Genomic DNA, 70,234 nt, shown 5'->3' on the forward strand with positions numbered 1-70,234 from the left:
AAAGATGCCCTCATCATCCTGCTTAAGGATCAAAAGAAGTAACAAAGCACCCAACCCCACGCTGAGGCGAAGGTATTACTCTATTTCTACTAAAAAAGATATTGAGCACATTACTCCAAGAAAATCACAGTGTTCCTAAAAGAAGTAAAAAAAAAAAAAATTAAGACAGTAATTTTAAAACCTTACTACACATACCAAAAATTACCTAGTAAGTTAAAAAAAAAAAAACCTGTAGTAGATTCCTAATAAGAAAATGGGCCAAGAGAAAAATCAATCTAGGCCATTAACAGGTAAACCAGTCCTTCAGTCTGTGTCTATCTCTTACACACGTGAATAACCACAGAAGAGACACTCAACTTCACAAGTTAGAAAAATACAAAGGAAAATGATACCATTTTCATACAACAAACAAGCAAAACTTTAAAAAGCCTGATGATAGTCAGCGTTGCGTGGGAAAAGCAACCTTCTCTGTACCCTGGTGACATGAGGATACGCTGCTAGTCCTTCTGGAGGACCATGTGACAAAATCTATAAAAACCGTAATTCACGCATTGAGACAGACATCCTAGATGCGCTGCAAACACTGAGGGTGTGCCCAAGGCTGGCGAAGGTGGTCACACAGAGGGGGAGCTGGACGGGGGCAGACGGGCACCAGAGTCAGCCCTGGCAGGAAGGGAGACGGCTGCGCTGGGGGACAGGTGGGAGGCAGGGGTGCTGCTCGCAGGGGACCCGCTGGCCTCGAGTCTCTGAGGACAGAGGTGGCCTGGGCTGGCGCAGGGAGCCTGGCGGGGACACTGGCGTCAGCAGGGACAAAGGGGTTCAGCACCTACTAGTACAGCTTCTGAGGCCAGCCCTGGGGGGATGCACTTGCAATCTCACGGGAACTACAGGTGCTGCGGGTGCGGGGAGTGGGAATGGAGGGTCTTCACACATCCCGTGAGAGCATCCACTGGAAAGGTGGCTTCCAAGTCCAGGGAACAAGATGCAACATCACCAGGGCATACAAGCTAAGCGGGTACTGTGCTGTGCCCTGGTTTTTCTTCCCATAATGCCATGGTCCCTGGTGGGGGTAGCAGTGGAAAGGTAGAGCTGCCCCAGGGCCTCAGGTAGCACTCAGGTCACGACAGTGGAGATCGCAGCCCTACCCCTGCCACCGTGCTGCCCAGTGCAGGGCCCCTGGTTAGTCCTGCACAATCCCTGGCAGTGTGGCCCAGACTAGGAAAACAGGGCAACGATGGGGGGGAGGTGTGGGCTGGTATGTGCACCCCCATATGCTTTATTTGGATTTATCCATATTCTTGCGGGGATGTGCAGCACAGGGTGGCCTGGAGATAGTCCAGCTGGCTCTCAAGAGAGGAATGGTTAAACACAGCCAGTGGCCAGTTATGTTCACCCCAGGAAGTCCAAGAGGAGAAAGCAGCACACGTACTAGCAAAGAGCTTCCGCACATTCTTGGGTTAAACGTGCAAATAAGGCAGTAGGTTCTAATTTTCATGAAAGGCTCCACACCAAATTAACACAAATAAAGCACTGAACAAGGTCTGTAAGCTCAGAGCCTGAACAGGTCCCAAGAGGCCTGGTGGGAGGGGGTTCGGGGACGGGATGGGGTAAGGGCTGGGGAAAAAGGCAATGGATTGTTTTGGTTTTTTTTAATGCTCCATGATCCTAGTCCCAGGGTTTCACCTTACAGTTATTTATTACTCTTTGTAAATTAAAAGAAGTTGCAGCCTGCTCCAAAACCCCCTCAAGTGCAGCCTTGGGGGGGGGGGGGGGGCTGCCCGGGGAGCTCCACGTGGCCAGGTGCCATAGACACACACACATGCCCAGAGGTCTGCTGAAGAACAAGGGGCCTCTGGAACGGCCTAGCGCTTCTCAAGGGGAGCAGGTTCCACATAAACCAGCACACACTCAATTTCAGATGTTTCCTCTGATTCAGCACGTGTTACCAGGGGCACTTACACAATCTCGGCGCTATCTTCACAGAAGTCAATGTGTAACGTAACAGGCTTCGTGCAGGTACAGCCCCTGAATTTTTTCGCTCGGTAGGAAGCTGCATGAAAGTTTCTACTGCAACCGGACTGCTTAACAGCAAAACAGAAACAGTTCTATTATATTAAAGAAAACTCACGCAGAACACATCTCTTTCAAGTACACGCATGTGATCCACCTAAACAGGCCCAAACCAATTCTTTCTGTTCCTCGTATAGCTGCCAGCAGCAGCAGGTGCTGGAGACGTTTGCCCAGTGCGTTGCGTGTGTGGGGAGCTGATCCTCGGAGCGGGGAGGGAATAAAATCTTACTCTTCTTAATAGACAGAACATACACAGTATCCAGTGCCTCCTTGGTGCTAAAGCTCCATGCCTGTGGGGGCAGGGAGTATTAGGAAAGTCATGTCTAACAAGGCTCTCAGACGAAGAAACACTAGGAAATAATGAGCAATCCTGGTCAAGTCACTTCTACTTCAGATTTTAAACTTCGATCTTTTTAATAATAAATTTATTTTTTATTGGTGTTCAATTTGTCAACATACAGAATAACACCCAGTGCTTCATCCCTGTCAAGTGCCCCCCTCAGTGCCCATTGCCCATTCACCCCCACCCCCGGCCCCTCCTCCCCTTCAACCACCCCTAGTTCGTTTCCCAGAGTTAGGAGTCTTTATGTTCTGTCTCCCTTTCTTGATATTCCCACCCATTTCTTCTCCCTCCCCTTATATTCCCTTTCACTGTTATTTATATTTCCCAAATGAATGAGAACACATAATGTCAATGTTACCCAGGGCAATTTACACGTTTAATGCAATCCCTATCAAAATACCATGGACTTTCTTCAGAGAATTAGAACAAATTATTTTAAGATTTGTGTGGAATCAGAAAAGACCCCGAATAGCCAGGGGAATTTTAAAAAAGAAAACCATATCTGGGGGCATCACAATGCCAGATTTCAGGTTGTACTACAAAGCTGTGGTCATCAAGACAGTGTGGTCCTGGCATAAAAACAGACACATAGATCCATGGAACAGAATAGAGAATCCAGAAGTGGATCCTGAACTTTATGGTCAACTAATATGCGATAAAGCAGGAAAGACTATCCACTGGAAGAAAGTCTCTTCAACAAATGGTGCTGGGAACAAGGGACATCCACATGCAGAAGAATGAAACTAGACCACTCTCTTGCACCAGACACAAAGATAAACTCAAAATGGATGAAAGATCTAAATGTGAGACAAGATTCCATCAAAATCCTAGAGGAGAACACAGGCAACACCCTTTTTGAACTTGGCCACAGTAACTTCTTGCAAGATACATCCATGAAGGCAAAGAAACAAAAGCAAAATGAACTATTGGGACTTTATCAAGAAGCTTTTGCACAGCAAAGGATACAGTCAACAAAACTCAAAGACAACCCACAGAATGGGAGAAGATCTTTGCAAATGACGTGTCAGATAAAGGGCTAGTTTCCAAGATCTGTAAAGAACTTATTAAACTCAACAGCAAAGAAACAATCCAATCCTGAAATGGGCAAAAGACATGAAGAGAAATCTCACAGAGGAAGACATAGACGTGGCCAACACACACATGAGAAGATGCTCCACATCACTGGCCATCAGGGAAATACGAATCAAAACCACAATGAGATCCCACCTCACACCAGTGAGAATGGGGAAAATTCACAAGGCAGGAAACCACGAATGTTGGAGAGGATGCGGAGAAAAGGGAACCCTCCTGCACTGTTGGTGGGAATGGGAACTGGTGCAGCCACCCTGGAAAACTGTGTGGAGGTTCCTCAAAGAGTTAAAAATAGACCTGCCCTACGACCCAGCAATTGCACTGCTGGGGATTTACCCCAAAGATACAGATGCAGTGAAACGCCGGGACACCTGCACCCCGATGTTTCTAGCAGCAATGGCCACAGTAGCCAAACTGGAAGGAGCCTCGGTGTCCATCGACAGATGATGGATAGAGAAGATGTGGTCTATGTGTACAATGGAATATTCCTCAGCCATTAGGAATGACAAATACCCACCATTTGCTTCAACGTGGATGGAACTGGAGGGTATGATGCTGAGTGAAATGAGTCAATCGGAGAAGGACAAACATTGTATGTTCTCATTCATTTGGGGAATATAAACTTTCGATCTTAATACACAACCTGAATCACAGTTTTTGTAAATGAGCGGCTGTTGGCTGTGTTTTTTGAGCATATGTTTTTATAATTAGTATTCACCAATTCTGCACAAAAAAGGGGCTGAGATTTGATAGATACGTTGCTCGGCACCTTTATTTCCTTTCTTCAGCCCGCGGACCACTTGGACACATCGTTTTGACAGAAGCAGTCCTGGATGCCCCGTACGGGCAGCCTCACGGCCTCGTCTCCCCGTTCAGAAAACGGTGGCCGTCCTACCTGCCCCTCGAGGCCTCCCTGCACACTAGTTAATCACAGGCTTCTCTTGCCTCAAACTCCAAATACTAAAAATCTTTCCAAACAAACACAACCTTTACTTTTTTAACAATTACGGTTATAAAAGCGCAGAATCACAAGCTAGAATAGGCCTCTACCTTTTTTTTCTTAAATATCTGCAAATTCCCGACGTCTGAGAAGCCTTTCTGCCATGAAATTCTTTACTCTTAATGCAACTCAGGTCTGTCTGGTATCGCTCTTTTGGAAGGAGGGGCCTCACGTTAACTATTAAATTGATAACCTCTTACGCTAGGATGGGAAAGTAGGAAAAAATTGACCACAAACACAAAGGCTGACTCGTGGCCAGTGTTTTGTGATCAACTGTTAAAGGGTGGTCCTGGAGCCGAGGAGGGCTCCTCCTGAACCGTCCCCCACCTTCTGGAGCTGCGGGTCATGCCCTCAGGAGTGCCCCAAGGGTGCTCCACTCCCCGCTACCCGAGGCTGCACCCACACACACCCCTCCTGGGGGGATGAGACGACTTTCCGCCTCCAGTGGCGTCTTCCCCGCAGCTGAGCCTCCGGCAAGACCCACTGCATCCCAGGAATGCACTGAGAGGGGAGCCCCGGTGGGGTGAGCACCTGGCCCTTCCAGGTAGGAAGGTGGAGGGAGGGCCCAGCTGGAGGGCCGAGTCCTCCCTGTGAGCACCTGCTCCCACACCAGCTGCACGGAGAGCCGCAATCTGCAAGCCTTCCCCATGGAAAACTAAAAACATTCCAGTTCCACGACCTCTATCCTCTCACTGTGTAAACGGACACTCTCCTTTAATACTGACTGTCGTCTCCGTAAAGGGCCTACGGCAAAAGCAGCCCGTACGTACTTTTTAGATTTCACCGGGATGTACTTGGCAAAATCCACGAGGAAACACTCCGCCAGGTAATGGTCTGCCGAAGACACGATCGACTTGATAACGGCCCTGCACCAGCACTTCAGCTCCTGACAATACACCACGCAGACCTACAACGAAGAACCCTCAGCGGTAAGACCTCGGGGTGCAGGGAGCACCAAGAGGCACCCCCAAACCATCTCAGCCCACACTGTGCCTCCGGGAAGAGGAAGGCGTGGCAGGAGTCCGGGCTGCCCATGCTGCCCACTGCTGGGCGGCGAATGGGGCACGGGGCCCCCGAGGCCCACCGGTGGCTCCCCCACTATGGTCGGTCTGACTCCTTAACTAAGGACAAGTTTTTGAAAGTAAAAGAAGGAAAACGTGTTGCTTTGCCCTCTTCAAGCAGAAAACACAGCTTAGAAACAATGGGACGCCTGGGTGGCTGGGCCGTTGAGCCTCTGCCTTCGGCTCAGGCCCTGATCCTGGAGACCCGGGATCGAGTCCCGCGTCGGGCTCCCTGCATAGAGCCTGCTTCTCCCTCTGCCTGTGTCTCTGCCTCTCTCTGTGTGTCTCTGATGAATAAATAAATAAAATCTTAAAAAGAAAAGAAAAAAAGAAACAATCGCCAAGCAGGTTGCCAGACCCCTGCGAACCCGTGCCCCAGGCTCGGACCCCCGAGTCCCACAGCAGGGCTGTTACTGCAGCCGGTGGGTCTGCTGTTTGCTGTCGCAGCTGAGCCCCAGCTCGGGGACGACGTGGCTGCCTGCTGCGTCCCAGGCCCTGCACCCAGTCTCCAGCAACTGCCGCTCCGCGACTCAAGAAATGAGCACCCGCCCGCGGCCCCGCTCCAGGGACACTGCCCTGCAGGAGGGACAGCCGCCTGGGTCCTGATGTCCCGGTGGACGGCCAGGCCACAGAGGACTCGACTGCGACCCCGGCAGTCAAGCCAGACGCTGCCCGCAGGCTCGTGAGGGGCCCCCGGGGAAAGAGCTGCGTCCGGCAGGAGGAGGTGAGCCGGCTGCGCTCCAGGACCGAAGCTGGACACGTGCAGCTGCCGTTTCGCAACAGGTGGGCTCCTGGGGGCCGCACAGAATCGCAAAGTCCAGCACTCGAGAGAAATCGTGCCAAAGGAGGGAGGGTGTCTCTGTTTAATGCTTAAGTCAAAGCAAACTGTAGGAATGGTGCAAACAGGTAATAAATAGTTCACGCAGCCAGCCAGCCTTGAACTGGGGGCTTATGGGGCTTCCACCAACCCAACGTGGGGTCATTTAAGTATCAAGAACAACGATTATAGTGCATGGATATATTAAAAGCCATGAGTTCAAGCATTACTTTAAAAATGAAGAGGAAGAGGGACGCCTGGGTGGCTCAGCGGTTGAGCATCTGCCTTTGCCTCAGGGCGTGATCCTGGGGTCCTGGGATCGAGTCTTGCATCAAGCTCCCCACAGGGAGCCTGCTTCTCCCTCTGCCTGTGTCTCTGCCTCTCTCTCTCTCTCATGAATAAACAAAATATTTATTAAAAAATGAAGAGGAAGAGAGAAAAACAACACAGACCCCTGGACACCCGTGTAGACAGCTGGGCACGAACCTCTATGTCAGTAAGGGAAACACTCAAGCAATGCTTCTACCTTTCCAGTATGAACCATACTGCACCAGCGAAGCCTCCTTTTTGCTGCTCATGACTTTGGCCAACAAGTTAATGGTATGGAAAAGAATAAGAAATGTTATTAATGATGATTTTCTTAAAAGGGGGACCGGATTCAAGTAATTTCTCATTTTTCTCATAACTTAAAAATTATAAACCTCTTTCCAGTAGAAAAACTCAAACTCTTCTGAAAAGTGACTATGGGCAGAGAGAATCAGACAATGGGCCCGGGAGCAAAGGTTGCAAGAAAGTAAGAAAGGGTGATGATGCGAGAAGGAAAATAAACAAGCATGAGTTGGCCAAAGTCTCAGGCAGCACAAGGGAGGTACTGGCCCTAGCCTGAAAACCCTCAAGCCCTCTTGGCTGAGGCCCCCACACCTGTGATAGCTCTAGAATAACCCTCTGGTTCCCAGCCCGGATGCTTGAACTTGGAGGACACTCCATCTCCTGCTGCCCCACATGAATCTTGTATAACCTCTGCTTCCCAAAACCAGCCTGAACCTCGCACAAGGCAATGATTATAGATAATTAAAATACTATACAAGCTTTTATTGCCAAAAGAGTGTGCATTTTAAGTAGTGGTGAAAGACACAGTGCTTAAAGTACATTCAGATACATACCTGCCCTTCTTCCAACATTAATGGTTTTATTTCTATATCTTGGCACATGCTATTATAGAAGTCATTCATGGCACTATTCAGTTTTTGATAATCGACTTCATGATCTAAAAAGGGACTACATCCTTTTATAATAACCCAGAAGCATCCTGGATCTTCAATCTGTAAAATTTTTAAAAGACAAAACAATGCATGGTTTAAAAGCAGAACCATAAAATAATAAACCTTAGAGGCATGGATAACTGTTACTAACTTAAGTGATTTAACAAATTCTAGATGAGTACCTCTGTCCTAAATAGACCAAAGGTAAAAGATAAAATACCTCTGATATAGACCAAATCATCACACTGTACACCTTAAACTCGTAAGTTTTATGCCAATTACATTTCAATTAAGCTGGATAAAAGGTAAAAGATGCAAAGATAAAATTCTAAAACTTGTAAAAAAATAAAAAAAAAATACATAACCAACAACATGTCAGTAAATTTTAATTATGTGCTGTGACTTAAAAAGCAGACCTCAATGCCCTCCATCTTTTGTATTTTTTAAATATCCGTAACAGGGTGCCTAGGTGGCTCAGGGGGTTAAGCATCTGCCTTCAGCTCAGGTCATGATCCTGGGGTCCTGGGATCGAGTCCTGCTCATCAGGGAACCTGCTTCTCTCCCTCTGCCTGCCACTGCCCGTTTGTGCTCTTTTGCAAATTAATTAAATATTCATAACAAAATACAAAAGCAAGGTTCCATTTTTGCAATATGCTATGTCTTTTGTAAGAAAGAGAAGGAAATATGAATACACATATATTCTGCTCATATTAAAAAAAATGACGGCAGATAAACCAAAACAAACACAAGTCATTGCCAACAGGAAGCCAGGAATAGAAGGGACGAGGATGAAAGACTTCTTTGAATGCACCTCGTAGATCAGTGTCATTAGAAACCAAGATTTTCATTGTTAGAAGATACAGATGTAAAATAAAAAGTTAAATTTGACTTGAAAGCATCAATAGGAATTCGTGACTTTTCAAGTGTATTTATTTCCTAAGTCTGCCTATTGAAAGGGCCTAAAAGCAATGACATCCCAAGACTTGGGATCCTAGGTACCTGGTGGCAGGAATACAGGTGTTCACTTTAGTATTCTATTTTTCTAAATATTGGAGTATTTTTTTAATAATAAATAGCTGGAAAAAAAGGAATAGTGGGCCATGCTGATTCCAGGTCACAGAGTCCTTTTCCTCTGCATGGACTCACCCACCTGCAAGTAACTATGATAAACAGAGGAAAAAATACAAAACAACTATGAAGGCACTAAAGAGAACCGCAGGGACTGGACGCTTTGCCAGGAGGATACTCCTCCCGGTAGAGGAGGAAGGGCTGTAACTCCACCAGAAAGCCACAGTGTGTGTGACTTGAGGAACCAGAGAAGGGAGTCTGGGGGCTACAAAAGCAGCTTTAAGTTTAGGGGAGAAGTTCTGAAAGAGCCGCAATGGGGAGAGCCAAGTCCCTGGCAAGCCTGCATGGCACAGGGGAGGCCCCAGCAGCCTGGGGCAAAGTAATCACCAGGAGGTGGACAGAAACACTACAGAGTGTTAGTGCTGCCCATGAGAAGTGCCACCTCTCTCCCAGCACGTCCCGTCCCCACCCCTCTGTACCCTGGCCCCTCTAAGATGCCTGCGTGGGGAGGCTCACAGCTGCCGGGAGCTGCCCGTCCTGGCCAGCTCCTGACCGACCCTCAGCCTCCCTTCCTGTGAGCACCTCCTCACAAGGGCTTACAGGTGCCAATCCTCCCCGTCCCTTTGAGTCAGGTGTGCATCTCCCAGTACCCAGGAGTAAGTCTCAAGGACCTGCCAGCCTTGGCTGGGACCTGTAACCACCAGGGAGGCAGGGGCACAGGCCTCCTTCCTTGGCTAGTAGAGCCCCTCCTTTCCTCTTCCTCGGTCTCCCCCCAAAATGCTCAGCCACCTCTGTCCTGCCCCAGGTCCCGCCCCTACTGCCTGCAGCTAAGCCTTTCACTGGTGTCTGCCTTTGTTGGTCTCTGGCACCATCACAGGGAAAGAGTGTGCAGCAGGAGTCCTGCCAAGTTAAGGAGGCTCAGCCAGCATCGAGGGCTCTCCGCAGAAACCCGACGTGCCAAGCCTGAGAATTCAAGACCACGCTGCTGGGCAAAGAAAATGTGCTCTACCCCCAAGGGCAAAAGCCAAGGGGGGCTTGAAGAGTATGAACCGGGCCTCCTGGAGGGTGGTCAGAGCGAGTGACTTAAGTATAAGTCAACACTCTTGACCATACCTGCAACATCCAGAGTGGCAGTTACTAGACACATAAAGAAATGAAAATGGGATATGTGGCCAACGACCAAAGCAGCCAGTACAAGGGAACCCCAGGCTGCCCAGAAGTTGACATGAACAGGCAAGGACTTCAGAGCAACTGTTAGAAATACACTGGAACAATTTAAGAATAAGACAGTTATAGTGAGTGAGTTCATTACTTAAGAGGAGAATTTAAAAAAAAAAAAACTTTCGAAAATTCCAGAACTACAAAAGTAAAACATACAAAACAAAATTTTACTAGTGGCGTGCTCACTACTCCTATTCAACATCGTACTGGAGGCCCTAGTGGGTATCACAAGATAAGGAAAAGGTCAGCAAGACTAGAAATGAAGAAAGAAAAGTGTCTCTATCCACAGTTATCTCAATGGAAAACCCTAAGGAATCTATAAAAAATATATTAGAACTAGTAAGCAGCTCTAACAAGGTTCCCGGGTACAAAGTCATATATTCAACTGCACATCTATATTTAGCAATGAAAATTGGAAATTTAGGGATCCCTGGGTGGCGCAGCGGTTTGGCGCCTGCCTCTGGCCCAGGGCGCGATCCTGGAGACCCGGGATCGAATCCCACGTCGGGCTCCCGGTGCATGGAGCCTGCTTCTCCCTCTGCCTGTGTCTCTGCCTCTCTCTCTCTCTCTCTCTCTGTGACTATCATAAATAAGTAAAAGAAAAGAAAAGAAAAGAAAAGAAAATTGGAAATTTAAATTTAAAAAATAGTACCATTTTCAACAGCACTAAAAAAACAGGCTTACTCAGGACTGAATCCAACAAAACATATGCAAGATTTGTGTGTGTTCACAGGTACACAAACTGATCAAATAGATCAAGGAAGACCTTTATGCCAATATACTGTGTTCATGGATTGTTGAGATGTTAATTTTCCCCACAATGATCTACAAATGCAACTCAATTCCAGCAGGAATTAAGAAATCAATGAACTCACTGTGAAATTCTCTTTGGAAAGGCAAGGAACTAGAATGGCTCAAATAATTCTGAAAAAGAACAACACAGTTGGAAGACTGAACAGTGTGATACTGGAGAAAGCACAGACACATAATCCAACAGCACAGAAACAGACCCACACATACATCGTCAACTGATTCTCAATAAAGGCACAAAAGCAATTCGGTGGAGAAAGGGTAGTTTTTTTAACAAATGGTACTGGAACAATTAGTTATCCATATGCACAAAAATGAGCTTTGATCCATTCTTCGCACCAGCTACAAAAATTAACTCAAATGGGGGCTCCAGGGTGGCTCAGTCAATTAAGTGTCTGCCTTTGGTTCAGGTCATGATCCTGGGTACTGGGATGGAGCCCCGTGTCAGGCTCCCTGCTCAGCCAGGAGTCTGCTTCTCCTTCTCCTTGTGCCGCTCCCCTCTGCTCATGCTCTGTCTCTCAAATAAATAAAATCTTAAAAAAAAAATAACTCAGATGGATCCTATATCTAAATGTAAAACACAAAACCATAAAATTTCTATAAGAATATATGGGGGAAATCTTTGAGACTGTGGGTTAAGACTTTAGCTATAACACCAAAAGTATAATTTGTAGAAGCAAAAATTGATAAATTGGACTTACTCCGAATTCAAAACTTCTGCTCAACGGAAAGCACATTGTCAAGAGAAAGAAAAGTCACAAACTGGAAGAAAATATTTGCGATCACATCCAACAAAGAGCTTCACCCACAGTACATAAACTCTAAATACTCAACAAGAAAATGACCCAGTTAGAGAACCAGACAGATGCAAATGGACACTTGACCTGAAAAGATGGAAGAATGGCAAACAAGTGTTGTGCCCAAGATTGCGAATCCGAGAAACCACCGAGGAGCCAACACTGATGCAAATACACGAGGGTTTATTTACAAGCTCGGGCTTGGGTCCAAGGGCACCCGACACAGCGGAGCAGGGACTTGGACCCCGAGACTAAGAGGCGTAGCAGCTTTATCGGGGCCAGTGGCCCATGGATACGCAGAAAGCTGCACAGTCATGTCGGTCCACACGCAGGTGGCCAACTGAATTACACCTTACCCTATAGTATCCACTTGAGCTGGCCTATTACTTTGGTCAGAATCGGCCCGCAGTTTTGGGGGGCACAAAGCAGGGTTACATTGTTATGAGCCGATTTCCGATTAGGGTGTGCCCAGCGGCTCGCCTAGGGTGGGGCAGCGCCTTAAGCAATAAGCAGGTCATGTGGGGGTCATAGGGGAGGTGGCCGGGGTAGCACAAAATGGAATCAGTCCTGCTCTGCTTGCCCAGGGGTAGGGGATTTTTGTTAAATTTCCTGGGTCCCACACAAACACCTAGAAAAATGATCAACATATCATTTCCCATTAGAAAATGCACATTCAGGGTGGCCTGGATGGCTCAGCAGTTTAGCGCCGCCTTCAGCCCAGGGTGTGATCCTGGAGTCCTGGGATCGAGTCCCACATCAGGCTCCCTGTGTGGGCCTGCTTCTCCCTCTGCCTGTGTCTCTGCCTCTCTCTCTCTCTGTGTGTCTCATTAATAAGTAAATAAAATATTTTTTTTAAAAAAAGAAAGAAAATGCCATTCAAACCACAGCGAGAGACCACCATACAGTAAACTAAACATCACCAGAATGGCTGAAATCTATAAAACTGACCATCTCATGTGCTGGTGAGAATGCAGAGCCACTAGAGCTTTTTTTTTTTTTAAGATTTTTTTTCATTTTTTTTTTTTATTGAAGTTCAATTTGCCAAAGTAGAGTATAACACCCAGTTATACTCTACACCCCACCAAGTGCCCTCCTCAGTGCCCGTCACCCAGTTACCCGTCACCCAGTTACCCCATTTTTTTTGTAAGATTTTAAGTAATTTCTACACCCAGCATGGGGCTCAAACTCACAACCTCAAGATCAAGAATGCAGGGACTGAGCCAGCCAGGCGCCCTGCAGCTGGAGCTCTCCCACACCGTGGATGGGAACGCATAATGGTACAGTTCCTGTACACAATTTTCTCATGAACTTATTAGACAGCTAACACAGAAGCTACTGTTTATCCTTGAGGCTGACCTTATGTTCACACAAAAACCTGTATGAACAAGTTGTAGGAGCTTTATTTATAATCTCAAACATAAACTCAACTCACAAGGCCTGTGGCTGGTGACTTTACAAATTGCTGCACATTCACACAGTGGACAAGTACCCAGGGGTAAAAAGGAGGACATTATGATTCATGCAACTGTTCAGGCAGGTCTTAAACGTAAATGCTCAGAGTAGCCAGATTCCAAGGCTACCTCTCTCTTTTTTTTTTTTTTAATTTATTTATTCACGAGAGAAACAGAAAGAGAGATAGAAACATAGGTAGAGGAGGAAGCAGGCTCCCTGCAGGGAGCCCGATGTGGGACTCGATCCCAGGACTCCAGGATCACACCCCAAGCCAAAGGCAGATGCTCAACCATTGAGCCACCCAGGCGTCTCCCAAGGCTACCTCCTACTCCATGATTCCACCTGCACGTTTCCTTTTTTACAACATCCTGGAAAAGGCAAAACTAATAGGGTAAAGACCAATGGTTGCACAGGACGTAGAGTGGGGCAAAGAAAGGGCCATGAAGGAACACGAGGTCACGGAGGGGTGATGGAACTGCTCTCTGCTTGGACTGTGGTGGTGGTTACAGGACTGTACGCATCTTTCAAAATGTCACAGAATTCTACATGAAAAAGAATAAATTTTACCATATGTAAATCAAACCTCAATTTAAAAACTAGTTTATGAGTTTAAAAAAAAGAAGGGTCCCTGGAGGGGGGACTCAGTCAGTTAAGCATCAGACTCTTGGTTTCGGCTCAGGTCATGATGTCAGGGTGGTGAGATCGAGTCCCACCACAGGCTCTGCTCTCAGAGTGGGGGAGTCTGCTTGAGATGCTCTACCTCTGCCCCTCTCCCCACTCACCAGTGCACCTGCTCTCTCTAAAATAAATACAATCTTAAAAAGAAAAAAAGATGTGAAGCAAACATGGCAAAATGTCAAAAGATTGGACAAGGCTAAGTGGCAGATGTCCAGGTGTTTGTGATTGTATCTTTTATACTTCTTTGTATGTCCAGAATAATTCCTAATAAAAAGCTACATTTTAAGTTATTTTTAATCACAAGGAATGATTTTTTAAAGGGCTGCTTGTCCTCTGATGGGATATCACCCATGCAGTATTTTTACTAAAAATGCCTGACCTAAACATAAACATGAAGAAACAGACAAATCCGAAGTGAGTGATATTTTGCTAAGCGACTTCCCTTGTCCTTCATAAATTTCAGTGACACAAAAAAGCCAGGGAACTGACCTAAATTAAAGGAGACCAAGAGGCCATGACAACTAAACACAACGTGCAATTTTTTACTGGATCCTGGAGCAGAGAAAACAAACTCTAGAATACATTATTGGGACAACTGGAGAAATTTGAACATAAACTATGTGTCATGGTATCGGATCAATGTTAAATTTCTCAAGTGGGATAATTACAGAATGATGATGTTAGGTCTTTTTTCTCAGGAAATACATGTGTAAGAACCTACGGTTCTCAACTAATTCTCAAGTGGTTCAGCAAAAAAGCAAATAATTCTCTATATATTTATAAAGAAATACGTAAACCAACAAATTGTTAATAATTAGGATATAGAACATACGGTTCTTCTCAATATGGTTTTTGTAACTTGTTTTTATATTTGAAAATCTTCAAAATATCAAGTTGGAGAAAAATGCTTAAATAAATTTTTAAGGCATCACCGATCCTTTGAAGTTTCAGAATTTATCTTTTTTCTTTTCTTTAAAAAAACTCTGCCTGTAAAGCCTCAGAACTGTAGGCCGGGTTCAGTTTTACCAGCTAGGGGAACACGTGCTTTCCTGGGAGGGGTGGGCTCACTAGGGTACGGTGCCACCCCAGCTCTGACACTGGCTGCTTCCAGCCAAGTCTAGAAAGCAACACTGCCCACATTGTAAACACCAGCCTTACACATTTTCCCCCCTTGCGTGTCTGTTGTATTTCCATTAGAAAAATATCATCTATGTAAAATTTTGGTCCACTTTCTTCTCCTTTACCCCTAACATCCAAACTCAAAATACTTATATTTTATTCAAGCAAAAGCAGAATCATTTATCTGGCAAGAGAACTAGATATTCCACATCGTTAATAGGGTTTAATTGAATTAGACGTGTTCTTTATTATTTCTCAGGAATGACTGATCTACCTTTTCTATGTTGTTTCCTACATTATTTGTTATTTCCTTTTACTTTCACTTCCGAGTAATTATGTGGTGAGCGTCTCATTCCCCATATTCGGTAATATGTGTGTCCAAGTGTGATTTATAACATCATCTAATTTTTGATTTCTGTTCAATTCCCCTTAGTGTATGGTATTTCCATAATAACTCCACATATTTTAGTCGAACACACTTGCCAAGGTAGATTGTAAAAATTAAGATGTTAAAAAAAAAATTAAGATGTTAATTTTAAAATGCCGTGACAATTCCAAACCAAACAGTAAGCCTTGGCCCACTTATAGTCATGTTGACAGGAGAGGTCCTTGGACTTTCAATCTCAACGCGGCCTCCTTTGGTAGGAAAACCCACTCCTGAGATGCTGTTTGTGGATTCCATGGACAGCAGTGAAATCGTTCATGTGAGTCAGAGAACAGCTGTTTTACCACAGCCTGCAGCTTTCAGAATTTCACCCGTGTCACCCGTGTTTGCTTAGCTCCTGCCACCCCTCCTGGCACAAGCTGTCCACTTGAAGGGTCTGTGCGTTGCTGTCCAGAAAGGTGGTTGGCTGGAACACAGCTTGACTGTTAGACCAAAGGCCCTGGGGCTTTTCCAGTCCGATCACCTTTCTTATCCAAGATGCCATGGCTAATCCTTTTCTCCTGCAGCCCTGCTGGGAGAACAAGCCCACGTACACCATTCCCCCCGAGTCTCACTGCACTCCTGACCGTGGCACGTTGCCTGCACTGCTTTAATACATATTTTTAATCAACACCTTTTTCTTCACTAGACTCACCCTAACAGCCTTGCAATGCTAGTTATGTTTTTATGTTTTTATTTCTAAAATCTCTTACAACAAATATTAACTGTTAACTTTTAAATTTTTTAAAATAATTTCTAATGATGTGAACTACTCCCATACTGCACAGAAACTCTGCTGAGGGTGAACAGGTAAGAACTGGAGGTGTGGACAGACCAGAGCTGACAGGGTACAGGGTAGAGAAAAGGATCCAAGCAGGGGTTGCTTCCCCAGTCTGAGGCAGGGAGAAAGCAATACCCGCCCCCTTGCCAAAAATTCTGTCCCAGGGGATTTTGCATGTAGTAGGATCCACAACCCTAGAAGAGCCCTGTCTTTCCAAAGGAGAAACTGGAGATGCCTATTTAGGACTGGCGATGGAGAGGGGCCTGCTAATTGGATCTGAAACCCCTAAAAGTCTTGGAATGAATCCTCTTTGATAATCAGATGCTTCAAATGTTCGTGATCTCTCCTCATATAAATCACCTACCTAAGCCCTAAAACAAGAGAGGGAAAGTTGATGGTTTTTCAAAATCCCATCATTTGCTACGTTCCTCTCCTCTGCCCAAAGAAGCATGATTTAAAAAAAAAAAAAAAAAAAAAAAAAAAAGGTTTGGATTTCCTTTTCCAAGGGACTGAAAGCCAGCCCTTTTCTCTGGTATCTAAACTCCTCCCTCCAAGTCACCTTGTGAACACAGTATGCCTCAGTCTCCCCATCTCACCTGAGATGCAGGTAAGTCTACACCATCTTACCGGAGACACGAAACTGCGGCTGAAACTGCAGCTGCGGGCAGGTCCCACCCCCCCTCCCCCCCCCCCGCCGGGACCGAGCATCACCGGAGCCCCGGGGGCCCGAGCATCACCGGAGCGGGGGGGGGGGGGGGGGGGTACCGAGCATCACCGGAGCCCCCGGGGGCCCGAGCATCACCGGAGCGGGGGAGGGGGTACCGAGCATCACCGGAGCCCCGGGGGCCCGAGCATTACCGGAGCGGGGGGGGGGGGGGGGTACCGAGCATCACCGGAGCCCCGGGGGCCCGAGCATTACCGGAGCGGGGGGGGGGGGGTACCGAGCATCACCGGAGCCCCGGGGGCCCGAGCATCACCGGAGCGGGGGGGGGGTACCGAGCATCACCGGAGCCGGGGCGCACGCGCGGGGAGGGGCCCCCAGAGGCCGGGGGCGGCGCGGGCGGGGTTCCCGGGGCGGCCGGGCCGGGCGCGCGTGGAGCGGTGGTTGCCCCGCGGCCGAGGTGCGCGCGGGAGAGGAGCCGTCGGGCGGCCCCCAAGTCCCGGGCCGGGGAGCGGGGGAGCACCGGAGGAGTTTCGGGGCCGGGGGCCACGAGTGCCTTTGCACCCCGTGTCCCTGGCCATACGCGGGCGCCCCGGGGCGGAAGGGCGCGTGGAGGATGCGCAGGCGGGGGCCCGGGGCGCACGCGGCAGCCCACCCGCGAGCCGGGAGCCGGGAGCCGGGAGCCCGGAGCCCGGGGCGGCCCCTGCGCGGGGCCGGGGCGGCGCGGGGCGGGGCGCTCGCTCACCTTCAGCACCAGCACCTCGAGCATCTTCCCGCGCCCCTGCCGGGCCTCCGGGCCGCCGCTCCCTCGCAAGGCCGGGTGCCGGCCGATCCCGCCGTCGGGGCCCCGCAGGCCCGCCCGTCCGCGCCCTGGGGCTCGGCCACCGCGCACGCCTCGAGCCTTCCAGAAGGCCCGCCCGCCAACGGCCCGGGCAACCGCCGGCCTCCCTGCGCAGGGGGCGGCGGGCGGGGCGGGGCGGGGCGGGGCCCGGGTCACGTGGCCGCCCCGACCCCCGCGGGCTCCCCCCGCCCCCCTCTCCGACCCACCTGGAGGCCTCAGGGGTCAGGAAGCCGCGCGCAGGCCGCCAATGCAGAGCTGGGGACACCCCCCTCCCCGCACCCCCACCCCCTCCACCTCCTCCTCCTGCTTCGGTCCCAGATTTCCTCCCACCTGGCCCTTAGGTGGCAGGGCTCCCCCAGACTGTCGCTGGCCACTCCGGTCACCAAACCGCAGCCCCCCTGGACGGGGGCTCCAACCCGCGCGTGTTGATGTTGTTGGGGCGCCCAGGAGTTCTCTAAATTTGGAACACCTGGACGCCTCAGTTTTTCTCACCTAAAAAAAAAAAAAATGAGACGATTAGATGGGGTCACTCTATGTGAAATAAAGGGCACCCAAGAAGCACTCAGGGAGGGGTGGCTGTCATTACTATCTCAGGAATCTCTCTCTGACACTTGAACAAGCCAACAAATAAGAGAAATGAAGAGTCCTTAAAAATCAAAGGAAGCACAGCTAGAATAAGATCATTAAAAGTCAGGCTTACGTGGTTTTATAGGTGAATTCCTCAATATCTTGATTGTGGGAAAAAAAAAAAAAAGTAAGCCCATGTCCAAAGGTATTAATTTGCTAGTCAGGGGAACCAACGAGATGGCAAAAAAATGACACCAGTTTTAAGAGAGTACGACGCTTGTGGGGCGTAGGTTTTTGGGAAACGATGCTCACAAAAGCGTCCAGCCCTAAAAGTCTGTTATAGATTTCACAAGGTCAGGTGACATCATTGGCGTCAGGTCTCAGGCAGGAGAGTTGGAGAGAAGTGTGTGGACTTCCAGTCCTGAGGGAGACACAGCTGCCAAGCATGCGTACACCTGTGGCTGACCTGGGCTAACCAGCTTCTCCCCTAGTGGAGGCACCTGGCAGGACCAACTCACCTGAAAGAGATGCGAAAGGACCAGATCTTATTTAAACAGGAGGTGCCAGGAGTTCCCAAGCCCCATAGAGGGTGCGGAGTACAGCTATCTCCCAGGTTAGTTGGGGTCAACACGTTTTTTTCTTTTGACTAGAACCCATGCTACAATGTGACGTTTCCCAAACTTTTTCACAACACAACCCAAGGAAAATGGAAGCGTCTCTCCATCATGCTAGGGTGAAGAGTCAGGACTGCTGCAGCGGGAGCTCCCTGCCCTTTGAGGCTGAAGGGGATCAGTATCTGTACCTGTAACCTGTTTCCCCAACACACCCACCCACTAGCTAGTGGGGAGCCTTGTTTTGGACATCACTCCAAAATAAAAAAGTCATGGGTATGTGATGTACAGCATGGTGATTAATAGTTAATAATATTGTATTATGTATTTGAAAATTGTTATATGGCTTTAAGAGTAGATCTTAAAAGGTCTCATCAACAGAAATAAATTTTTTTGTGGCTATGTATGGGGACAGAGGTCAGCTAGACTTATTGTAGTGATCATTTCAAGATATATACAGATATCGAATCATTGTGTCGTACACCTAAAAGTGATGCAATATATTGATTATACCTCAATAATAAATTAAAAAAAATACTCCACAAGAGTGTCTGGCTGGCTTAGTCGGCGAAGCCTGTGATCCTTGATCTCAGGGTTGGGGGTTCCAGCCCCACATTGTGTGTACAGATGGCTTAAAAATAAAATCTTTTAGAAAACTGCTTCGTGATATAAGATGAAAAGATTATTCCCAGTGCATTTTCATAAGGACTTAACCTGCATAAGTCCCAATATTAAAACCGGAGAAAGATAACACAAAGAGTTATAGACTAATTTCACATGTCAACATAGGTGCTGAAATCTCAAATAAAAAGCCACCAAGTTAAAAATAATTAATTAATTAATTAATTAATTAATTAAAAAAAAAAAAAAGAAAAGCCACCAAGTAAAACCCAGGATTAAAAAAAAAAATTAAGCCGTGGCCAAATAGGCTATAAGGCTTATAGGGGTGCATTTAATACTGGTCAGCAACAAATATGGCTCGGTATACCCTGTTATATAGTGTGACACATACATAGAAGCCTGGTTTTGTGGACCATCTTCTCTTTTTCTTCCTGGAAATCTGTGCATTCTTTATCTTTGAAATTCAAAATACCATCCAGCTATTGGACCATTTTTGTTAATTCTCCTTTGACAGCAACAGGATCTTTTTATCTGAAGATTAACATTTTTCTTCAGCTCCAGGAAACTTTATTCTCTTCTCTAAACAATGTTTATCTTCTCTTTGTCCTAGAATTTTCTTTTATAGATATAAATGATCCACATGTTGGATGCTCATCCTCACCTGTTTTCCTGGGGCAGTAGTAACAGAGAGACTCCAGAACAAAAATAGTTCAGAGATCCAGGTTTGTTTCAAGGCGACAGTATGTGCAAAGATCCCGAGGTGGGAAAGGACTTTGAGTAATCAAGGAACAGAAAGAAGACCCTTCTGATGGGAGTGTAGGAGAAGAGTGTATGAGGTCAGAGAAAAAAGCCACTGACGGGTTTTAATGAAGGCAGTGACAGGACATGGCTCACATTTTTATACCGAGAGCACTTTTCCAGTTCAATAGGAGAGAACACGTCATGAGCTTGAGAATGGGGATGGAGAGACTAGTTCTTACATTTGTTACAGGGCTGCTCGAGTTGGCGAGGTGAGCTATAGCTGAGGCGATGGCAGTGCAGAGGACAAGATGGGATAGTCCAGGTAACTGTGGGCAACAGAATCAACGGGACTTGCTGGTCACCTGGGTGTACAAATCAAGGAAAAGGAGGAATCAAGAATGACTAATATTTTTTAGCTTAAATCACTGGTAGATTTCTAATATAGGGGAGACTGTGCTTAAAAGGGACAATTATAGGTTAGGAAACAAGCTTAACTGTTTTACCAAAGAAACCCCAAAATATAGTGGCTTATATATATTTGATTATAGGATTTATGGGGCTCCCTGGGTGGCTCAGCGGTTAGGCGTCTGCCTTTGGCTCAGGGTGTGACCCTGGGGTCCCAGGATCAAGACCTGCATGGGGGTCCCTGCATGGAGCCTGCTTCACCCTCTGCCTGGGTCTCGGCCTCTCTCTTTGGGTCTCTCATGAATAAATAAATACAATCTTAAAGATTATATGATTTTATTTATTTATTCATGAGAGACCCAGATAGAGAGAGAGGTACAGGCACAGGCAGAGGGAGAAGCAGGCTCCGTGCAGGGAGCCCGACGCGGGACTCAATCCCGGGTCTCCAGGATCAGGCCCTGAGCCAAAGGCAGACGCCTAACTGCAGAGTCACCCAGGTGCCCCAAGTGGCTTATATTTTCTTTCACGGAACAAGCAAGAGGTGAGCAGTCCAAGTCTGGCAGGCAGTCCTGTCCTAACATCTGGCTTTGGTCTCTGGGTCCCAGGGAGCTGCTCCAGTTGTCAGAATTTTCAGCCAGTGAGAAGGAAAAAGAGAAAGTGGAGGGCAAGCAGTTCCCTTTATAAAGGATGTGACCTGGAAGTTGCTTCCATCAGCCAAGGATACAAGAGGGTCTGGGAACAGGTACTGAGGGGGTACTAGATTGGTTACAAGTTAGGAGAGAACGAGTAGCTGAAGAGAAGCAAGGAGGAGCGGAAAATCGCCAAATGTTGCGGAGAGGTTCAAAGCTAAATAGAGGTTTGAGAAGGGACGGTCAGGAACAACGTATGCCCAGATAGGAGTTATCCCACAGGAGAGAAGTCTCCTTACACCTGAGCCCTTTGTGTCTCCCTACTATTGTTCATTTTTAGGAACAAACAGCTGGGAGGACGAGACATGTTAAGCTGGAATGCTGATGCCTGCCCAGTTATGGATTCTCATGGAAGTCATTCAAAGGAATCAGCAAAAGAAGGTAATGGAAATGCATATGGACTTCATATTTATTCCTGAGTTTGTGACTTCAGTTGCAGAAGGCTGTTTAGTATTGTAGAAAAGTTTTCCTGGCTGCGTCCTGGATGAGATGGCATGGAGCAGGGATGCCAGTGGGGGCAGGAAGGGGTCTAGAAGGAGTAGGGACACGTGACCAGCTTCCTCCTTCTGCATCTGAGGCCTACGTGCCTCACATACAGGAGGTATTGGTACCGGAAGAGCATACGGTAAATGCCACAAACACTCACCAGCTAGGCTCTAAAACAACACTCCATCAGCTCATGATGACGGCCCTGTTATTTTGTGTTGGGGCATTTTTTTTAAGATTTTTTAAAAAAGATTTTATTTATTTATTCATGAGAGAGAGAGGCAGAGACACAGGCAGAGGGAGAAGCAGGCTCCATGCAGGGAGCCCGACGTAGGACTCGATCCCGGGACTCCAGGATCACGCCCTGGGCCAAAGTCAGGCACTGAACCGCTGAGCCACCCAGGGATCCCCAATGTGTTGGGGCATTTGGATATCACGACAGGTAGGCAGTTACGTGAGTCTCTCAAAGAATTCTTGGAAGGAGGCAAAGTTCCATTCAGATGAAAAAGACAACAAAAACACATCTTTACGAACAAAACGAAGTCACATTACTTTGTCACATCTCCTAAGATCACCCCGAGCTGTGTAACTCCAGCAGAAAGGGTGCAGGACTAGGAGAGTTGGGAGTCTTGTGAGCCTCTCCCAGCCACGTGAGCGAGCCTGGAACACCCTCCTGCCGACAGGAAGGGTCCTCACAGCCTGCGCTGGCCTCATGGCCTCGTGTGGGAATGTCTTTCCCTGTTTCAGACTCAACGTCGTCCTCCTTTGCTCTGTGTAAGCACGTGCATCATAGGACACGTGGCCAATCCCACTACTGTATCCGCCCACTGTGGGGAGGAGACAAGAGGGGTGTTTGCAGGTCAACTGCCCAGTGTCGCCTGCAGGGAGGACTGGCCGTGGAGGACTGGCATGCGCTGCGGTAGCTGACTCTGCTCTGCCTCTTCTCGGTGAATACAGCGTCATTCCACCCAGTGCTTGGCTGTGCTGTGGTTTCCTTGGTGGCTCTGACACCAAGACGCAGGGGGTAGAATTGTTAACATGTCTGCTCTGGGCAATAGGTAAAGCAGATGTCACTTGCCTGACAAAAGATCTTGTGGCTATGGCACTAGCCGCTGGGCTAATCTGTTTCTGGGTTTCCTACCTGGCAAGTATTGGTGTTCAGGGACTTCTCTTCAAGCTATAGCATTCTATTTCTGTGAGAATGAAAGAATATTATGCTCAAGGCTGGACATCAGTGAGGAAAACTTTTTATTTTTTTAAAGATTTTATTTATTTATTCATGAGAGACACAGAGAGAGGCAGACACAGGCAGAGGGAGAAGCGGGCTCCATGCAGGGAGCCCGACGTGGGACTCGATCCCGGGTCTCCAGGATCAGGCCCTGAGCCGAAGGTGGTGCTAAACCGCTGAGCTATCGGGGCTGTCCCAGTGAGGAGAACTTTTATAGATCCAGAAGCCAGAGGGAATGGTAACAGTATATGGTTCTCAAAATTTAGACATCGGAACCATTCACTGCAGAAAACAGATTTTACTTTAGATCCAGAGTTTCCCAACCTTGGCCAGATCATTGTTGTGGACAGCTGTCCTAGGATATTAAACCGCACCCTGGCCTCCCCTCACTAGATGGTAGAAGCATCTCGTTCTCAGCCGTGACAACCAAAAATGTTTCCAGTCACTGCTCACGGTCTCTTGAGCGGCCAAAGTGCCCTGGGTGAACCACTCTTCTAGATGTATTCCTCTAGCCAAGGTTAAGTAATCCACATATTCCTTATTCATCAGTACCTCCATTTTATAGGTAGGACAAAGACATTTCATGAAACATAAAATCCACTGTATGACGCATAACCTAGTCAAGGATCTGAAACAGAACTGATGTCTTAGCCATTTCCCATCTTTAATAATCAATAAACAGTATTGCTCTTAAGAGAACGTGAAGAAAATTATCCATATTAAAAGCACGGAAAATAAGCATCATTAACAAAAACCACTGAATGACTAGATTTTACTTCTCTCTAATCTCTTTGTATTCATTAGCTACTGCTCCAGAGTTAAAATAATTACTTTTTTTTTTTTTTTAAGATTTTATTCGTTTATTTGAGAGGGAGAGAGTGAGTGAGTGAGTGAGAGAGCGTGCATACAAGCTGGGGGAAAGGCAGAGGGAGAAGCAGACTCCCTACTGAGCAGGGAGCCCGACATGAGGCTCGACCCCAGGACCCTGGGATCATGAGCTGAGCTGAAGGGAGATGCTTAACCGACAGAGTCACCCAGGCAACCCTAATTATGGCTTTTGTTAATGGCTTCTTGTTTCCCACTGGGTAAACCTAGTAACTAAGGCCATTTGGTAATAGCCAGAATTGTCTGTTAAATCATCAAGCTAGCAGAACAAGAAAATAATGACACTGTTGCCTGAAGGGTTGTCTCCGTCTACTCCTGTTGACCCTCATTAGACATGCTTCGACGAATTCCAGCACCACATCTAAGGAAGGCATGGATCCATCTCGTAAGCACATCACGGAAAGTGCGAATATACCGGACAATGGCAGTAGAACATCTTACTTAAACTGCTGATAATAAAACAACACAGAAGTAGGAACCCTTCTGCAACGTCCTCTCCTCATTCTGGGAACAAGATTGTTAATGCTTTATTGATACTGGATGTTACCAGAAGGTTTGAAGGGCGAAATAAGCAAAGAAGTGCTACAGTAGACTTGAAATGTGAAAGTCTGTACTGTAGCTTCCAGGCAGGTCCTTAGGTTCCAAGCAAGTCTGGTCACCCCTCAGTATTCGGTAGGACAGCTTCAAACAGGCAACTAAGCGAGTACAAATAAGGCGTACTCTACAAACGGCTCTTACTTATGATGTAGGTCTTAGGATAAATATGTTTATGCTTTGACTGGATAGTCACGTGGATATTAAACACATGGTGGCTGTATAACACTAGTCGGTGAAGCGTCTTGCTTTCCTTCATGATGTCTTCAATCTTTTTTCCAGAGGACATAACATTTTCTAAATATTCTGAATCTTCTGAGTATAATTCATCTCCTGAAATATAGTTATTTTGATTCCACACTGTTATTTTACAAGATATTCCAAAACGTTAGCCACATATACATTGGTACTTATTTATTTTCCTCTATGTCGTGTTTGGAGCTGAGATAGGCGTTAACTCTAATTTTATGAGCTTACCTAAATTTCTTTCTTGTGTTTTTAATACCTACTTGCCCCGCCTCCCCAGTCACCAGGCAAGAATTTTCTTTGGGCACATAAATATTTATGACTGGTATTTTTTCATCACAAACTATCCCTTCTAGACTAGCTCATGACTTGCTTTATCCTAGTCAGTATTAATACTGGCCGTGATATCAATGTATTTTTGTGTTTCTATGTGGGCTGTTCTAAGGATTTTAAGGTTAAATTACAGAAATTAACACTTACACGTCAAAACTGCTAAACCATCCCACTGTAGGATGAGGAACAAATATCATCGCTGTTCTGAGAACTGAGCCAAGTAGCTGGGAGACAGGTCACAAAGTTCTACTCTAAATTGCCATAAAACCCCTGCCTGGCACTTGCCCAACAATCGACCACCAACAAACTCCCTAATTCAAATAAACTGACAATTTCTCATAATTCAAATTCTTAATAGAGTGTACTCGAAAACAGATGTTCTCAACTTCATAGTTTGCTCTCACCATTCAAAAGTAAAAAGTAAAAAACAAAAAAACAAAAAAACAAAACTAAAATGTAAGAAAGTAAGATAATATATAAGAAAGAACTTTGTCAATGTCTAGGAAACATTTAAATGAACATATATGCACATGTATAAAGTGAGTTATTCAGAACTTCTGGTTATAATAAACACTATGGATATCTTATAGACTTTGACCTTACTTAATAAACTGCTGCATTGTGTAAAGCAGACGGTAATTTATGTCTGTGTTACGCAATACTTCCATACAGCCCCGTGCATTAAATATGACCACTAAATATGAGAAAGCACTGATGCTTCACTGACTTACCTGGTAAAAGCTGGACCATTGCATTAGCAGTTAAAAACGTGATTGGCATCCATTTTTCTATTCCTTCCGATGTACCGTCCAAACAAAATTTGTGCAAGTCAGAGAGAGAGGTAAAGTTAGCGAGTCTTCTTATTTCATAGAATTGTGGAGGTACCAGCCAAATTTCTTTTTTCATGAAACTCTCAGTTGCCTCTGATGGAGATGACCACTGTGAAAGATAAAGGTCAGGGCTTATTCCAAACGCAATCAAAGATTGGAAATCATTGGAGTGCTACCCAAATCGAACAAAGTTGTATAATTAATTCATTAATGTGCCTTGCTTGATTCCTCTGAGACAACATGAAAAGACTTGATAACAAACCTTCCCCCTCCTCAAGAGGTTTGTTAATGAAAAAGATCTGAAGTGAAAAATACACAGGATAGTACAGCAGACTAGATGCTACATATGAGAGAGAGAACCTGAAAATGTAGCAATAGAATCTATTCAAAATAAGGCACAGAGAGAAAAATATTTGAAGAAAAAGTGAAAAAGGTATCAGTGACATTATCAAGTGGTCCAATGTAAATGTGTAATTGGAATCCCAGGAAATAGAGGAAGGTGAAAAATATCTGAAGGAACAAATAAGACAAAAAAGAAAACCATGCACAATAGTGTTCAAATTGATGAACACCAATGATTAAGAGGAAATATTTAGAGGAGCCACACACACCAAAAAAAAGAAAAAAAAAAGAAAAAAAAAGAACCCTATATTGTGTACAGAGAAACAAATAGTTAAAAGCAGACTTCTCATTATAAATTACACCAATTAGAATATACCAAAGCAACATCTTTAAGTAGTGACTATCATTTTGCACCCGGCCAAAAATACTTAAAAAAAAAAAAAATGAAGGCAAAATATTTTTCAGATAAACACAATTTACAAGATTCACTATCAGAAGATCTGAAATGTGGGCAGCCCCGGTGGCTCAGCGGTTTAGCACTGCCTTCAGCCCAGGGCCTGATCCTGGAGACCTGGGATAGAGTCCTGCATCGGGCTCCCTGCAGGGAAGCCTGCTTCTCCCTCTGACTGTGTGTGTGTGTGTCTCTCTCTCTGGGTCTCTCATGAATAAATAAATAAAATCTTAAAAAAAAAAAATGCATGAAAGAAAACTTGACAGAACTAAAAGAGAAAAAGATATCTACAATTACTCATTAGAAATGTCCCTATTCCTGGGGCGCCTGGCTTGCTTGGCCAGTAGAGCTTGCAACTCTTGATCTCAGAGTTGCGAATACAAGCCCCATGTTGAGTGTAGAGGTTACTTAAAAAAAGAAAATATCTGGGCAGTCCGGGTGACTCAGCAGTTTAGCACCGCCTTCGGCCCAGAACGTGATCTTGGAGACCTGGGTTCGAGTCCCACATCAGGCTCCCTGCATGGAGCCTGCCTCTCCTTCTCTCTCATGAATAAATAAATAAAAAATATAAAAAGACTTTTTTTCCAGCCTTCCTATCAGTGTCCGATAGAACAAGGAAACCGTACGGAAGAACTGAAAGGCGCCACCAACGAATTTAACCAAATTGATGTTTTTGCAAGCACTGCACCCGGCACAGCATTATTCTTTTTTAGGTGCAAAGGGAACATTTACCACGACGGACTCCTACTTGTGGCCACAAAACAAATCTCAATACGTTTAGGGCCTCAATCACAGTAAAGTGCGTTGTCCTGGGGCATAACTAGACTGCGTGGGCATGACATGAGGCAACCACAGGCGAAGTGCTTAGGAAGGAGCCTGGCAGCTGAGCAGCTCCGTGCAGCTCCCCCCTGGGGGTGGGGGTGGGGAGCACAGGGCCTCCCGGTCTCCAGACCCGAAGCAGCTGGGGAAAGCAGGGAGCCCTCCAGCCAGGTGCTGGCTTGGCCTGCGGGGTTGGGGGCTGCATGGCTCGGCTGCCATGCCCACACTGCAGCTACACCCAGGGGGATTTGGTTGTTTTCAACCTCACAACTTGAGGATGCTGCAGAAAGCCTTATGCATTTGGTGGAAAGGTCACCTCTGGTTTCTGACCCGCCCCTCCACCCCCCTCCCAGCTGGCTACTCACTACCTAAGGAGAGCTGCGCAGGAGCCGGGGGGCAAGCTCCCCATCGGGCGGGGGGTCAGCAAGGTGCACGCTGCCCCGGGACCCCTGCAGCTCAGATCAGGCGGGGGGTCAGCAAGGCGCACCCTGCCCCGGGACCCCTGCAGCTCAGGTCAGGCGTGGGGGGGCGGTCAGCAAGGCGCACCCTGCCCCGGGTCCCCTGCAGCTCAGGTCGGGCGGGAGGTCAGCAAGGTGCACGCTGCCCCGGGACCCCTGCAGCTCAGGTCAGGCGGGGGGTCAGCAAGGTGCACGCTGCCCCGGGCCCCCCGCTGCCCCGGGCCCCCCGCAGCTCAGATCAGGCTGGGGGTCAGCAAGGTGCACGCTGCCCCGGCCCCCTGCAGCTCAGATCAGGCGGGGGGTCAGCAAGGCGCACGCTGCCCCGGCCCCCCGCAGCTCAGGTCAGGCGGGGGGTCAGCAAGGTGCACGCTGCCCCGGCCCCCTGCAGCTCAGATCAGGCGGGGGGTCAGCAAGGTGCACGCTGCCCCGGCCCCCCGCAGCTCAGGTCAGGCGGGGGGTCAGCAAGGTGCACGCTGCCCCGGCCCCCTGCAGCTCAGATCAGGCGGGGGGTCAGCAAGGTGCACGCTGCCCCGGCCCCCCGCAGCTCAGGTCAGGCGGGGGGTCAGCAAGGTGCATGCTGCCCCGGCCCCCTGCAGCTCAGATCAGGCGGGGGGGTCAGCAAGGCGCACGCTGCCCCCGGCGCCCCGCCGCTCACTCCATCCCCGTGCACCGCGGCCCGGGCGCCCCACCTGGCAGCGCACCACCTCGCTCCCGTCCGGCCGCACCGGCGGCGGCTCGCTCAGGCAGCACATGAAGAAGGACGTGTCGAAGCGGCGGCCGCCGGCGCGCGAGAACGGCGTGAGCCAGCCGCCCCAGTCGTGCAGCGCCCAGATGTCGGGCGTGCAGTCGAGCTGCTCGCACAGGCTGAGGAAGAGGCGCGGGTCGCGGCGCACGCGCTCGCGCCAGGCGTCCAGCCCCGGGGGCGGCGGCAGGGCCCGGGCCGGCTCGGGCGCGGCGGGCGGGGCGCCGCGGGGCCGCAGCAGCAGCACGCCGGCCTCCTCGAACGCCTCGCGGACGGCGCACACGCGGGCGGCCACGTCATCGGGCAGCGCCGCGGGGGCCGCGTCGTCGGGCTGCGTCGCGGCCGCCCCGTCGGCGTCGGGCAGGCCCGGGAACGGGCGCGGCGGGGGGCGCGCGGGGCGCAGGCCGAAGCGCGGCGGGCCGTGGTGCGGCGCGAACAGGCGCAGCCAGTCGGCCGAGCGGTCGGCCGCGTCCTGCACGCCGCCCGGGAAGACGTACGCGCCGGGCAGGAAGCCCTGGGCCTGGCAGCGCTGCAGCAGCAGCAGGCGGAAGCCGCCGGCGGGCAGCGGGGGCAGCGGGGGCGCGGCGGGGCTCGGGCGCGTCCAGCCGGCCGCCAGCACCACCGTGGCCGCCCGCCGCCAGCCGCTGGCCCCGGGCCGCAGGGAGCCGCTCATGGCGGGCGGCGGGAGCTCGTGCGGGGCGCGCAGACCCAGGCTCGGGGCGTGGCGCGCGGGGGACCAAGGCCCCGGGGGAGGGGCGAAGCGGCGCCGCCCCGCGGGGCGTCGGTGGGGCCGGGCCCGGGACGCTGGGACCCGGGGCGGCCGCGCGCGGGGGGGGGCGGGGGGGGCGGGGCGTGACCTCGCGGTCCCGGGGGCGAGTCCGGCACGTGGGGAGCCCGCTTCTCCTCTGCCTGCGTCCCTGCCCCTCCCTGCAGGTCTCTCATGAATAAATAGTCTCTAAAAAAAAGCGGGGGGCGGTGCAGCCCGGGTGGCTCAGGGGCTTAGCGCCGCCTGCAGCCCAGGGCCTGATCCTGGAGTCCCGGGGTCGAGTCCCGCCTCGGGCTCCCTGCACGGAGCCTGCTTCTCCCTCTGCCTGGGTCTCTGCCTCTCTCTCTCTCAAAAATAAAATCTTTTTTTTTTTTTTTTTTTAAAGTGCTTAGGGGTGTACGTGACCCGCGTGGTAGAAATGCAGTGCAGCTTTGCCACCAGGCCTGGTGACACCTACACCACCAAACGACCAAGAACTAAGACTTAATCCCTTGGACGGCGGGTGAACACGGAAGTATGTTCTCCTTGGCAGAGAAGGTCCAAAGGGTAGGTCTCTAAGCTTTGCAGGCTCACCTGACCCCACCCCTGAGGACCCGATGGAGGAACCTCACCCAAATTAGGAGTTCCCCCACTGCTAGGCCTGCATGTGAAAGGTCCTTGGGTTCCTGCCCCTCGGGGTAATCCGTCTTGTGTTCTGGACACCTTTTATTGCCAGGGCACCTGGGACCACCTTAAGCATCTTAGATCATTTGATGATTTCCACCTTGATGGGAGATGTTAAACCCAGACCTAGGGATGGGAATTTTTCTCCGCTTCGCTGTCTTAGTGATTGGAATACACTCACGTCCCAGAGAAAGCCGGCTTGTCTTCTCTTTTACAACTCCTCAGTTGCCAGCAGCTCCTCCCACAAATGCTATTATGACATTTGTTGTGCTTTTGTTTTTTTTAATTTTTTTTTCAATTTTTATTTATTTATGATAGTCACAGAGAGAGAGAGAGAGAGAGAGAGAGGCAGAGACACAGGAGGAGGGAGAAGCAGGCTCCATGCACCAGGAGCCCGATGTGGGATTCGATCCCGGGTCTCCAGGATCACGCCCTGGGCCAAAGGCAGGCGCTAAACCGCTGCGCCACCCAGGGATCCCTTGTTGTGCTTTTGGATGAAATCTAGACTGTTGGTGGGCCTCACTGAAGAGCAATCCTTTTAATGTCTGTTATTTCCTGGGGGAGAATCCACAGGTGGCAGTGCCAGCTTTTTTTTTTTTTTTTTTTTTTTTTTTTTTTTTTTTTTTAGCATTGTTTTCTAAAGGTGCAAATCCCAGTATTAGCTGTATCCCAGAAACAAACAAAAACGGGGCCACATACTGAGAAAAGCGCACATATGGAGGCCAAGAGAGGGCGTATATCCAGTGAGAGGGTTTCCTGACTCTCATCTACCTTGAGCCTGCAGAATCCATGGGAACCCCTTTCTGAACTGCTTCCTAAATGCAGTTGGCTCTCTGCTCGGAGAACATCATTTCAGAATCTGTTGCAGAGTCTGGAGTGGCACCCTGGAGCACGTATTTTCACAGTCCCCGACTCCCCGGGTGATTCTGGTGCCGTGAGCCATGGGAAGCTGTGGAAGGTGGTGAAATGATTGAGTTCGTGTCCTTAAAGGTAACCCTAACAGCGGCACGGTGACTCGATTGGATGGCGCTGGACTGGAGACTCCCGGACTGTGCTAGGCAAGAACTGATGAAGGCCTAAACTAAGAGAGTGGCCATGGAGAGAGGATGAGGTGGGAGAAAGGAATGATTTACAGAGTATTTAGGAGGTAGACTTGATGTAATGTGGTAATTGGTTCAATACGCAGAGCAAGGGACAGGAAGGAGTTAAGTTCTAGCTTGGGAGATTCGGGTAATAGTTATGCAATCCTAGAAGTTGTAATAATAATGATATTAAGCATGGGCTGTGTGTGAGGCATTAGGAACTCTAAGTATTAGCTGTATAATCCTCATAAAGCCTTACAAGGTGGAAATAGTTACGCCCTTTTACAGAAGAGAAACTATTCAGGGAGGGGTTAAGTCTCTTAAAATGGGATACACTAGTCTCTTCACTGTAGAATGACACCATTGTTCTGTAGCTAAAAATGTCTATTTTGATATCAGCTAGTTTTCCCAAAGGCTGATCACCCCTGAGTGAGATGACCAGGTGCTAGAGCGTGTAGCAAACTTTGGTGGGGTCTTAACCAACACAGCACAATCTCGAGAGCCGCACACTGCCATGTCGGCCCTAGGGGTCTCTGTGGTGATGCAGTACCAGTTTATGTATGTATCTGCAGGGGACATTCTGTGACCTCAGTTATCTGAACTGTAGCCAAGAGCAAGAACAGAAGCAAACAATAAACCCTGGAATAGCAGGAGGGATGCAAATATCACATTCAGATCTAATGTGCTCTGCTCAGAGGGAAAATTAATTTGCAGACATATTAATCTATTGCTCTTGACTAATTCCTCTGAAACCCGATGGCTTACAATGATGAACACTATCTCACAGTTTCTGTGGCTCCTGTGGTTCAGGAGAGCATCTTAGCCGGGTGGTTCTGACTCCGTGTCTCCCATGAGATTGTGATCAGCCTATCAGCCGGGCCTTGGCTGGGCCTGAAAGATCCGTTTTCATAACGGCCGACTCCTATGGCTGTTGGCTGGGGGCCTCAGTTCATCTCTACACTGGTGTCGCCATAGGGCATTTGAATGTCTTTGAGATTGGGCAGTTGACTTTCTCCAGAGAGAGTGGTCCAAGAAAGAGGGAGAGAGAAGCCATGATGCCTCTTAGGACTTAGCCTGAGAAGTCACCTGCCATTTCCACAGTATCCTATTTTTCCACTAGTCTTCTCTCTTCAACGTGGACGGTCACTACACTAAAACACCAGGACGTGGGGAATCATTGGGGGTCCTCTTGGAGGCTGTAGTCACAGCGGATTAAAAAAAAATGAAAAAAGGGGATCCCTGGGTGGCGCAGCGGTTTAGCGCCTGCCTTTGGCCCAGGGCGCGATCCTGGAGACCCGGGATCGAATCCCACATCGGGCTCCCGGTGCATGGAGCCTGCTTCTCCCCCTGCCTATGTCTCTGCCTCTCTCTCTATCTCTGTGTGACTATCGTAAATAAATAAAAATTAAAAAAATAAAATAAAATAAACAATTTAAAAAAAATGAAAAAAAAATGAAGCCCTCTAAGCATTAGAATAAAACAGGTAAAGTCCTCTATAATCTTTGACTCAAACTTTATAAGCAATAAGGGAAGAGACTGGTCAACCTGTCCATACTGCTGTTCTTTCCATACTTATAACTTTATCACAACAAAAACGGCATAAGAAAGTCTAAGATGTAATAAACTGGAAAAGTGATCTGCAATGACTGTCAGAAAGGGTTAAGCCTCCAGATGTATAGAAAAATGGGCAAGGAAAGAGTTTGGAGTGATTATTTCAGGTCACGGCTGATGTGTCTGTTTCCAGACGTGGACATAACTCTCGGTGTGCCCTGCCCAGCCCTGTCCTGCCAGGGCCATAGTGCCAGCTGCTCCAGCCAAACAGTAAGTGTGCGCAGTGCTCCCCTAGTAGCGCTAGCAGTTTCCATGTGCCACTTGGTCATGAGAGAGTGAGTCATTTTGCTTGACACAGTTGCTTACTTCATAGCTAAGGACAGTTGACTCTTCATTCTTATGTTCTGCAGGTCCTGCACAGCTTTATTTACAATAGAAAAAGTCCTTGTTTGATTTATAAGAACATGCTAAACTTAAAAAAAAAAAAAACTTTCCAAACGTCTCCTACTCTTTATCTATAGCCCCAGGCAATCTTATTTTGTCGAGTTCAGCAAGGCCAAATTCCTTCCTGCTATCCATTATTTATCAGGTTTTTCAGTGAAAACGGAAAGAAAAGGAGAGAACGTGATCTATAGGGCTGGCCACAGAGAGAGAACTTGGGCGCCTTCAGCTTGGACACTGGCTGGTGGCAGGGAAGCTTGCCAAGCCTTCCCAGAAGCCGAGGAGTGTCACCCGGGGTTCAACAAAATCCACCTGCGATCGTCCAGTAAAATGCTGTGCGCCACAAATCACCATGTAAAAATTATTTCTCCAGATGTTTTTTGAGAAGGAATTTTAAAAGATTGACAGCACTGTTTTCTCGAAAATGTATAGACTCCATTTATGGAACATTCTGGAAAAGGCAAAACTATAGGGAAATAAATGAGGTCAGTGGTTGGCAGATCCTGGGGTGGAAGGAAATCATTGACTAGGAAAGCATGTGGAGGGGGGGGTTGGGGGATGAAAATGTTGTCCTGCTTGTGGAGGTGGTTACAGGATTGCACACCTTTATCAGAACTCAACAGCACTCAGCTGAGAAGGACAAATGTTACTGTATTTAACTTATACCTCAATGCGTTAGACCTTAAATTGCATAGATTCCAACTTCCAGATAAGTTTGTACATGACCTTTATATTACATACCTTCCGTCATTTTGACTTGATCAATAATAACAGCAGTGGCAGCCAACATTTGTTGAGCCCTGTGCCCAGATAAAAATCTTATACTGATACCCTTAAGAAATCTTAATCTGATACCCTATTATTGCTCCCATTGCGAAGATAAGGACACTGAGGTCAGAGACATTGAAGAACTTCAGTGAGATGGGATCTGAACTCAGGTGTCTGCACCTTATTCCATAACCTCAAGGCTATCATGTCCTGATACTACATTTCAGAACTTCTGATTCTCTGGGGTAGGATTCCAAAAGTGTTTTTGCTTTGCTTTTAGGGGAGAAGGTTCTGAAATCATTTCTCATTACACTCTGAGACCCTGTTAATATTTATATTTTAATAACAATAATACTTTCTAGATGATAAAAGCATTCAAGATTTTATTGTAAAAACAATGTAACATGAAATTATTGGGAAAAAAAACCCCACCATTTGTAATCCCACCACCTTCACAAGCATCTTCATTTCTGTATATATCCTTGTAGCTCTCCATATGCCTGACACATCCATACAGGCAGGGGACACTCAACTTCGCTTTCTGGCAACAGCATCTTAAAAAAAGACTTCAAAATCATCTTGCCAATGGGAGCTGAGGTTTGGCTTTTTTACCTTTGTCATGTGAAAACACCCAGAATCCTCTGTGGAATGATATGAAAATAAGTAAATGAAAAGGAGCAATGTTTTTGTTTTTGTTTTTTGAGAAATCTGGCCTTTCCCCGGGGACACAGGGCTGCAGCATGTGGTCAGTTCCTGCTCCTCTGGTCAGGTCTTAAGAGCCAAAGAAATAGTATTTGAATATGACTTTGATCTGTGTTGGCCACAGCCAAAGATCGTTCATGTGGAGACCTACTGTTCTTCCTGTTTCCATCCTGCATTACAAGATGAGTATAATCGTACTGTACAGAAGCACTTGGAGATTTAAAATCCTGGAGTATTTCTGAACATCTCTTTATGGAATGAAATCGGTGAAGGGTAACAATGTTGATCAGGACATTCACTCACCTCAGGTGGGAATAAAGATTAAGAATATATACGTATTTTTTTAAAAATCACAAGAGTTGATAGCTGAATCATTTGAGGGTGTCTTTTCCAACTAAGTTATAAATGTTGCACGTTACCTCTGATTTTTTAATTTAATAAAAAATTTCAGTTAATCACTCAAACCGTTGACATGAAGCCTTTAATTCCACCTTAGATCTGATGCCGGGTACAGAACCACCCACGCTGTGCTCCCGTTTCCTGATGTCAGGCAGCCAACATAGAGTTCTGAGGGCACCAGGTTACTTACAGAATAGGACTAGGATTTTCCCAGCCTCTGTGGAGAAATGACAGTTTCACATCCGTAATTTAGGTGGCCACATTGCTGTTTCATCCACACTAGGCTTTCTCAGACTCAGACTTATCAGTCTGAATCAAAATTCCTAATCTAATTTAAATACTATAAATAAGAAGCGTTTACACAGACTTGCTTTTAAGTCCATCCTCTAATTCCGATACGGACCCAAATCACAGTAAGCTCGGTTCATTCTGAGTTTTTAAGTTCCTACAGAATTTTACCAACAGAATAATTCTAGATAATAACCACCAAACTGTAACATTTCATTTCAGTACGTACCCAAACCAACAATAACAACCCCAACTCCCACCCCCACCCCCAAACAAATGGAATAACCCTTTCTGGTTTAACTGCATTCTGTGAAATGTTTTAAACTCTGGAAGGGACCTCTGAGTCAATTGGTCAGGGCTTCCCCTCGTGTCACCACCGAGGGAACCCAGGCACAGGAAGGTCAGTGACTTGTCTGAGGTACTTGGAGAGACAGGGAGAGCCTCTGCCCATCACAGCTGAGCTGGCCTTGAGGGCAAGGCACCCCCCAAAGGAAGACAGAGGCAAGTCCTATCTTTTTTATTTCTCAGGCTGACACACGGGGCTCACATTCAGGGGTTCACCCCCTTAACAAGCATTCATTACAGAAGGGAGGGCTACATCTGAAAAGCAACCCAGGAGCTAAAAATATATCAATGTGCAGGCTGAAAAGGAAAATGCAGCATCATCAGGATCCGCACCTAAGTAAACCCCAGACTACTTGTCATTTGACATCACACATCTCCTTAGGAGCTTACTGTAAACCTTAAGTAAATCTTACGGGTTATGTTCTAATTTTCCTTACCAAGAATCTTTCCCTTGCAGCATTTGAAAGCATACGTTCTTGGAGCACACATACAAAAATGAATTTACCAGGCATTTTTTTTCTCTCCTACGAACCAGTGTTTGTTAACTACTAGCAATAGTTCAACGTTTCCCTAAGTGCCTTGACATTCCAATTGCCTATCTTCTGAAAATCAAACAGTACTGTTTTCCCAAACGAGAAGTCAGAGATATTTTCTCTTTACAGTTATTTATCATAGCATTTAACCTTGGAAATAAAGATCTATCCTTTAACATACCTTTAACTTGGAAAACTAGATGGTTTTGTTTTTTGCCACAGACTCTAACATTGACCTCGTCGTATACATCCTATGCTAAACATTTTAAATCTTGTTCCTATACTTGTATCATGGTATATAAATCATACCAGATGTTTTTAGAAAATTAATGACTTTGATACCAAGCACCTAAATCAAATCGGGCTTCTATCAGAAAGCAATGTCTTGAATTATATACATAGAAATGAGAGCAGAGAGAGATAGTGACAGCGGCCTATTGCTCAAGGAGAAAGTGACTCTGCTTGCACCACATAGTGGGAGTTCTAGTAGGCAATGTTAGAACTCCAAATAATATCAAACGTTCTTAATGCTTAAACCTTTCAAACAGAGTTGTTTAGGTTAACAGGTCTGCAGGATAAATACATTCATTGTAATTCAGCTTTTGTGCCTGAGTGTGAAACATTTTATTCTTAATTTCAGCGAGCAGAGGACTCTCAGAATTAGGTACACAACTGATTGCACATATAATTAAATACCCAAGGATCTGCGAAATGGGTGGAAAGGGTGATAATGACATTTGTCCCAATTGCTCTCTATGGATTATGCAACATCTGATGGATTTTTTTTTCTTCAGTAGGTTCTGCTGAACAATTTTTTTGTCGCCATCACGAACCAAAACAACTTGATAGGAACAGAAGAGTCACTGCATTAGAAACAAGAATAGGGATGCCTGGGTGGCTCAGCGGTTGAGCATCTGCCTTCGGCCCAGGGCATGACCCACACTGGGTTGTCTGCAGGGAGCCTGCTTTTCCCTCTCCCTATGTCTCTGTCCCTGTGTGTCTCTCAGGAATAAATAAATAAAATCTCTCTCTCTCTAAAAAAAAAAAAAAGAAAAGAAAAGAAAAGAAACAGAAGAGTATATCTAGGGCATGGCATTTAAAGGATATTTTCCAACATTGGCTCACAAAGTGCCCAGCCTGCTTTAGTCTGGGAGAACCAAAACTTTGGGGAAAGTGACAGACATTCTGTATTGTGTCCAGGAGGGGGATGAGGGTATGAAGGGAGTTAGAAAAATTTTGTGTCGTCTGTGAAGTTACCCTGGGCCGGCAGGTGCAAAAAGAATTTGAAGTGGCCTCTATTCAGATGAGGCAGAAGGTGTTCCTTTTATTAGTTAAGTCATAAAACTGTTAATCGGCTTAAGACCTTGTGTTTTAAAACTATTATCTCTCTCTCTCTCTCTCTCTCACACACACACACACACACACATCCCATATTTCCACTATGAGGTACTGGAATCTTGTGCTGAGGCTGGAAGGGTGGCCCCCAGCACTGGGTGCCAAGGCTGCAGGACTGCTGCTATGTGTCTCTGCCCCTCGGTCCTCCAAGCTGCCCTTGTGAAACTGTCAATTCCCCCCTCCCGGTGGAGGAGTAAATATTTGACCACTTTCGGGGTAAAAATGGAAAAAAAAAATTCCTGGTTAGTTTTCAGCCAAGCCAAAGTCTCTGGGTTTGATTCCTAATTACCTTTTGAGAGTTAAATGCATGTGTTTTCTTAGCCTTATTTCCCCACCAACATTCTCTCTGCACCACAGGTGGCAGGTGGCGGCACTGCTCACGTAAATTCCAGCCTGGGACCCGGGGCTTTCTACCTTCTTTACTTACTGAGCAAAAGAAGCCTGTATGCACACCGTGGTTCTGGAAGATTATGCTACGGCCTCCTGCTTCCAAGATGGCCTATTTTAATAACAGATGCACATTTACTAACTTATGTAAGTAGAGACCACAATGTTTGACTCATTGGCACGTAGGACACCGTGGCCAAATGTCCTCTATAAAAAAACCAGCTTTGATAGAACAGAATATGGTTATATGGGTTTTCTTTCGAAATGGTTATAGTTCTTAAAAAGCTGCTGAAATGCCAAGCGGAGGCTGCTGCTTCTAACCCAGTCTCAGGGATAATTGGCTCAAACGGCCTGTGAGGTTTACCCTCCCAGGGGTCAGTGTGAGGGTCAGGGAGCTGCCCAGCTTCCTCCAAAGCTAGCTCTCCTACTGGCTAGCAGGCAGATTCCAAGGGATAGAAAGGATTAAGGGCAAAGAGGATTCTGCAGCCCTCCCCCAAAGGAGGATCAAACAACTCTGGTCTAGTTCTGGAACAAAAATAAGCCCCCGCAAAGGAGAAAGTGCCTGTTTAAATAGCATATGTCCAGTCCCAGAGCTTGCGGCCCTCCAGGCTGACTGGAGAGAGCCCTTTCCAATAGGCAAGGGGGTGTAGTGGATCCAAGCCCCGGAGGCAGTTTTGAGGTGTGTTCTCTGGTTTCCTAAGTGCGGAGGGTCAGCACTTGAGGGGGGACTTGAGGGCCCCAAACCTCTTCTAGCTGTTTCTGTTAACTAACGGATACACTCTGCCATGAAGCTCAGTGGTGCGCCTTAGAAAAAGCACTTTGCACCCACTTCTCTTTGCACACTCTCCTAGGCTTAGGCCCTAAGGGATTAAGGTAATAAAACCTGCTTACATCTTCTTAGTTTTTTCCCCCCAGGAAACAAACTCCCCACCCACGCAGAGCGAAACCCGCCCCCCACCCACTTCATTCCACCTCGGCCCCCCTTTCAAACGGGCCCACGCGAGTTTGGAGAGGGGGGGATCGCCCGTGGGGTGGAGACCACCCACCTCACACTCCCTAAACGCGCCCCTGGCAGCACACGTGGCAACCCATTAACTCGGAGAAATCTGGGGTCACTGTGGACGGTTTTCTATTAATAAGAGGATAAAGCCGCTGCATTGCAATAGCGGTAATGCCCCGGCGGCCCGCGCAAAATTAACTCCTCCCGGGCCAGCAAGAGGAACCCGTGTTCCGCCCGGGGCAGACGGGCGTGTGCTTGGACCCCGCAGGCGTGCCCGCACGTGCGCACACTCGGGGGTTGCGGCCCGGTCCCTTACACGCGCGCATCCCGCTCCCGTCCCGAGTCCAGGCGCGGCCGTCGATCCCGAGGGATGTCTCCGGGCAGGGCTCGTGCGTCCGTGTGTCCGTCAGCTCAGCTTGGCCACGCAGACGGCCAGGGCCACGGCCGCCAGCAGCACGGCGCTGAAGACGGCGGCGGCCAGGGCCTTGCTGGGGTCGCAGGGCCCCGAGCGCTCCTGCACCGACGCGGGGCCCGCGGAGGAGGCGGCGGACAGGAGCTCGGCGCCCGCCGTCTGCCGGGCCTGCACGGTCCAGCGGGGCACGTTGACCTTCATCTCCATGTCGCGGATCATGTCGCTCAGCTGGAGGACCTCCCGCTCCAGCTCGCGCAGGTCGTCCCCGTCCGCGTCCCCGTCGCCGTCCCCGTCCCCGTCGCGCTCCGCCAGGCGCCGCAGGCTGCGGGCCGAGCCCCCCGGGCCCCCCGGGCCCCCCGCCACGCCCGTGCGCACCAGCGGCCGCCGCGGCGCCTGCAGCGGGAAGGCCGAGCCCAGCGCCAGCGCGCGCCGCATGTCGGCCTCCAGCAGGTCCAGGCAGCCGGAGAAGGCCGCCCACAGGCGCTCGAGCTCGGCGCGCTCCTCGCCGCCCAGGCCCCGGTCGCGCAGCGGGGCGGTCAGCCGGGCGCGGGCGGCCGCCGCCAGCTCCTGCGCCTCGCGGCGCGTCCTCCGCAGCTCCCGCCGCAGCGCCCGCGAGTCCGCCGAGCCGCCGACGGTCAGCGCCAGCTGGTGGTGGCGCGCGGTCGTCCTGTTGAGCGCGTCCAGCAGCGCCTTGCACTCCTCCCGCGCCATGGCCGCGCGCTCCGCTCTCAGCGCCGCCGCCCGCCGCCCGCCCCGACGGCGGCCCGGGCAAGGCTCATGGCCCGGGGCTCCCGGACGCGGCCCTTAGCGGCCCCGCGGGCCCTCGCCCGTCCCGCCGGGCGTCTGCACCGCCCTCGCCGCCGAGGGCGCTCTCCGCGCAGCCCCGCCCGCCGTCCCCATCCTCCCCGGGCCGTCGCGGGGCTGGCCGGCAGCCTGAGCCGCCGCCGCGTCGGGGCTCCTAGGACCCGCCCTCTCCTCCCCTCCCCGTCCCCGTCCCCGTCCCCGTCCCCCACCCTGGCCCCGCGGGGCGCCTCCACCCGCCCGTGCAGGGGGGGGCGGGGCCCCGCGCGGGGAGGTCACGTGCAGGCCCCCGTCTCCCCCCCTCTGCACCCCATCTCCGCTCCGGGGCACCAGCGCCCTGCAGCCCCAGCCCTCCGCTGCCGTACACAGGGGGAAACTGAGGCCCGGGCTCACAAGAGGGGGAGGGCAGGCTCACGCGGCGTCCACGCAAGGACCCCAACTGCCAAGCCCCTGCCAGACGCGGGGCGCTGTGCCCCGCAGGACTGGGCGCCTCCGTCCCCCACAGCGGGCGGTAAAGGGCGACCGCGGCGCGGGCCGGGCCCGGGCTCCCCGTCGCGACCCAGCCCGCTTTCCAGGAACGCGGCGCGGACCCCGCCTCCAGGGTCACACCGGCTCTGCCCCGCCCCCTCCCGTCCCGGGCATGCGCAGTCCGCGGCTCCGGGCCCGCGCCGGCCCGAGTAGGAAGCGCCGTGCGCCGCCCGCGCCCCTCCCCGGCAGGGCGGGCTCCGCGATTGCTCGGCGCGCACGTCACTCAGGGCGAGGCCGGCCGCTCATTGGGCCTTCCGGGGGCGGCTCCGCCCAGCGGCGGAGTAAAGAGGTGGGCGGCGGAGCGGCCCGCGGTGCTGGGGCGGTGGGCGCCGAGGTCCGCGCGGGCCCGGGAGGCGTCGCCGCCGCCGCCGCGCAGAGCAGCAGGCGGTGGAGCTATGTAGCCTTCTAGTAAGTGTCGTCCCTCCCGTTGGGCCCGCGCCTGCCTCCCCGCGGGACGGTCGCCTCGGGGCCTAGAGGCCGGGCGGGGCCCCCGAGCGGGGGAGGGGCTGTCTGCGCCCCGAGGGGGGCGGCTGCCCCGGGCACCCCCAGCCCGCCCCGCCCCGCCCGCGCTCCGTCTGCTGCCGGGTGGGGGCGGCTGACCCTCCGCGAGCAGCGCGGGCCCCGGGCGCGGCGTCCTGGGAGCCCGGCTGGGGGGGTGGGGGGTCCGCAGCCCGGGCCCCGCGGCTCCCCGGGGTGGTGGAGGCGCAGCGCGGGGAGGGAATCCCTGCCTGTCAGCCTCCGGAGGGGCCCTGCTCTAGGTCGGGCTGGGTAAAAATTACTCCGGGAAAACTTAAAGCAGCGGAGATGTTCCGGGCCCTGCGTGTGTTCAGCGCTTTCCGTCGAGCATGGACCCCCCCCTCCCCCCGCCCCGGGCGCGGGAGCCAGGCGGGGCCCCTGGAGACGCTGGGGACTTGGGCGCCGACCCGGGAGCAAATGATGCGCCTTCAGCGGGGATTTAGGACACGCGGGGAAGGAGGGGCTGGGGAGACTGGGGGGACTGCTGGTTTGCCGCTAGCTGGGGTTCTCCCAAGTTTACGGGTTTCATGGAGGAGAGACCCCTATTTTGGTTAGCTCACCCTCCCACCACCAGCCCCAGAGAAGAGCAGGGGGCCCAGTGGGGTACTAGCGTTTTGAGTCCGCCTTCCCCAGCATGGTGTTGGGGTGGACCAGAAGACCCAGACCCCACCGGGCCCCAGGGCTCCCCCCCCACCCCCCGCCACCCCTCACTCAGCTCTTGTCCTTTAATCTATAGATTTGGGGCCAGGGCTTGGACACTCCAGGCCTGGGCCATGCTCCACTGTGGAGGGGCTTATGGGGGCCTTGGCAGGGGAAGAGCAGTTTTCAAGACGAAATGGATAGAAGGAGGGAGAACCCATCACTTTGGGGAGCTTTGGGGGACAGCAGAGGGAGATGAGGCTGCAGAGATGGGTGGAAGGCCAGAAGGAGAGGCCCTTAATGGCAGGAAGAGAAATTGAGAGTTCGTGTAGCAGGGAGTGAAGGGAAAGTCCTGGAAGAATATAGTAGCCCACCCCCCACTCCCCACCCCGTCCTTTAGTCCACGGAGGATGTGTCCCCAAGACCCCCAGGGGATGTTGGAAACCTTGGATAGTACCAAACCCTGCAGTCCATTTTTCCCCTGTATCTACATAGCTATAAGTTTGATATATAAAATACGCATTGTAAGCGATTAACAAAAATAACAAAGTAGAACAATTGTTAACAATATGCTGTGATAGAAGTTATGTCAAGGTGGTGTCTCTCTCTCTCTCTCTCAGAATATCTTAATTGTACTGGGCTCACCCATCTTGTGATGCTGTGAGATGGTAAAATGCCTCCGTAATGAGATGAAGTGAAAAGACCGAAACAGGTATTGTGATGTAGTGTTAGCTACTATTGACTTTCTGACGATATGTCGGGACGAGGGTCAGTCTGTTTCCAGACCCCGGTTGACCACAGGGACCTGAAACTGGAAAGCAAAACTGAGGCTCAAGGGGGACTGCTGCCCTATAGTAGACCTCAGTGTTGGAAAGATCACTTTGTCGTCTTTTACGTGGACCGTGAAAGGGAGAGGCAGAGGCCTCTGAAGGAGAAGTGCAGGATGGGAGCAGGGACAGATATTTCTGACGAGCCTCAGTGGCGGGAAAGCAGTTGGGGCTCTGAAGCTGAGTAGATCCCTCGAGTGAGTTCTGCACGCCTGGGCTTGCCACCAGGAATCATGCTGCCCGGCAGCATCACTGGGAGAGCAAGCGGTCCGGTCTGCCTAGGGCCTGGGGTCAAGGTCTTGATTGTGTCTCCTTGTGGCTCTTGGGACGATTGTTGCCCTCATGAGGACAAGTACTGGGTCTTTGTTACTCACACATCTGTGCACTGTTAGTGTTTCTGTGGAGCTCTCCCTTTGTTTATGAATTGCCAGGGTTCTCGGTGTCCAGCAACTTGATCCTCTCCTAGAGGAGCAGAGGAATGTGACCCTGTGATGATAGATACCGGACCTAGAAAGGATTCAGACCCAAAACCAGCCCCTCCACGTGCGAGAGACACTGAGAAGTGGCCTTTGGAGCTCCTGCCCTTCTGGTCGAGATTCTGGCAAGAAAGTGGGTGCTGGTGGCACTGCCTGCAACTCCAGGAGCAGGGTGATGAGTGGCATCCTCGGGTTGTTGGGTTCCTCCACACCCTCCTGCTCCCTTAGTGGTCACGCCCCTCTACCAGCTCTGGGGCCTTCTTTCCCTGCACTACTCACCACATTCCAGCTGTCACTGTGTTTAGCCAGTTCTGCGTGTATTGTTTGCTTCTGGTTTTTTGCAAGCGCCTGCGTGGCTGCCTGGGGCCAGCGTCTCACCCTCCCCTGGATGAGGATATCCAGGTTCTGTGAGAGATGACCCCTCCCTGGGAGCTTGAGCTTCCTCTAATACCCCACTATCATTTTGCTCAAGTGGACAAACAGTTACAGCATGCCCACAGTGAGCCAGGGGGCCAGGCACAGACTGGATGCTTTGAAGAGCTTTGAGAAAAATATGGCTAGGATCCCTAGATGATACAGTCCAGGACATAAGGGACTGTAATATCATACTGTACGTCACCCAGTTGTTTCCCGTTGCTGTTAAACATAGATGAATTAGAAAGTTTTCCCTTTTTGCCTTTTCCGTCTGCATCACAAATTAAACTAGTTGGAGACTATTGCTCATCATTTGAAAAATAGGCCTGGTCTGGGTCTTTGGTGAGGTCCCTGATCAAAGGATGGGAGCAGCTATAGCGGTGAGATTTTAGCTGGGAGTTTATCTCTGGGAGGCAAGGCACAGACTTTGCTGTGTTGGATTCTGCTGAGCCAGGCTGCCACGGTCACCAGACGGTCCCTGACCACCCAGCCTCATCTGGGCTGGTGGGACGGTTGTAGACCACAAAACCACAAGTGTACACACCACCTCTTGAAATGTCCGGTACTAGTTTGGGACCTTGCCTGGCTCTCCTGTTCATGAGTAAGCTCAGATAACTCACGTTCAGCGGTATTTGGTATCTTCTGGCTAACTTCAATGGATTTGCTGTAAATCATCCTATCAATTTGAGCTTAGGCAGGGGTGGAATTTTTTTTTTTTTTCAAAAAGGAGTTTTATAAGAGGATTTGCTCATCTTTCCAGTTTTATAAGGAAGGGTCAGTTTACTCTGCATGTTATTTTCTTTTCTTTTTTTTTTTTTTAAAAGAGATTATTTATTTATTTATTCATGAGAGAGACAGAGAGAGAGAGGCAGAGACACAGGCAGAGGGAGAAGTAGGCTCCATGCAGGGAGCCCGACCTGGGACTCAATCCTGGGACTCCAAGATCACGCCCTGGGCCAGAGGCAGGCGCTAAACCGCTGAGCCACCAGGGATCCCTGCATGTTATTTTCAAATATAAAATGAGGACACCTGGGTAGCCCAGTTGGTTAAGCGTCTGCCTTTTGGCTCAGGCCAGGATCACAGGGTCCTGGGATCCAGTCCCACATTGGGCTCCCTCTCCCGCTACACAGACACACACACACACACACTCTCTCTCTCTCTCTGAGAAATAAAATCTTTAAAAAATATATAAAACTAATTCTTGCAACTAGATTTGTGAAGATGTTAACCTATTTTAAGCATTTACCCCCTATATAAGAATTCCATTCTGGCATTAAGCACCAGATTGTATTAGATTAGCATATGTTTTAAAACACTGCGACCAAAAGGTTGAGAATAGTATTGGACAGAGCTCCTAGAAACCCTTCCCCGCCCCCCCCCCCCCCGGATGGAGGGTTCAGTCATCGGCAACCAGGAGGAATGATGTCCAGGAGAAAACAGATGACTTGGGACTGAAACACAGCAAGCTCTGTCCCACTCACAGCAGTGCTTGCTCCCAGTCTTGCGTGTTTCATGCTCTTGAACTGAATGCTTTGATGTGGCATTTAGGGGCCTCCCCTTGCCTTACTGTCCCTCTCTGACCAGCACTGACTGGACTCATCTAGTCAAAAAAATTTACTCTTGGGTTTTCTGTGCCCACAGGAACCTGTTCCTGCTTCTTGAACCTTTGCCTTGCTCTGGTCCCTGCCAGGGATGCCTCCCCGCCCTCCCCTGCTGCTCCCTTCTCTGTCCGGTCCTTACCTGTCCCAGCACTGCTCTGGGTTTGTTTTACTCTGCTGATGCACATTCCTTGCCTCCCAGCTAGGTTGCTACCTCCTGCATCCGAGCCCACCCTTGCCACCTCTGTCTCGGGTGCAGAGATGTGGGAGCTCCGCTGGCATCTCGTCTGAGGAGCAGAAGGAGCATCGCTTCCCAGCTTCATTCCGACCGCGTGGCATCCTGCCTCTCATGCGGTTTCTGTCCAAGGTGTCTTTACTTTTGCACGCTGTTCTGTAGAACCAGTTGTGTCAGAAATCAGGGAGAATTTTGTTTTCTTATGACTGTGTCCCAACAAAATCGCATTATCGAGTTGTTCTGGTAGGGACTTCTAGAAGGATTATTTGGGCTCCAGGAATAATTGAATTCAACAAGACAAATACCTGAATTGTTACAGAGCTGTCTCTGGGGTCCAGGAAGGGATTATATGTAGCCTTTTTCATGCTAGACTCTTCCCCTAAGAGGATTTGCAGGGAGCTCAAGGGCCTCCTTCAGGCAGTCCCCAGAGGGCCTGCAGCAGAGACAGTTCTGGCTGGACCAGACCGAGGGAATTCAATGTACGGCCCATGTGACTGTCTGTCATGGTGACTTTTCCTTTGGGGGAAATGAAGTGTGGGATCTGTACATCTGTGGCTCGTGAAATAACCCTTAGTCCAGGCATGTTTGTTTTACACGATGGGTGTCGTGGTTAAAGGGGTGGCTGTTAGAATAAATTCTGACATCTGTGTGACTTCAAGTTGGCCAAGTGAGCCTCAGTTTCTTCATCTGCAGCATATGGGGCTAATGATACCAATAGTGAGCATTAGTTATATAGTTGGTTGCCTATAGTTATCACAAACATTAAAGTGAGATGAGGATGAATAGAAGTGATCACAGTCCCTGAATCAAAGATACTCTCAAACAGTGGCTGTTTTTATCATCGGCCATTAACAGAAAGAATTCATAATGTGCTTATGTGTGTTGTCCTGGCATCTTCCCAAGAAGGCATTTTGGAATGTTGTTACATAGCAAGGAAGTAATTCAGTTTTTCATTCATATTTCATTTAGGTCATAACAATGATAAATTTACTTGATGCCCTTTAAGAGTTGCTAATTTTCTCTTTTTAAAATGTTTATTATTTATTTACTTATTTTAGAGGAAGAGAGAGGGCAAGCATGGGGGGAATGAGTGGGGCAGAGGGAGAAAGAAACTCAGGTAGCTTCCTGAGTGCAGAGCCTGATTGATGCAGGGCTTGATCTCACGACCCTGAGATCTCGACCCTCAAATTGCAACCTGAGCCAAAACCCAGAGGCGATGCTCAATGGACTTTGCCATAGAGGAGCCCCAACTAATTTTCTCTTTTTTAAAGAAGAGGTCTCTGGCTCAAACTCAGAATATTTCACAGTCAGGAGTATCTAGCACATTTTTAAATAATGTTCATTGTTTTTGTAACTTTTTTAAAAGACTTTATTTTTATTTGAGAGAGAGCGCACGTGCATGAGTGGGGTAAGGAGCAGAGGGAGAGAGAAGCAGACTCCCTGCTGAGCAGGGAGTCCAACACGGGGCTCATTCCTAGGACGCGGGGATCATGATCTGAGCAGAAGGCAGATGCTTAACTGATAGGGCCACCCAGGTGCCCCGTCTTTGTAAATTTTTTTTTAAAGATTTATTTATTTATTTATTCATTCATTTATTCATTCATGAATGATAGATATATAGAGAGAAAGAGAGAGGCACAGGAGGAGGGAGAAGCAGGCTCCATGCCGGGAGCCCAATGCGGGACTTGATCCCGGGACTCCAGGACCATGCCCTGGGCCTAAGGCAGGTGCCAAACTGCTTCAAGTTGGCCAAGGAATCCCCCTGTCTTTGTAATTTTTAAGATTATCTTTTTTTTATAGGGGTATACTGTTTTTATTTCTAAACAATGGTGGCATTAAAATTTTTTTCATTATTTGTTTTAGAGAGAGAGAGAGCACACACAAGTGGGGAGAGAGGGAGAATTCCAAGCAGATTCTGTGCTGAGCCCAACATGGGGCTTGATCTCACAACCCCGAGATCAGGACCTGAGTGGAAATCAAGAGTCAGATGCTCAACCACCTGAGCCACCCAGGCACCCTGGAGCATAGTGTTTGTATATTTCAAGTTGTAATAAGTGTTCTTTTTAAAATAAATTTTAAAAGAGAGTATGTGTTTATTTTTTTATTTTATTTTATTTTTAAAGATTTTATTTATTTACTCATAGAGACAGAGAGAGAGAGGCAGAGACACAGGCAGAGGGAGAAGCAGGCCCCATGCAGAGAGCCTGACATGGGACTCCATCCAGGGTCTCCAGGATCACGCCCTGGGCTGCAGGCGGCGCCAAACCACTGTGCCACCAGGGCTACCCTGAGAGTACGTGTTTAAAGGAATATGTCAAACACTAACAGTGGAGCCTTTATATACAATTATGCAGATTATTCATTTGCATAGGTGCCCTGCCCGGGAGAGTGAGATGTTGGCAGTACAACGTCTCACTGATGTTGGGGCTGATAAGTGGACTGTGAGCTACTTACCAAGCCATGTGCCCTGGCATAGGACTCTTGTACCCACTGGGAAGATGGGGTGCCTTTTTCTGTTTCTCACAAAGATACCCATGTAGGCCAGCAATAAGTGGTGGGACGTTGGTATGCTGTATGGCAAAAACACTGGAAGCAGCATGTAAATGGGAACAAAAAGACTTATCTGTAAAACAGATAAGCATGTAAAACAAAAAGACTTATCTGTTTGTACTTTTATTGCACCACTTGAGATGGAGGCTCATATTCTTTTTCTATGCCCATTTTCCATATTCCTCCCTGGTAGCTCAGTGAAATTAAAATTATGTATAGTAAATGGAGCAGACCAGGGGCAATGGAAGCCCCATTCACAATAGGAGAAAAATCTGTACAGAATATACAAATACTGTTTAATAAAAGTTGTGCATTATCTATGATCTTTATGGAGAAAATTTAATTGGAAGACATAGAAGAATACATACATGGAAAGACATACCATGTCCATGGATGATGAGATTCATTATTATAAAAATATTGACTCTCCAGTCAGTAAACTTAGTGCGTTTCTAATAAAAAATCCCAACAGAATTTTTCATGGTCAGTTTTTGATGAGCTGGTTATAATTTATGTGGTATTGCAAAAATTAGGACTAAGTAGACAATTTTTGAGAACAAGGGGGAGGCCTTTCTTTATGAGATATCAAGGCTTATTATGAAGCTGCAGTCATGTAAACTAATGTGGTCTAGCCCAGCTGTGTTCAATTTAATATCCACCAGCCATATGTGACTTTTAAGCACTTGAATGTGGTTAGTATTAATTGAAAGGTTAATGTAAAGTACATGCCACATTTTGAAGATATATTTTTTAAAGATTTTATTTATTCATTAGAGACCCAGAGACATAGGTAGAGGGAGAAGCAGGCTCCGCGCAGGGATTTGATGGCGGGACTCGACCCAGGACCTGGGATCATGCCCTGAGCCAAAGGCAGATGCTCAACCACTGAGCCACCCAGGTGTCCTCAAATTTTGAAGACTTGGTAGACCAAAAAAGAATGTAAAATGTGTCATTAATAACTTTAAAATATTTATCATGTGTTAAAAATATGGTATTTTGGATATATTAGGATAAATTTATTATTAAAATCAATTTCACCTGTTTCGTTTCTCATGTGGCTACTAGAAAATTTTAAATTACATATTTGATTATGCATAGCATATATGGATTACATTTCTCATATATCTGTTGGATGGCCCTGGTCTAGACTATTGAGATAGAGCAGAGCTCAAAAACAGGCCAAACATATGTGGGAACTTGGAGTATAGCAAAAGGTAGCATTAGTGGCCAGTGTGAAAGGGATAGACTACTCAAAAAATGATAATGCGACAATTGGCTAATGCTGTGGACTAAATGTTCGTGCCCCCTGCCTGTTCATATGTTGAAGTCCTAATCCTTTTTTTTTTTTTTTTATTCATTTATGATAGTCACAGAGAGAGAGAGAGAGAGAGGGGCAGAGACATAGGCAGAGGGAGAAGCAGGCTCCATGCACCGGGAGCCCGATGTGGGATTGGATCCCGGGTCTCCAGGATCGCGCCCTGGGCCAAAGGCAGGCACCAAACCACTGCGCCACCCAGGGATCCTGAAGTCCTAATCCTTAATGTGATAGTATTTGGGGGTGGCGGGTTGGGATCCAATTGGGATTAGATTAAGTCATGCGAGTGGGGCCCTCAAGATGGAATTAATGCCCTTATAAAAAGAGGAAAAGACAGGAGAACTCTGCCCCGTGAGGACACAGTGAGGCAGTGGCAGGCTACAGTCTAGGCACTGGGCCCTCGTCAAGAACCAGATCTGCGAGCACCTTGATTTTGGGCTTCCAGCCTCCAGAACTATGAGAAATACACGTAAGCCACTGAGTCTGTGGTATTTTGTGATAGTAGCCCAAACAGCCCATCGTAGCTTTACCATATGGGAAAAAAATTAACTTAAGATGCCTAATTTATTGATGTATGTATATGTAAAGATATATGTATGTATAAACAAAGATATATTGAAGAGCTAAAAGTGAAAAATCTTAAGATTCTTAGGAATTATAGGGACTATATTTATGGTCTTGGAGTTGATGTGGTTTCAGTAGTCTTTGCTGCATAATAAACCAACCCAAAACTTAGTGACCTAGATGGTCACAACTTATTATTTCCTACTATTCATGGGCTGGCCGAGTCGTTCTCTACCTGGTCTCACTTGGACTCACTCACGTGGCTGCATTCAGCTGGCAGGCAGGCTCTGCTCACTGGGCCTCTCTTCCTCCCATGGTCCTTCATCCCACGGGCTTCATCATAGCATGGTGATCTCAGGGTGCCAAGAAGAATGGTTGTGGAATCTGTAGCCTCTTGGAGCTGACCCAGAAATGCCAGAACATCAATTCTGTCTGTTGGTTGGTTACAGCAAGCACAGGGCTGCCTCAGAATCAAGGAAATGGACTCCATCTTCTGAAAGGGGGAATGGTGAAGTCACTTTTCAGAAAGGTACACCAGATGATAGGATTTTCCTAAGATCCGAAAAGCACTGACCATGAAGGCGAGGGCTAACAAGGTCAGCTATATTAAAAATCAAACACTTCTATTTCTGAAACACCTATTTGAAAAAATGAAGAGACAAGTCATGGATTGGGAGACGATATTTGCAACACCTTTTAGTCTCCAGATACATGAAGAACTATAAATCATCAGAGAAAGGCCAACAACCCACTTGAAAAATGGGCAAAAGACGTGATAAAGTAATTTATACAGAACAAGGAAATGTTCGGTTTCTTTAGATAAATGAGAGATTAAAACAGCAAAATACTGTTTTATCCTTACAGACTGGCAGAAATGAGATAATAGGAGGAAACTAAGAAGCGTTGGCTAGTGCGTGGTGTGAGGAAGGAGTGTCCTCATGTTCTTTCCATGGAGGTAGAAAGCAGCCCAGTGTTGTCAGTCTCCGGTGGTGGTGGAGGTGGATGCACCCTGCAGGGCCTTTCCTGGGGACGTTCCTAGATAATGTGCTCGGGGTGTGTACATAAGGGTGTAAGCGAGCTCATGCCAGTATTGTGGATGATACTGAAAACGTGGAAGCAATGTAAATATAGGCTATCAGGTAACAAACTGTCGTGTTCACTTAAAAGAATGCCATACAGCAGACATCAGTGAATGAACAAGGGCTGTAGGAATCAGCATGGCTAGAATTTGAGAACACATTGATGGGAAAAGGTATGTCCCAGGACACTGGTAGTGTGAAACCATTTATGTAAAATTTGAAGCTCCTACGACAGTATTTTATATTACTTACGAATACACGTGTATTAAAGCAATAGAAACGTGAGCAAGAAGGATACACAAGCTCAGGATAGTGGTTGGCTCTGAAAGGGAAGGACAGAATGAAATCAGAGAGGGGCATGGGGGGGTTCCAGTCTATTCTTTTTTTAAATTTTTTTTTATTTTAGAGAGAGTGTGAGCAGGGAAGGAGCAAAGGGAGAGGGAGACAATCTCCAGCAGACTCTGCACTTGAGCACAGAGCCCGATACGGGGCTGGATCCCAGGACCCCCGAGATCATGATGACCTGAGCTGAAACCAAGAGCTGGACGCTTAACCGACTAATCCACCCAAGCAACCTTCCAACTCTATTCTGATGTACCTTATTTCTTAAAAGAAAATCTGAAGCAAATATGGCAAAGTATTAAGATTGGGTAGTTCTGAGTGGCAGATTTGCATTATTCCTCTGTATTTCTCTATGTGCTTAAAATATTTTATTAAAAATCTATGCATGTCTTTAAAATATAATCCTGGTCACATAGGATGTTCTAAAAATAGCTATTTTTACTCTTTGCTATGATTTGGAGTTTGACAAGGTTTTTTTTTTTTAAGATTGTATTTATTTGAGAGAAAGCAAGATGGGGGAGAGAGAAAGTACAAGCACGCATGAGTGGCGGGGAGGATGAGAGGGAGAGAGAAGCAGGCTCCCTGCTGAGCAGGGAGCCCCATGTGGGCTCAGTCCCAGGACCCTGGGATCATGACCTGAGCCAAAGGCAGATGCTCAACCATTGAGGCACCCAGGCATCCCCACCCTGGTGTCCCTTAAGGTTTTCTGAACATAATTTCTGCAATTAACCAATAGAAAGGTCATCTTGGATTTGGGGGTTGTCTGATATTTCTTACAGGCTAGAATAATACGTGTCAGAGACGCTTTTTAGAAATCGCTGGATCAGGACTTTTTGTGTGTTACATAAATCTGAAAGTGTTCATTTACTGCTCTTTCTCCCCTTGTCCCAGGAGACTCTCTCTGCCCCATCTGAAGTCCATATGGCTCTGTATGATGAAGATCTCCTGAAAAATCCTTTCTATCTGGCTCTTCAAAAGTGGCGTCCTGACTTATGCAACAAGGTGGCCCAGATCCATGGCATCGTAAGTGCATCGATCCTGAGGGTGGACCGGCTCCGTTAGGTGCGGACAGAGCAGTGTTGATAAGGCCAGAAATACGGTAGACTTTGCCTACGTTTAGAGGGAGTCAGTTACAGACCTGCTGAGTATAACGAGCCCCAGACCGTGGTCTGTGCTAGAATGAGCAGAGACGGACCGCCATGAGCTGCCTCCTCCACGAAGCCTCCTGGCCCTGCACCAGCCTCGAGTGTAGTCCTTTCTCTGTTGACACTGATCTCACGGTGTTCATCTGTTTCTCTTTCCACGTTGACCGTGAGGGCTTGTGTGGGGGGCACAGAAAGCCGATTTCCCTCAGGGCATCATGGGCCCTTCTCTGTGACGTGTGTGCTCACTCACATGGAATAAGGGAACATGCCACACACTCGTATGTTGCCTTGAAGGGCATTTCCTAAAGGGGAAGAACCAGTGGAATAATGGAAGCACCCAGGTTGCAGGACGAGGGAGCCACATGAGAGAAACGACAGTGGGGCATCTGCTGCCTGCAGGGGGGCAGGCCCTCCTGGCCCTCCCCTCCAGGTGTGCCTCCTTTTGTGTGTTGTCCTCATGCCATGCTCCTGCGGTTGTGGCCGAGGGTTTGGCCTAGAGAAGCCAGCGTAGCTCGCTTCACTTTGGGGTGCGCGCTGCCTTGTCGGGCACTGGCGCTGACGTTCACTTTACCCCCTCTGTCCCGCTGCCACCACAAGTCTGCTTCCCCAAGTTCCTTCCAGTTTTTCGGATTGGTTTTGTGATTCGCATGTTTTTCCCAGAATTACTTTACTTTGGTTTTTAGAAGTCATAAAGGTCATTGTGTGTGTGTGTGTTTCCATGTGTACACATATATACGTATATACGTGTGTATGTATATATACATAAAATAGAGAATAGAGCTGTTTCCAAGAAGAAAATAAAAATCATATAAAGTTCACAGAGACATTATCATCTGTTCATTTCCCAGGAGTTATTAAATGCTACCCTGGGCAGGGTCCCACATTTGCTGCTGAGGGTTCAGCCCAAAACGGGAAGAAACATCACCATCTTTTTTACCTTTATAGAGCTTTGGATTCTATTGAGAGAAATGGTCATGCTCTGGGCAAATACGTACTAATTAACGGTTTTGGGACATGTCGCAGAGAAATAGCACATCACACAAAGCAATCATGGTAACTGACCGAATTTGGGAACTATTTCCTCCCTTTGTTCTATAATATTTTTTAAAATGCTGTCTGGGCAAGAGCAAGCTATGTGTAACTTTCTCTTGCTCTTTAAGAATCCCACCCTGCGGCGCCCCGTGGCTCAGTCAGTTAAGCCTCCAACTCTTGATTTTCAGGTCAGGTCATGATCTCAGGGTCGTGAGATCGAGCCCCGCTTCAGGCTCCGCACTGGGCACGGAGCCTGGGAAAGATTCTCTCCCCCCTCCCCACTCCCACCCCTACCCCCTTGGCTCATTCTCTCTCTCTCTCCCCAAAACAAAAAGAAGGCCACGCTGTGAATGCTCTGTGAGACCTGTCCGTCTTGCTCACCGCTATGTTGCCCGCACTTAGCACGGTTCCTCTTACGAGGTGGATGTTTTCCCAGCTGCAAATAGTGGAATCCCACTCAGGCTTACTTTAGCAAAAAAGGAAATGTGGTGTAAGAACTTTGGTGTCTTGGTCACCTTCCTTTTGGAAGCTGTCATCGGAGTTCCCGGTAGTGTCCTAGGTCCTCCTGAGATCTGCAGGGTCCATGAGGAGCTGCCCGGAGCCCACGCTTGGCAACACTGACTTTGTGGCCATCAGTAGATGGGAGAATCAGTGAGGCCGACTTCCCCGCATGAGTCCCAGGGGGAAGGAGCTAGCTGCTGCTGCCCGGCCCAGTCAGGTATTGATGGCTGGCTCCTGGCCCTCCTGGCTGTAGGATGGGCGCTCCGGTTCATCCTGGTCTAGTCCACAGTAGTGCTCCATCCACGTCTGTTGGGGGACTGAGAAAGAACATGCGAGCCACCTCTGGAAGAGTGCTCATCAGCTGTTTCTGCCACTACCAAGGGATCGCTGTCACCTCAGCAGGTGGATGCTGAATTTCTTTCCTTGGGGCCTGGCCATCAGGCCAAGTTTGGTGCCCTTGAATCAGCCATGGGGATCAGAGTCATTCATTGGGCCCTAAGACCCTGTGAAATCATCACTTTTACACGTGTGTGTCTCTCCCCTCCAGGGTTAACTGCCCCTCACACCTCTCCCTGAAGCCCTGCTCACTGGCCCCCTCATCCTCATGTGATAGAGGTGCAGCTCGACTGCTCCCTCCGCCTGCCCCATCCCCCCCTGAGTGTGACTTCCTTCCAAATCCTCCCTTTGATTGGGATGCCTCTGCATCCGGCCAGCACCTCCTGCAGTCACCTGCTCTCTAACTGGATAGGGAAAGCTCCTTCTCCCCCGTGTTCCCCAGATTCTCACCACAGAGGCCTGCGACACCCCCACACTGCTACTAATAGTCACTCCTGTTCTCTTTAATTAGCATCCAGCTAATTACACACTGTGGTATCTTGAGAGTGGGCTGGGCAGGCCTGCTGCCTCTCTGGGGCTCTTATCCATGAGGTGTCAGGAGAACGTCCTCCAGGATTCCCAGGTGGATTGAGGAGGGGTCCATTTGCCTAAAGGAGAAACAAAAATTACAAAAGGGAGATTAAATTTGTTCCTCCCTTATTGTGACCTTTTTTTTTCCTTTAAGATTTATTCATTTTATTAGGGCAAGAGAGAGCTGAGTATGGTGGTAGGGGGGTGCAGAGAGGGAGAGAGAGAAGCTCAAGCATACTCCTCGCTGAGGATGGAGCCCAACATAGGGCTCGATCCCACAACCCTGAGATCATGACCTGAGCCAAAACCAAGAGTCGGACACTCAACTGCACCATCCAGATGCTCCTATTGTGATGTTATAATTATGGGGTATGTAGGCTTTTGAGGGCTAGCCTGGGAACCTGTCGGCATGTCTTCCAAGTTCCAAAGAACTGACTTTCAAGTAAAATACCTAGACAGGCCAGCCAAGGACACTGAGGTTCATAGTCTAGTTCTTAGGATTCATTTAGCACAGATCTAGCCAACAAACATTCATTGAGCACCATGACGTACCTACCGGGCACCGTGCTGGGTTTCCAGGATTGCATAGGTGAGCAGGGAACACAGCAGGGCTTTGGGGAATTCCAGAAGCTGGCTGTCGGTAGCTCAGAAGAATGAGTGTCGGGACAGAAGTCGCCCTAACGCTGCCTGGGGAGGAGTCAGGGGGGACCCTAGAGTAGTGTCACTAATGCTGATTCTTGCTTTTATCCTACTATGATTTCTTTAATTGCTATTACTTAAAAATTCTTTATGAAAGGGCTAGAATAGGGGCACCTGAGTGGCTCAGTGTTTGAGCGTCTGCCTTTGGCTCAGGTTGTGATCCCGGGGTCCTGGATCGAGTCCCACATCAGGCTCCTTGCAGACAGCCTGCTTCTCTCTCTGCCTGTGTCTCTGCCTGTCTCTCTGTCTCTCATGAATAAATAAATAAAATCTTTAAAAAAAAATAAAGGGCTAGAATAAAAAGTTTTGTTAAGCTTAAGAATAAGCAGGTCCCTGACTTATGGTCAACTCGGAGACTCTGAACTCGGTGTTGTCCACGTAGGCTGTGACGTCCGTGGCATCTGAAGTCTGAAGCTCCATCTTAGGAGAGCCCTGAAGGCACTTGGACTTGACCCCGCCTCCCGTGGGCAGCTTCCCAGCTGCTGCACGTCCCCAGCCCCCAGCGGCTGGCCTCCTCACCCTCCCTCCCAGCCCGAGAGCCCAGCTGCCGGCTTCTGCCTGCAACAAAACGCTCCGGGCGGCATTGTCTGCCTGAAAACTAGGGGGTCCCTGATACTGGAGGACCCCTGTTCACTCAGCAAACATTGATGGGGCACCTACCGTATGTCGAATGCTGAGGCTGGTAATGGGGACACATGCAGCAGGAGCCAGTTGTGCTTTATTTAAGTTAGGGAGGCAGGCAAGGCATACATCAACAGGTAAATAGAGTTTAATCGGTTTCCTGGGATGAGGTTCTCCGAAGTGCCTCAGCAGTTCTTGGTCTCACACGGGACTGTGTGACTCCATCCATAGAGCATGCGTGGGCCTCCCTGAGTTTGGGCGTTAAACACCCCCCGGGGGACGCCTGGGTGGCTCAGCGGTTGAGCGTCTGTCTTGGGCTCAGGGTGTGACCCCGGGGTCCTGGGATCAAGTCCTGCATCGGGCTCCTTGCATAGAGCCTGCTTCTCCCTCTGCCTGTGTCTCTGCCTCTGTCTGTGTGTCGCTCATGAATAAATAAATAAAGTATTTTAAAAATAAATACCTCCCAGGTGTGGGTCATGGGCATTCCCTTACCCATGCCCAGACCTCAGGTCCCCGGGCTCTTCTTTCTGTGCTCCCGGAGGCCATGAGGAGGTTTTTCCTCAATTCAGGCTAATGCCTGATGGCCCACCTTTTCTTTCTTTCTTTTATCTTTATTTTTTCCCTTTTTTTCATCAAGTTTCACTTTTATTAAAATTTGAAATTATTTTTAAACAATTTTTTAAAAATTAATCTCTTTGCCCAACATGGGGCTCAGACCACACCCTGAGATCGAGTTACGTGCTCTAGTGACTGAGCTTAATTTCAAACATACGATAAAAGTAAGAAGAATAGCATAATGAGTCCCATGCTCCTGTCACCCAGCTTCAGCCGTGGTCAGTTCAGTGGCCCTGTCACATGTCATTTCTGCCCGCCTCTTGCTCTCCACCCTTGGCCACTGGATTATCTTCTTTTTTTTATTTTAAAGATTTATTTTTATTTATTTATGATAGGCATAAGAGAGAGAGAGAGGCAGAGACACAGGCAGAGGGAGAAGCAGGCTCCATGCAGGGAGCCCAACGTGGGACTCGATCCCAGGACTCCAGGATCATGCCCTGGGCCGAAGGCAGGCGCTAAACCGCTGAGCCACCCTGGGATCCCCGGTCACTGGATTATCTTGAAGCAAATCCCAGAAAATTATGTCAGGTGGTCCTGTGGCTTCATCTGTAGGTGTTTAGGAATGTGGCTTTAGATGGCAGGGCCTCTTCAAAAACGTAACCGCAACGCCCGTTATCACAGTGATTCTTCAGTATTGCCAACTCCCCTGTCCCCGTTCACATTTCCCATGTGGTCTCGTAATTGCCTGTCTCACAGTGGGTTGGTTGGGATCAGGACCCAGGGGAGAGCCACAGGTCACGCTGGGATCGATGAGGGAGTCTGTCCTTCCTCCTCACTGTGGGGCACAGAGGGGTGCAGAGGGGCACAGAGGCGTGCGTACCCCGTGTGTAAGGCAGGCTCAGTGTTGACGTCCGTGTGGCCTGGTGAAACCGTCTCCCCTGTCTTCTCCCCGCTTTTCCATTTCCTCTTCCCCTTTCCTCGTTTTCTCCCTTTGTGCCTTTGCAGTTCATCCATCCGGGCGGGTCATCCCAGAGAGCTTCCCGCATCCTGGCCCCCGGCGGAGGGTCCCCTGTTCACGGCCTAGTAAATCCAGATGTTGATCCGAGTCTGTCTCAGTTGTTTGAGGAGAGGCCAGACCACTTGGTCCACGGGGCGGCCTCCTTCCCTCCACAAGTGCCTCCTGCTGTGAGAGGAGAGGCTGAGCTGCTCCTTCTCCCCGGGCCCGAGGAGGCCCCGGGTGACAGTGGCTCTCCGGGCTGTGGGGTCTCGCGGGGTCTGGGCTGAGGCCAGGACAGGGGTCAGGAAGTCTGCAGGAGTGTGAGTCAGGGCTGCACCCGCCACTCACCTGCTGCATGACCCTGGACAGGTTCCTTAGCTTCCTTGAGCCTCAGTTTCCTTGTCTGTACGATATTGGTAGCCTGGAAGCCGTTTGCTTGGGGGATGGGGGTGAGGAGATAGGGCTCTGAGGGACGGCGCCACCTGGGCCCTCTTCCTTCTGAGTACACTTGAGTCCAAGAGGGTCCCCCAGCCGCCGCGCACAGAGACCACAGTTGACCTCTCAGGTGGAGCCTGCCCCAAAGAGAGTCTGGCACCCCGGCCTACCTTGGTGGTGGCCGCAGTCTGCCAGAGGAAGCCACGTTTCTGTGGTTCATATTACCAACTATGATCACAACTAGGATTAAAAAAAAAGTAGGGCAGCCCTGGTGGCACAGCGGTTTAGCGCCGCCTGCAGCCCAGGGCGTGATCCTGGAGACCCGGGATGGAGTCCCATGTCAGGCTCCCTGCATGGAGCCTGCTTCTCCCTCTGCCTGTGTCTCTGCCTCTCTCTCTCTCTCTCTCTCTCTCTCTCTCTCTCCCCCTCTGTGTCTCTATGAATAAATAAAATCTTAAAAATAAATAAATAATTAATTAAAAAAAAGAAGAGAAAAGGGATCCCTGGGTGGCGCAGCGGTTTGGCGCCTGCCTTTGGCCCAGGGCGTGATCCTGGAGACCCACATCAGGCTCGCGGTGCATGGAGCCTGCTTCTCCCTCTGCCTGTGTCTCTGCCTCTCTCTCTCTCTCTCTCTCTCTGTGACTATCATAAATAAATAAAAATTTAAAAAAAAAAATTAAAAAAAAAAAAAAAGGAAGAGAAAAAAGAGTGTCTTCAAGGTGCAGCGTTTCCCATTCCAGCAATGGGACTGCGTGTGGCTTTTCAGTTTCACCTTTCTCTTCTTTCCAAAGTACCCTGTCTCCCTTGGGAGTCGTCCCCAGACCTGTTGAGAACAGAGTGGGGCACCTGGCGTTGGCTGGAGTGGGGGGACCCAGTGGGTGTGGGAACCAGCCTGGGGGCTGCGGCCGCCCGTCTATCACCGCCCCCCCCCCCCCCCCCCGCGTCACGTGGTCCTGCCCTCCAGGAGGTGAAGCTGCGGGTGGCCCATCCTGTAGCCCTCCCCCCCGCCTGTGTTTTCCAGGTCCTGGTGCCTTGCAAAGGAAGCTTGTCGAGCAGTGTTCAGTCCACTTGTCAGTTTGAATCTTATATTTTGATACCCGTGGAAGAACACTTTCAGACCTTGAATGGAAAGGTATGCATTCGGTCGTGGGCCAGCCAGGGTCCCTAACTAGGCCTCTGTCCTGGAGGAGGGGGGAAGGGGGGTGGGGAAGGCACAGGGCCGCTCTCCCTCGGGGTGGCTCTGGAACACCTCCTGAACCCAGTCCTTCAGTGACCAGTTTTACGTCTGTTCTCCCGAAAGCTCACCAGTTTCTTGGCCACAAATTGGACGGGGCATCAGTTTAAATTTTTTAGAAAACAGGGTTTTGAAGTCCTGTCGAACCTTCAGAAAGCCTCGGTAAAGTGCGAAGGACTCTCCTCTACTCTTCCCCCACGGTGGTCAGGGTTAGCATCCTGGCCACATTTGCTTGGTCATCCGTCTCTCTCCCCCGCACCCCCACGTGCTACCTGGCGCTGCCTTTTCCGAGCCTTTTTCAGGAAAAGAGTGGATTGCAGACACCACATCCCTTTATTCAAAAATGTGTGTTTCCTGCGTGACCACAGCAGGGCGACCACACTCAGGAAAGGCTCCATGAATAGGATGCTGCTCAACATACTGTCCTCAGACGAATTGTGCTAATTATACAGATTATATACCCTTTCACAGAATTTGATTTTTTTTTTCTTTTTCGATCCGGGATTGGGCAAGGCATTCAGTTGTTGGTCTTTTTAGTTTCCTTCGATTTGGCATGGTCCTGGGGCTGTCTTTGTGTTTCGGGACTTGGGCGGCTTGTTTTGCTTTGTGGCCTCTTCCTCAGCATGGGGTTCTCAGAGCTTGAGAGGGTGTTTTATCTTTCTCCGCGTGCTCAGCAGCAGGAGATGCAGGAAGGCAGTCTCTCTCATCCTCGCTGTGACCTTTGGGGTCCGCATTTTCTTACATAGTGGAGATGGATGGATTGGGGGGGGCTGGTCCTCAGTGGGGTTGGAGTGGGCCCAGGTGCCCGGTGTTGGCCCTTCAGCTCATGGGCCCCTTGGCAGGAGCAGAGACAGGACGCAGGGTGACTGATGTGCCAGCTTGGGTTGGGGCCCCGCCCCACACTGGTACTGTTGGCTTGCTCTCTTCGGGGAGAGGACTGAGGAGTCCAGCTTATCGTGTGGCCTGTCTGCCCGGGCACTGGGCCCGGGGCCGGAATGCTGAATGTGGCTGGGACAGCAGCCTGTCACCCCGGCCCCTTGCAGTCCCGGGACATCCCAGGACAGCCTTCTTCCTTCCTCCTTTCCCGGAGGGTACAGGCTTTCTTCTGCCCTGAGGACCAGCTTAATGCTTCTCTGTCACAGTATTGAGAAAGCATCAGCCGCGGCTACAGGGCAAACAGAGAGGAAAAAAAATTTTTAGTATCAAAAAGCAAACTGGAAGAGTGTTCATGCTCCCTGCCTCCCAAACCCCCACTGGAGCGAAGGCGGGCAGGTGGGAAAAGGCGGCCAGGCCGAGCGGGGGATCAACAGTCACCCCCTGGCCACTGGTGCAGTGACGGCTCTCTTGTTCCAGGATGTCTTTATACAGGGAAACAGGATTAAATTAGGAGCTGGTTTCGCCTGTCTTCTCTCAGTGCCCATTCTCTTTGAAGAAACTTTCTACAATGAAAAAGAAGAAAGTTTCAGCATACTGTGTATAGCCCATCCTTTGGAAAAGAGAGAGAGTTCAGGTATTCTGGGAGAGAACTCCTTTCTCCTGATTTGGAGAATTGTGTGTGTCGACCTTTGCTCCTGACATGGTTGCTATAAATGTCCCATAAAATATTCAAGAGCCCTCTAGAAGCCTACGTAAGTAATGTTACAGTACTTCCCCCAGTACTGAATCAAAAAGTCATCTTGAGCAAAGACAGTGTGGCTGGGGGCTGCTGTGTACGGTTGCACAGGTTGGACATTACACAATTCCAGGAGGCAGCATTGATGTAGACCCGTGTGAATGTTGCCCCCTGGAGTTGTGCAGAGGGGTAGCCCTGGTTTTGGTACTGGGCCTCAGCTTTAGGGCTAGCTCTTACACCATTATTGCCCACCCAGCCCCAGTGCCTCTTTGAGAGCTCATTATTTTTAATAAGCAATAATTCTTCAGCTGTTCCAGGAAGTTGAGATGGCAGTGTGCTAAATGTACTCTGAGGCCTTTATTGCCAGGAACCAGTGCTTCTTCAGCAGAGCCTCATGGGTCATGCCCATGGTCTCAAATTGTTTTGTCCAAGGAAAAGGCTTCCAGGGGGCTGGGCTCTCTGGACTTCGAGCTGTCCTGTAACTAGGCTGCTCTTGGGCCGTATCTTGAAATAATTCCTGTCCTCTCCTGGAAGATGGGGCTCCAGACCCTGGCGGGGGGTGGGGGAGCAGGGCAACGGATGTGGAACTTCCCCCACTAGGAAACTGTGACGGCTTCAGCCAGCCTGACCCTCCGTCTCTTTTTCAGAAGAGCCTTCAACATCTTCCGATCCCTTTTCCCTGAAAACCATCGAAGACGTGAGAGAGTTTTTGGGAAGACACGCGGAGAGATTTGACAGGAGCATTGCCTCTTTCCAGCGAACCTTCAGGGAATGTGAAAGAAAGAGCCTCCGTCAGCACATAGTCAGTAGCTGCGTCTTGTTTTGCCAGGCATGCCCTGTCTCAGGCCAATTCAAGAACAATCCAGAACTTCCACTGTTGGAAGTTTTGTTTAAATGTTTCTCTCTAACTATAAAAGTAGTGTAAGCCCCTGGAGAAACTTGAGCAGTGATTATTGTTACCATCTTAGTGTTAACCCCAAGGCAAATTTTTTCTCTTAACCCTTCATGCATTTACACTTAAAAAAATTACATAATTTGAGAAGCCTGTATTAGGACTTAAAGTTGTCACCCAGCAAACATTATCTAGTGAAATGTTCTCACTGTGGGACGTGTCACGCGTTCTGGGCTTTGTGTTGTGGCCTCGGATTACGGGAGTGACCTGCTTCTCCGCTCTGTCGTTGCGCAGGACTCGGTGAATGCTCTCTACACCAAATGCCTCCAGCAGCTTCTGAGGGACTCTCACCTGGTAAGCAGTAGGACTCTCAAAGGAGAGGACTGCAGTTTGCCCACATGCCAGTGCCAGCTCCTTAACGGTACCTTCTTGTCCTCCAGAAAATGCTTGCCAAGCAGGAGGCCCAGATGAATCTGCTGAAGCAGGCCGTGGAGGTAAGAGGGCAGGGCAGTGAGGGGAGAGAAGGCAGCGGTGCCGGGGCGGTGGGAGGAACCTCTCCCTGTCACCTCTGTGCACCTGGAACGGGGGATCTGTTCGTTGATTCCACAGATGTATGTCCAGCATGATATTTATGATCTGATCTTTAAGTACGTGGGGACCATGGAGGCGAGCGAGGTAGGTCCTAAATCACCATCAGCCTCGTTGGGAGCCTCATTCTAAGCTTTTCGAGAAACCTGAAGCTCTGTTAACATGTGTCGCTAGGATGCTGCCTTTAACAAAATCACAAGAAGCCTTCAAGATCTTCAGCAGAAAGACATTGGTGTGAAACCCGAGTGCAGGTAAGATTTGTGCTGCAGCGGCTTGGCGTCCTCAGAGGCTGGGGCTGCTCCTTCTGGAAACAGGGCTCTCAGCGGCAGGGACTGCACACAGACTTAGTTCATACTGAAGACCGGTGTGGTGACTTGTGACCAGAGACCAAGGACTGAGGTTGGCAGACGACTGTTCTGTGGCTGTCACCCTCCTGCACCTGCTGCCAGCATGTCAGCTGGGTGGGAGCTCCAGGGGAGGGGTCTTGCATAGCTGGTCCCTCGACAGGCACGCCGCTTGCTCGTCCAAGTGGGTCCTGCATGCAGACATCACTCCTCACCTGGAGTGATGGAGGCCTCCCGGAGAGGGACCTGCTTTTTTTTTTTTAATATATATTTTTTAAATTTATTTATTCATGAGAGAGAGAGAGAGAGAGAGGCAGAGGGAGAAGCAGGGTCCATGCAGGGAGCCCAATGCGGGACTCAATCTCAGGACTCCAGGACCACGCCCTGGGCCGAAGGCAGGCACTAAACCACTGAGCCACCCAGGGATCCCCCAGGGACCTGCTTTTGAATTAATTTATGTTTCTTTAGGCTCTAAAAATGTCTTAAGTGTTTATGTTTAAACTATTAATGCCTCTGAGCTCTCTTACTCGGGGGCTAAGGATTTTTTTCCCCCTAATTTTTTGGTGCAGCTGCAATACCATTTTGCATCATAAATGGAACATTCAAAGGGGTTGAGTTTTGCCATTGATTTGGTTCAGGTTGCTTCTTGAGTTTTTTTTAGGGAGGTGGAGAGTGGGAGAAGCAGGCTCCCTGCTGAGCAAGGAGCCCCATGCAGGCTCAGTCCCAGAACTCTGGGATCATGACCTGAGCCAAAGGCAGATGCCTAACTGACTGAGCCACCCGGGTGCCCCTGCTTTTGAGTTTCTATTTTTGTTTCTTACAGTTTGTCGTAAGGAGTGTTAATCTGCGGTATGCTATTAGATCAGGGGAGGAGGGACCTCACGCTGTGTGGTCTTAAGTTGTCACTTTCCAAATTATTTTACAGCTTCAACATACCTCGTGCAAAGAGAGAGCTGGCTCAGCTGAACAAATGCACCTCACCACAGCAGAAGTTGATTTGTTTGCGAAAGGTGGTGCAGCTCATCACACAGTCCCCCAGCCAGAGAGGTTTGTGCTCAGGGAAGGGCCCCAATGGTGGCGTAGACGCCTACGTCTGGATGCAAAAGTCTGTTAAGGAGCAGTTTGTGTTAAAGGATCACACAGATGGGGTGATGTGCCGCAGAGCATCCCAGCTTGAACGCCCCGGAGTCGGCTCTGATGCGTGGGTGCCTAGTAATAGCAGTGAGGGGGTAGGCCAGGCACCGTAAGGGTAAGAGAACAGTGGCCTCAGAAGTGAGCCGGGCTTCCCTTACCTGCATGGGCACCACACGGCCGATCTATAAACCCAAACCCAGGCGGCATAGGTTCTTTGAGAACCTGACTTTTCAGTAGCTTCAGGTTCACACGGTGACACTGTCCGCTCAGGTCTGAACTTGCCAAGATACAACAGTGTGTGTGATTGACTTTAAAGCTCCCGGTGTGTGTTCTGTTGAAGCTGTCATGCTGCCAGGGTGTGGGCGGGTGGCCCCATCAGGACATTCACTGCCATTTGTTTAGCCCAGCGCCAAGTTGCCCACAGCTTCCGCAGCCGTGTTCCAGGCTGAAGATGGTTGGTTGATAAAATTCTTTTGGCTAAAATTATAAAAACCTTTAATCTTAAAAAATGATGCAAGCTGGTGATGGTACATGCGGGTTCCACTGGTCGTTAGACCCTTCTTCCTAATCTTGTGTGTGTTTAAAACTTTCCATTGTAAGAAGTAAAGCAAAATAAGCTAAGAAAAAAGTCAAGGGGAGTCAGACCTGTGTGCGCAGATAGGGGGTGATCGTCACAGTGCGTTAAGTGAAACGAGAGGGAGTGTATATGTACACCTCTAGCGGCATTCCAGGAAAAGGGGGTGGCTACGTATCCATGTGCCCGGTGGTGAGTTCCTGGACTTCTCTGGAAGGTTAGGTGGGAAGTAACAGCAGTAGCCCCTGGGGGACGGTTGGACAGCGGGGATGGGAGAGAAGTCCCGGTTTGTTCCTTTGTGCTATTTGAATTATTAGACATGTGAATAGATCCCTTAAAATATCAAGGTGAAAAAAATGAGAACGAGCTAGATGTGAGCATCAGATTCTTGCAGTGTATAAAACGGAAATGATCTCAGGAGGAAGGAGGCTTTTCGCGGTGACTCTGGCACACCTTTGCCTCGTGTCCACCATTACTGCCTTGAACGGTCCTAGAAGGTGGCGAGGGGTAGTCCGCTTGGGATTTCCTTCTCTTGCGCATGTTTTGAGAATGGTAGGCATTCGTTTTCCCCACAAATGTTCAGGATACTGTAAAGGAAGTTGTGCAGGGGAACTCCTCCCGGATGCGTCGTCTTACTGGATTGTGGTTGGATGGTGGTGGGGAGCTGATACACCTGTTGGTCTCACGATGACTTGGAACATGTGTTTCCCCCCCTACAGTTAACTTGGAGACCATGTGTGCTGATGATCTGCTGTCGGTCCTGTTGTATTTGCTTGTGAAAACAGATATCCCTAATTGGTAATATTTTCTGTTAAAATACTTTTTCAAACTGGCAGCATTGTACCGGGGTGGTTTCAGTATAACTCCAGGAAATCGAGCGCCCCTTAGGAGTTCATTGTGGTGTCGGCCGTGCCTTCGTCCTGCAGAGGATGGCGGTCATTCCATCTACAGATGGGGAAACTGAGGCCCAGAGAGCTTATGTCTCTTGTTCTGGAACATGCAGCTAGTCAGTGACTGAGCGGGAAGCTGACTCCAGTTCTGTTTGACTCCAAAGCCCATCCTCTCCTGACAGGAACCTCTGGTTCACTTTACAATAATCAGCTTTTTAAAAACTAGTATGCTCCAGGAGAGGACCCGGTAGTTTTACTTACTTTCCTAATTGCACATGCTCTAGAGGTTAAGGGGGTAGCAGTCACAGCTCCCTGGAGCTAAGCAGCGCCTGTCACTCACGCCAGTGGTGCTGTTTCTGGAGAAGTGTTGTTAATTGGCTACACAACAGTGAAACTTTTTTCTTCCTTTTGTTAGGATGGCAAATTTGAGTTATATCAAGAACTTCAGATTTAGCAGCTCAGCAAAAGATGAATTGGGATATTGTCTGACCTCGATTGAGGCTGCGATTGAATATATTCGGCAAGGAAGCCTCTCCGTGAAGCCACCCGTAAGATCCCTCCTGCCCTGGCCTTTCTTTGTGGGCGTCAGGGCATGTTTGGTAGAGTTCTGAGGTTGGTGGGAGGGGAGAGGGTCTTTTTTTTTTTTTAAGATTTTATTTATTTATTTTGAGAGAGAATGAGCACGAGTGGGGCAGGGGGTGGGTGGTCATGGACAGAGGGAGACGGAGAGGGAGAGGCAGGCTCCCTGCTGAGTGGAGAACCCGATGCTGGACTTGATTCCAGGACTCTGGGATCATGACCTGAGCTGAAGGCAGATGCTTAACCAACTGAGCCACTCGGGTGCCCCAGGGGAGGGGGATTCTTAGATGGTCTCCCAGGAACGGGGGCCTCTGGCCTCTGCCACCTAAGGGCTGGGCGGCTTCGCAGACACCCAGCAGACTGAAACGCTGAGCACCCAGTTGGTTGTGAAAGTTGGCAGGACATGACCGGGAGTCGCACACTTAAAATCCTGCTTCTTTAGTCCTCGCCATTCTCAAAAGCACACAGGCAGAAGGGGCGAGCTAGAAACCCTCAGCGTGGATGTCTAGGCAAGAGATGAGATCATTAATATGTGCAGTTTTGGGACTCACTGGCCTTATTGCGATTTTCTTGGCGAGCTCTGCTGAGGGGAGGTGATTGTATTCTATGTGAAGCTGAGAATCTTAAACCAAGACTGCATGGCTGGCCGATTTCACCAGGTGGCAAAATGTGACAGTACGCACAGAAATCACAAAGCTGAGATTAATAAGATGAAGAGATTACTGTATTAACAAGCCTGAGGATTGAACATTCACTTGATCTTAATTTTCTGCTGATGTTAGAATCTCCGAAAGTAATGATAAGTTAAAGTATCTGGAAAAAACCACAGGCCAGGGATCCCTGGGTGGCGCAGCGGTTTAGCGCCTGCCTTTGGCCCAGGGCGCGATCCTGGAGACCCGGGATCGAATCCCACGTCGGGCTCCCGGTGCATGGAGCCTGCTTCTCCCTCTGCCTGTGTCTCTGCCTCTCTCTCTCTCTCTCTCTCTCTCACTGTGTGCCTATCATAAATAAATAAAATTAAAAACAAAACAAAACAAAACAAAACCACAGGCCTGTCCAGACAGGTGCGCTTGGGTGAAAGCAGTTCCCCTGAATTCAGTCATGGTGACAGTGTTATGTGCTTTCCCGTCTTTTTCCCACCTGGGTCTACGTCACATAATTTAAATTATGTTGTATATAGCGTTTTATATTATTTTCCCCCAAAAGAATAGGGGGTTGGTTTTTTTCTTCTTCTGATTGGGAGACTAGCGTTTGCAATATACTTTTGACCCTTGAACAACATGGGGGCTGACCCTGCACGTCGTTGAAAATCTGCATGTAACTTGTGACTCCCCCAAAACTTAACTACTAGGAGCCTCCTGGTGACCAGAAGCCTTACTGATAATATTAACAGTTGATTAGCACCTATTTCGTAGGTTATATGTATCATATACCGTATTCTTACAATAAAGTCAGCTGGAGAAAAAACATCATTAAGAAAATCAGAAGAGAACACATGTTTAGACACGTTTGTACTGTGTCTGTCGCCGTGTAAGTGGACCCGTGCAGGTCACACCTGTGTCATTCAAGGGCCAGCTGCCTCCTGTTACGGTGAAGACAGCAGATACCTCTCACGAACTCACTAGCTGGGGATGACTTGTTAAGTGTCTTGGTAGGTCTTTTTTCTGTGCCTATACAAGTGTTTTTTTTTTTTTAATAAAGAAGTTTTATTTATTTTAGAGAGACAAGAGAGTGTGCGTGCATGAACGGGGGCAGGAGCAGAGGGAGAGGGAGAGGGAAAGAATCTCAAGCAGACCCCATGCTGAGCACGGAGCCTGATGCCGGGCTGGACTCTGGGCTTGATCCCATGACCCTAAGATCATGACCTGAGCCAAAACCAAGAGTTGGGTGCCCCACCCACTGAGCCACCCAGGCACCACTGTACAATTGTGTGTGTGTGTGTGTTTTTTAAAAGATTGTACTCATTTGTTCATGAGAGAGAGGCAGAGACACAGGCAGAGGGAGAAGCAGACTCCCCTGCAGGGAGCCCAATGTGGGACTCGATCCTGGGACCCCAGGATCATGCCCTGGGCTGAAGGCAGACGCTCAACTGCTGAGGTTGCCCCTACAATTGTATTTTTTTAAAATTTGAGATTATGCTCCTCTTGTTGGCATGTAGGCTGATGGTCAGAATCGCCTGATGCCTCCTGATGGGGCTGGGGGTGTCCCTTGTCACCTGGAGGGAGGCTCTTCAGCCTCCTTGCTGCCCCAATAACCTCACAGTGGCCACCCCACTTGCTTACTTACTGTGGCATGTGGGCAGGAAGGCCAACATCTGAAGCCTTTGACTGGAGTGTGAGGAAGTGGCTGACCACACGGCACCAGTCGGCTTCCCACACCCACCTGGACTTCAGACGACATCCCAAGAGGGGTTGGGGGAGTTGTTTTGTTTTTTTTCTTTTTGACTTATTTATTTCTAAAGATTTTATTTTTTTAAGATTTATTTATTTATGAATGAGAGACAGAGAGAGAGAGGCAGAGACACAGGCAGGGGGAGAAGCAGGCTCCATGCAGGGAGCCTGACGTGGGACTCGATCCCGGGTCTCCAGGATCACACCCTGGGCAGAAGGCGGTGCTAAACTGCTGAGCCACCAGGGCTGCCCTAAAGATTTTTATTTGTTTGTTTGTTTATGACACACAGAGAGAGAGAGGGGGGCAGAGACACAGGCAGAGGGAGAAGCAGGCTCCATGCAGGGAGCCTGACGTGGGTCTCGATCTCGGGACCCCAGGATCATGCCCTGGGCCAAAGGCAGGCACTAAACCGCTGAGCCATCCAGGGATCCCCAAGATTTTATTTTTAAGTAACCTCTACACCCACTGTGGGGCTTGAACTCACAGCCCGAGATCAGGAGTCACGTGCTCCACCCACGGAGCAGCCGGGTGGCCCCTGCATGTGCTGGCTTGAGCCCGGCCTTTGGTTGTAGTGTGCACAGCCCGTGGGCAGGGTGGGGACCCAGCCCCGTGCACCCTTCGTGTCTGAGCTGTCTGCCCCTGGCCTTGGTCCTGCCTTCTGGATGCGGGTGGTGGGTCCCGGCAGATGTTGGGAGGAGCTGTGCCTCCTCCCTCCAGCTGGCCGTGCAGCCCGCCCCTGGGTCTCGAGTGGGTCAGGCCTGACGGAACAGGTGTGGCGGCCTCCTTGTCTTTTGTGATTCCAGCACTGAGATGCCACCTTGGCACTGCATCAGCCTTAGCTGCCGACTGGCTTCTGTCAGCGCAGTTGTGTCTAGGACTGTGAGGCCACTGCTATGTGTCGGTGCCCTTTCCTGGGGAAGGAGCTCAAATGTGTATCTGCATGGCAGGTGAGGTTTCTGGAAAGTGTTAGGACTAAATATTAGTAAGTCAAATTTTGTTTTCCTGTTGCCTCTTTATATACTGTGATAGAGTTTCACAGAAATTTCCCCCCACGAAATAATTGTACCTAAGGTGACCGTATATATGTTCTTTAAGCATAAAGACTTAAAAGTCTCATAAATAAGGGCCCTTGGATAGCTCAGTGGTTTAGCACCTGCCTTCAGCTCAGGGCATGATCCTGGGGTCCCAGGATCAAGTCCCGCGTCGGGCTTCCTGCAGGGAGCCTGCTTCTCCCTCTGCCTGGGTCTCTGCCTCTTTCTGTGTGTCTCTCATGAATAAATAAATAAAATCTTAAAAAAGAAAGTCTCGTAGGTAAAGACCAGCTTTTTGAAAATGAGCATTTTTGGGATGACTCTAGTTTAACCTTTGTTGACCAAAAACCGGGAGAATCCTGAAAGAATTGGTCGCTTCTCTGTTCCAGCTTTGCAGGCTTCTGGTCTTTGTCACTTTACTGGGTTTCTAATAAACCCCCAAATGGATCCGAGCTGGTATGCTGTCTCTTGTGGTAGGTCGCTTCTCCTTGAGGATTCAGGCCCCGAGGATCTGCCTCTCGTCATCGCTGCCCTTCGTCTAGTTACCCGGAGTGGAGGAAGGGACCCCCAATTTACTGAGCAACGACGTCTTTGATGTTTCTCTGACCCTCAGCTGCTTGGCTAGAAATCACTGAATAGAACAAGTTGTTAGAGCTTTCCGTAGCACGTGGCAGCTGGGAGCAAAGCAGCTCTCATGCTAGGGGGTTGGCGCGGGTCCGTGAGCCTAACCCTCTGAGGGCAGCTGTGGGGGCCTGAGAGAGGACCCCAGGAACGGGCCATCCCCTCGGTGCCACCGGGCTCTGAGGCAGAGCCTGAAGGCCCGTAGACAGCCTCATCCCGTACTGTTGTCAGGGCTCGGTGGGTTCTGGCAGCAGCTGGCTGGGGGAGATGCTTCACATCCCACCGAGACTTT

At 49.3% G+C, this 70,234-nt stretch overlaps 3 protein-coding genes and 1 pseudogene across 3 annotated transcripts in view; 1 reads left to right on the forward strand and 3 right to left on the reverse strand.

Moving 5' to 3' along the window:
• Nucleotides 1-1,955: 1,955 nt before the first annotated feature.
• LOC119878574 lies at nt 1,956-17,516 on the reverse strand (annotated as a pseudogene).
• A 5,969-nt stretch (nt 17,517-23,485) lies between these two features.
• Nucleotides 23,486-29,218, reverse strand: LOC119878576 (nucleoside diphosphate-linked moiety X motif 19-like). The gene is made up of 3 exons (XM_038589192.1): nt 28,493-29,218; nt 25,635-25,842; nt 23,486-24,657 (listed from the first exon to the last, which is right to left on the reverse strand). Exons 1-3 carry the CDS (start codon nt 29,216-29,218, stop codon nt 24,452-24,454), a joined length of 1,140 nt encoding a protein of 379 aa, XP_038445120.1. The 3' UTR covers nt 23,486-24,451.
• Nucleotides 29,219-35,707: 6,489 nt separating this feature from the next.
• LOC119878577 (regulator of G-protein signaling 9-binding protein-like) lies at nt 35,708-39,988 on the reverse strand. Its single transcript, XM_038589194.1, has one exon. The coding sequence runs from the start codon at nt 39,986-39,988 to the stop codon at nt 39,272-39,274; it is 717 nt and encodes a 238-aa protein (XP_038445122.1). The 3' UTR covers nt 35,708-39,271.
• Nucleotides 39,989-40,926: 938 nt separating this feature from the next.
• Nucleotides 40,927-70,234, forward strand: part of LOC119878575 (ankyrin repeat domain-containing protein 27-like) — a gene marked incomplete at its 3' end in the record, with an annotated part of 33,296 nt that continues 3,988 nt past the window's right edge. The window contains 13 exon segments of the mRNA XM_038589191.1: nt 40,927-41,014; nt 45,279-45,443; nt 52,053-52,184; nt 59,074-59,184; nt 60,640-60,796; nt 61,546-61,700; nt 62,085-62,144; nt 62,231-62,284; nt 62,400-62,465; nt 62,553-62,629; nt 63,648-63,769; nt 65,150-65,228; nt 65,736-65,868. Coding sequence (XP_038445119.1) covers nt 45,426-45,443; nt 52,053-52,184; nt 59,074-59,184; nt 60,640-60,796; nt 61,546-61,700; nt 62,085-62,144; nt 62,231-62,284; nt 62,400-62,465; nt 62,553-62,629; nt 63,648-63,769; nt 65,150-65,228; nt 65,736-65,868 — 1,164 coding nt within the window.

Source organism: Canis lupus, unplaced genomic scaffold (assembly GCF_011100685.1).
Source record: "Canis lupus familiaris isolate Mischka breed German Shepherd unplaced genomic scaffold, alternate assembly UU_Cfam_GSD_1.0 chrUn_S1743H1939, whole genome shotgun sequence".
NCBI lineage: Eukaryota > Metazoa > Chordata > Mammalia > Carnivora > Canidae > Canis > Canis lupus.

Excerpts from the sequence above, each read along its gene's own strand:
- LOC119878576 (XM_038589192.1), bottom strand. The coding sequence starts at position 29,218 with ATGAGCGGCTCCCTGCGGCCCGGGGCCAGCGGCTGGCGGCGGGCGGCC. Across the intron at positions 25,843-28,492 it reads GCGAGGTGGTGCGCTGCCAG|TGGTCATCTCCATCAGAGGC; the intron begins GTGGGGCGCCCG and ends TATCTTTCACAG. Across the intron at positions 24,658-25,634 it reads AATGGTCCAGCTTTTACCAG|GAGATGAATTATACTCAGAA; the intron begins GTAAGTCAGTGA and ends ACTATATTTCAG.
- LOC119878577 (XM_038589194.1), bottom strand. The coding sequence starts at position 39,988 with ATGGCGCGGGAGGAGTGCAAGGCGCTGCTGGACGCGCTCAACAGGACG.